This window comes from Talpa occidentalis, unplaced genomic scaffold, assembly GCF_014898055.3.
Source record: "Talpa occidentalis isolate TD23 unplaced genomic scaffold, MPIMG_talOcc4v2.1 talOcc4.2, whole genome shotgun sequence".
Classification (NCBI taxonomy): domain Eukaryota; kingdom Metazoa; phylum Chordata; class Mammalia; order Eulipotyphla; family Talpidae; genus Talpa; species Talpa occidentalis.
This window is the reverse complement of record NW_023602073.1, coordinates 44,204,774-44,274,570: the sequence shown is the minus strand read 5'-3', so window position 1 is coordinate 44,274,570 and position 69,797 is coordinate 44,204,774. Positions and strand designations below refer to the sequence as shown.

The window sequence follows — 69,797 nt, the reverse complement described above, 5'->3', positions numbered from 1 at the left end:
CTCACCCTGCTGCTCCACTTCAAGTCAGTTGTGGTTGTGGCTCCTCAGAACCCAGCAACCACCCCCTCATGGCAGTTGTGGCCATTGCTCCTCAGAGCCCAGCAACTGTGCTGTTACTACCTGGATCATGGCTGGACAATCAGGTCCGAGCTATGAGCTCATTGGTGCTATAGGATCCAATCAGCATGAGGACGGAAAAATGGTCCACCCAGACTTGTGGGTGTGGCACCCTGAAAGAGGACATAAACCAGCATCAGAGAACACTTTTGGACAGACTGTTTCAGCGTCCAAAGAAAGAAGGGCAAGACTCCATTCCTGGCCTCTGAAGAAAGAAGAAGGACCAGAAGCTGAAAGAGGAAAACAAGCATCCAGCAGCTGACCTCTGAGGGGGAAGAGAAGCCAAAGCCCTCTGTGAGAGACTGGGCCTGAGAGGAGCACTGAAGGCTTGGGGCCTGAGGTCACAAAGAGCTGTTAACACTTGGTGTTAACAAAATGTTCCCCTTGGGGGACAAGAAGTAGTGACCATCATTACTGGCCGGTGCTGTCGGCACTCCTGGTGACAGGTGGCTGGTACTCTGCTTGTTCTTCTGGTGGGCACTATCTGGGTGACAGTGTCAGTCACTTGTGGCTACAGTGAGCTCTTTGTTTGCCCTGCTCGTAAAATAAAGTCCATGGTTGTTGTCCCTGAGCCTGAGGTCTTTTGCAGTTATGTACTGGTGTGAGAACTCAGAGGTCTGTCCTTTTGTTGGACACTGTCCTTTGTTCGGCTATTGCCCATAGGCCCCTGTTGTGTGGGTGTTGTATTGCTACAGCCCATGGTTTTGGCTCTGGTCTCTTGGGGCTTTTTGGCAGCTCTCCTGTCTTGGAGCCCAGGCAGGTGGATAGCCATTCTGGCCTATCCTGGCATCCCATCATCCCCCTGCCCTTACTGCCCCTGTTTCAAAACCACAGCATTATTATTTTTCCCACAGGGATTGGACATTCCTAAGGGCTATTTTTAAAATAACATCATTGTTTTAAAATAGTTTGTAATTTATGGAATAGTTGAAAATCAGTACAGAGTTTCTATAATTCCCACATTCATGTCCCTTGTTGCTAACATGTTATGTCATGATTTTATTTGTGCAGCTAATGAAGCAATATTGACACCTGATTACTAGAATTCATGCTTTATTTGGCTCACAGATTTTTTTTTCTATCCCAGGCTCCTGTGCTGATACCGCATTTATATGCAATAAATAAATGTGGAATCTAACTCCAACCACCTTTTGTTCTCTCTTCCCCAGACGGGTCTCCTAAGGCTCCTCTGGCTAATCAGTCTCTTAGATTCTCCATGTGTTTGAGGGTTTTGACATTTTTGGGGGCACTACTCAGCTGTTTTGTGAATGAATTTGAGTTTGGTTGACTGGGGTAATGGGGTTGGGGAGAAAAAACAGAAACATGAAGGGCCCTTCTCAGCACAGCGCCCTGGAGAGTCACCTGCACCTGCTCCTCACTGATGATGTCACCTTCCCCCCCTGGTTGAGGCCATGTGATGTTCTTTTTTTCTGTTCTTTTCCACACTGTAGTCTGTGGAAAGAAGTGACAACATGCAGTCACACTTAAAGGTGTTTTTCTGTTAACATTTGTATGCAGGTTTGTGTAAACATAAGTTTTATAATGAATTGGGTAAATACCTAGGACAGTGATCAGGAGGTTTTAGGGTGAGTCTGTGTTTAGCTTTATAAGATGATGTCAAATATTTCTCATAGTGACTGTGCTACTTTCTATCCCTGCCAGCAGTGAGTGGGGGGCCCTGTTGCTCCACATCCTGGTCAGCTCTTAGGGCACAGTGTCCCCCTGGAGGTTTCACTGTCCAAGATTTCAGTTTTCCACAATCAGCTGGTGCCCAAAACTTTGGTAAGCTATTTAGAGAGACATCATATTCACACAACTTTTATTAAATATGTTGTTAAAATTGTCTGATTTTATTTTTAATTATTAGTATTAATCTCTTACTCTGCCTAATTCATAAGTTAAGCTTTATCATGTGTACATGAGGAAAGTCTCAGTATGTACAGGGGAGGTTCAGGTATCCATTGAGAGTCTTGGAATGTATCCCACATGGATAAAGGGGGGCTGCTGTACTGCTTTTAGAATTTAGACCATCTAACAGGTGTGTCATAGCATCTCCTTGTTGTTTTTATTCCCATTTCCCTAAAAACATGATGTCGATTATCTTTACATATATTTGCCATCACTAGACCTGTCTTGGTGTCTGTTTAGAGTTTTGCTCATTTTTAAAGCTTTTCTTCCTTACTGTTGAATTCTAAGGCTTCCATGCATTCTCTAAAACATGTCTTTTACCAGTTACGTAATTTTCAAATCTTTTCTCCCAGTCTGTGGCTTGAGCTCTTTTACAAACCAAACACTGACATCCAGGCATCAGCTGCAGTGGTTTCAGAGTGGAGAGGACTTGGGAGACTGGAGTAAGATGTGACTTATTATTTTTATGTATTCTTGAGTTGTTTTGAATTCCCTTGTGTGTACATGAATATTAATTATTATTAAAGTAATTATTACAAAAATAAATTACACGAGAATCCTTGACACTATGAAGCACTTTACAGATCCCCCTCAGTCATGTGTTCTCAGGCTCTGAACCTCTACTCTAGGACCCACCATCTTGTCACCGAATGATTTTGCCTTAGAATTTCCACCTGACAAAGGTGGGCTGGGTGGATGGACACACTTTCCCACTGAAAAGAGCTAAAATGTGAGATGCAACCCATCTTCTTAAAAGCATCAGAACTTACAATATAGTAATAAATGGCTATACTCAGACAAGAAGGGAGAGACCCTGCATGAGCCCCATAGAAAGCAGCGTCCTGAGGAGGGAGGAAGGGCTGTGAGGGCCCCGCCCAGAGCAGACACAGAGCCCAGCCCTCAGCTGGGCCTGTCCCTTTCAAAATTGAGGAAGAGATATTTTATTCTGATTAGATGTATATGTATAATATACAGTTTATATGCTAGAATGTATATTCATTGTAAAAACACATAAAATGTTACATATGGGAAAGTAAAAGTAACTGTAGTCCTCACACTTGAAGAGATTTTTTCATTCTTTCCCTGTCTGTTGTAGATCCTGCTGCTGCTGCTGCCTAAGTCACTCTCTCTCTCTCACTCTCTCTCTCAGTTTTTGGCTACAGAGCCCAGTGACTTCAGCCCTGCAATTTCCAGATGCCATTGCCCAGATAAGCTCACTGTCACCCTGAGAGGGCTCTTTCTCACTTCCTCCTCCCTACTTAGCCCCTCAGCCCTCTACACTCTTCACTCTTCGCTGATGAGTTGATTTCCTTTTTCTTCCATAAAAGATGAAGCACTCAGGTGAGAACTGCACCATCACCCTCACACTGCACTTGGATCCTCTGACTTCACCCCAGTGATGGTAGAAGGTCTCCTTCAGTACAAGGTCACCCGTCAGCTTGGGACAGGAACAAGCCCCTCTGTTCTCTGGGTTATCAATTTCCTACTCTCTTCTGGCTCATTCATCCCTCTACAAAAACATGCAGTAATATTTCCCATTCAAAAAAAAAAAAATCCTAAGTCAACCAAACAATCTCTTTACACAGTAATCTACAACTTGATCCCATGTCTTCTTTGAACAAACGTCCCTTTTTCTATGATACTCAGTGAACAATTCCTGAGAGTCTTTGCTCTCACCTGCTGGGTTGTCTTTTTATTTTTTCCAAATAAACACATATGTGAATATCTAAAACACACACACACATACACACACAGAGAGAGAGAGAGAGAGAGAGAGAGAGAGAGAGAGTTTACAGTCCCTACTTCTACAAGGCTTGTTATGAAGACACAGGTCCCTATTTTCCATGACCCACTTCCTGAATCTCAGAAAGTTTGGTTTCATTGAACAGATTCTGTTTTTGTTTCTTCAATGTCTCCAAACACCATGTAATAATATTTTCTTTGCTTTTGAGTTTTATGTCTCATCTTTAGTGAATCAACTTTTTTTTCACAGAATCATGTCCTCTGTAATATACTAATTTCCATCAATTCAATGGGTAGTGTTTGTAGTTTGTTTCAGAACATCTTATTATTTAATATCATTATTAAAAATTTCCCATCACTTAAACAAACTGAAAATTCCTCTCAGTGATGAGAAAATATATTATTGAGCAAATGAATATAATAAAGATCCAGAAGAACTTCCAGCCCAGGTGCAATGAACACTCCAAAGCAGGCATAATCAACAAGTTTGCTTACTTACAGCTCCTTCCCTTTCCATATTCATGGCCAGGGCCTCAGCACTCTTATTTGCAAGGTCGGGCAGGCAGGAGATTCCCCCCACCCCAATGCCTGCATCTTGCCCACCTTGCCTTGCCCCCCTTGTCTGGGGACTTTGCCACAAATGGTTGTGCCTGCTGAAAAAATGATGTTATCTGCTGCAGGGAGCCTTGATGCCCCAGCCAGATAAGACACTGGCAAGCAGCTAAGCTAAAGGGCCTCACACCGTGGGGCTGAAGATTTAACATCCCTTCGTTTTTTGTTCTTGGTCATAAAAAGAGAAAAATTTCTCAGAAAGTACACTAGGCAATAAATTATATGTATCACTATACTGCAAGCAAATGGCACGGAAAATTAGCTGTTTAGAAATTAGTTATTACACAATTTGGTCTACTTGACAATGGGAGACGATTTATTGTACATGCCTGACAAGCAATCCAGCACAATAATTATAATAAGTCCTTCTTTTGCTTTTTTAGAAGTTTCTTTTTTAGAAGTTTCTTAGGAAAGTTTTTAAATGAAGTTAGCTGTATTAAGAAGTTTCTAGATAGAGAACCCTGCTAGCTGATAACCAGAAAGCAGCTGGCCTCCTGCTGAAGGCCATATGAATAGAAGAGTCTTTGGATGCTTAGGCTTTTGCTGATCGGGGTGCACTGGCGGCTATCCACTGTCTTAGGTAATTGTCTAGCTGAAATAATGAGTTTTAGTGTAAGGTTTAGTTTTTTATCTATTAACCTTGAAGGCTACCGTCTAGCTGAGACCCATAGGAGCCAGTAGTCTATGGGAAAATAATACACTAATTGTTTCTGCTTTGTACATGATGATGCAATTTTTCTGCTTGCTAAAAATGAATAAAGACAGACTTGCTGGTCCCTCAGCAGAAGATACTTGTACCTCATCGAGTGTCAGTGTCTCCTCACTACCTCATTCCCTTCCCCTTAGCCCTTAAGTTTTCTCCGATGCCATCTCATCCTTTCAGGAACCCCTGACACGACATTTTGGAGGCTGGTCCCTGGCGGTTATCAATGTAACAGATATGGAGACAGTGGTGCACAAAAGGAACCCTTGGTCTTTAAACAGGTGCTCAGACCTTACAGGGCTACCCAGGTCTGGGACCTCATGCATGAGTCATAAAGCTTCTCCTGATCTCACTATTCCTAAAGCACTGCTTGTTCTTTCTCTGCCTGGGTAAAGGCCAGAATTTATTTCTACAACATTTTGGTGCATTGTCCAGGAAAGAAAAGTGCGTTAGCCCTTTGAACCAGGGACTTAGGAGGATGCAAGTGGGGGAGGGGAAGGAGAGCCAACAAAGGGGATGCATGCTCCTCTGAGGACTTCTAGGAGTCTCTGACTTGGCTGCTCTTGCCCAGCCCCCTTCCAAGCAGGACTTCCAAAGGGCTGAATGAGGCAGGACTTAGGGTCCATGTCGGATCAGGTAAGGTCCCAGGACCCTGGTTCCCATGTGGCCTGCCCAGAGTGGTAGAAGGAGAGGCTGATCACCTCTCAGGGAGAACTCGAGGATCTCATTTGGTTATGGTCGGGAACCTTGGAGCTCCAGAAAGGGAGGGATGGGATGGTTATAACCTCCAGTGTGTGTGTGTGTGTGTGTGTGTGTGTGTGAGAGAGAGAGAGAGAGAGAGAGAGAGAGAGAGAGAGATGTATGTGTGAAATGTCCACAACTGCAGCTGTGCAGATAGATTGGGCTTTATCTGTGGTTCTGTTGACAAGACATATGGCTGATCAGTGACTGGACTTGTTAAAATCTCCGAGAGGGGGATGGCCAGGAAAGCATCTGTGTGCTACCCCTTCCCTTGCTGCAACATTGAAAACAATAGGAGGGAATTGGAGCAAACAGGCAGTCCTCATGACCACGCTTTAAAAAAAAGGGGGGGTCCTCCCTTCTGGGCCAAGGGGTTAAGCACCGCACTATGAAGAAATCTGCAGCCTCTGCAGCACGAGTTCAATCCCCAGACCTCCAGGGAGCAACCCACATGGTGCAGCAGACATCTCCTGACTCACCCGCTGCTCCACTCAGCAGTGTACTTCGGTCAATCTGCCTGTTCTGTTCCCCACTCTGTCTCTAGTGAATCCTCTCCCTCCTGTGCCTCTGGCCTGTACCCCAGCTCTTGTATGCATAAACAATAAAACTTAAAAAAAAAAAAAAAAAGTTAAAGGGCGGAGCAACATGGCGGCGAGGAGACGCTGCGAGTAAGATCTCCCATTAAAAAAAGTTAATAGGGAGGAAAAGCGGCAGGTCCCAGTGAGAACTGGGACACGGAAGATAAACGGACGACTCCAGCAAACTGCCCGAAGAAGAAAGTTGCCATAAAAGAGGACGAGAAGGAAGGGAAGCGCAGAACCCTGCTCCCCTCCCCCGCCCACAAAGTCGGCACTCTCCGACCGGCAGAGAGGAGGGAAACAACAAACCAAAACGGCCAACAAGAAAAACGGACACAGCAAGCGGGACTGTGAGTGGAAAGGAACTATTGCAGCCACCACACCCCGTGAACGGGAGCTGAGGCGAACCCTGCAGGATCCGCCGCGGAGGTGAGCTCCAGGCGCCATTAAAGAGAGCCCCGCCCCCCAGGAGGAGACCAGCACCAGCACACAGCCCCGGCCACCCGGCTGCTTGAAACTGACAGATGACTCCTGGAAGAACCAGAGGGGAACAGAGAAGCCCACCCAAGATGCCGGCCAGTCCCAACAACACAGTGTCCCAACGCATACGGCAAATTAGAAAACAGACAGTAGGGAGGAGAAGAACCACACGCAACCTAGCAACTCTCCAGAGAAAAAGCACACCACAAAAAGAAAGCCAGCCCCCAGATTGCAAAGACAATAACTTGGAAGAATTTCTGAGCCTTCCAGAAAGAGAATTTAAAATTGCCGTGATTAAAAACTGACAGAAGTCATAAAGGAAAACAATGATAAGGGAAAAATAATCAACGATCAGAAGAATGCAATTGAGTCCCTAGAGAGGGAAAACAATGGTCAGAAGAAAGAAATTGAGTCCCTAAAGAGGGAAGTAAAAGAAATGCAGGAGATCAAAGAATTAATGGAAGAACTAAAGAATTCTGGGAAAAGCAATGAAAGCAGAATAGATGAAATGGAAGAACGAATAAGTAATCTTGAAGACACAGAAATAAAAAGAACCAAAACAGAAAAGGAAAGAGAAGTACGAAGGAAAAAGAACGAAGAAAGACTTCGGGAACTATCTGACTCCATGAGGAAAGGAAATATAAGAGTTATAGGAATACCAGAAGGAGAAGAGAGAGATGTAGGAACAGAGAAAATATTCAAAGAGATAATTGAAGAGAACTTCCCAAATGTGAAGAAGGAGCTGAAAATTGATATACAAGAAGCAAGAAGAACACCAAACTTCCACGACGAAAGGAAAAATACAGCAAGACACATAATAGTAAAGCTCCCAAGAATCCAGGACAAGGAAAAAATAATGAAGCTGGCAAGAGGGAAGAAACAGATAACATTCAAAGGAAAGCCAATCAGGCTGACATCAGACTTCTCCGAAGAAACACTACGGGCAAGGAGAGAGTGGAGGGACATAGTCAACAGACTCCAAGAAAACAGATGCCAACCAAGAATACTCTATCCCGCAAAGCTCTCCTTCCTCTTTGAAGAAAGAATATGGACCTTCCCAGACAAACAGAAACTCCGGAATTCATTGCAACTAAACCCCCACTCCAAAAAATACTACAAGGAGTCCTAAAGCCAGAACCTCAGAGGGACGAATAACAATGAAAGAAGGCCAAAAAAAAAAAAAAAGTTATTAAAAGAATAAATAAATAAAATCAAAGAAAGACAAACACAATGGCAAATACAGATGTTAACATATCAATATTAACTCTAAATGTAAATGGACTAAACTCTTCAATAAAAAGACACAGAGTGGCAGCCTGGATTAAGAAACAAAACCCAACCTTTTGCTGTCTCCAGGAAACACATTTAGCTACAAAAGATAAAATAGGCTTAAAGTTAAAGGATGGAAAACAACCCTACAAGCAAATGGACCAAAAAAGAAAGCAGGAACAGCTATACTTATATCAGATAAAACAGATTTCAAACTCAAAAAGATAAAAAGAGACCCCAATGGTCACTACATTATGATCAAGGGGACAATACTTCAAGAAGAAATAACACTCATTAACATATACTCACCAAATGAAGGAGCACCAAAATATATCAGACAACTGTTGTCCTCTCTGAAAACAGACATCAGAGAAAACACATACGTAGTGGGAGACTTCAACACACCACTATCAACAATGGATAGATCAACAAGACAAAAAATAAGTAAAGAACCAAAGCTCTAAATAAGGACCTAGAGCAATTAGGCTTAACAGACATCTATAGAACACTAAACCCCAAAAAAACGGAGTACACATTTTTCTCAAGCGCACACGGATCATTCTCCAGGATCGATCACATACTGGGGCACAAGACAAACATCAACAGATACACCAAGATTGAAATCATATCAACCATCTTTTCTGACCATGAAGGCATCAAACTAGAAATAAACCATAAAAAGAAGGCAAGGAACTTTCCTACCTCATGGAGATTAAAAACCACACTACTGGAAGACCATTGGACTAATGAGGAGATCAAAGAAGAAATTAAAAAGTTTTTTGAATTGAACGACAAGGAGGACACTAATATCCTAAATGTATGGGATGCAGCAAAAGCAGTAATAAGAGGAAAATATATAGCAATAGAAGCTCACATCAAGAAACAAGAAAGAACGCAAAGAAACAACCTCATCTCGAAGCTCAAAGATCTAGAAAAAGAACAACAAAAAACCCCAAAACCAGTAGAAGAAAAGAAATAATAAAAACCAAAGCAGAAATAAATGAAATTGAAACTAAAAAAACAATCCAAAAGATCAATGAAACCAAGAGCTGGTTTTTTGAAAAAATCAATAAAATAGACAAACCCCTAGCCAGGCTCACAAAGGAAAAAAGGGAGAAAGCACAAATAAACAGGATCATCAATGAAAGAGGAGAAATCACAACGGACACAGCAGAAATCAAAAGAATAATCAGTAACTACTATGAACAGTTATATGGAAACAAGTTCAACAATCTAGAGGAGATGGACAAATTCCTACAACTCTACAATCACCCAAAGCTAGATAAAGAAGAAATAGAACACCTAAACAGACCAATTACAATTAGCGAAATTGAAATGGTAATCAAAAACCTCCCCAAAAACAAAAGCCCAGGACCTGATGGATTTACAAATGAATTCTACCAAACATTCAGAGACGAATTAGTGCCTATCCTTCACAAACTCTTCCAAAAAATTGAGAAGGAAGGGACAATACCAAACACGTTTTATGAAGCCAACATTACACTAATACCAAAACCGAACAAGGACAACACAAAAAAGGAAAACTACAGGCCAATCTCCCTAATGAACACTGATGCAAAAATCCTCAATAAAATTTTAGCTATCAGAATCCAACAATGTATCCATAAGATAATTCACCACGACCAAGTTGGATTCATTCCAGGGGCACAAGGATGGTTTAACATCCGAAAATCAATCAACGTTATCCAACACATCAACAAAAAGAAATATAAAAACCATATGATAATATCAATAGATGCTGAGAAAGCTTTCGACAAAGTGCAACACCCATTCATGATAAAAGCCCTTGAAATTCTGGGGATACAAGGAACATACCTCAACATCATAAAGGCCATCTATGACAAGCCAACAGCCAGTATCATTCTCAATGGTGAAAAGCTGAAAGCAATTCCATTAAGATCTGGAATAAGACAAGGATGTCCACTCTCACCATTGCTTTTCAATATAATACTGGAAGTCCTAGCCAGGGCAATAAGACAAGAGAAAGACATCCAAGGAATCCAAATAGGAAAAGAAGAAGTCAAACTATCACTGTTTGCAGACGATATGATATTATACATAGAGAACCCCAAAAACTCCACAGAAAAGCTAATTCAACTCATCAATCAGTTCAGTAAAGTGGCAGGATACAAAATCAACACCCAAAAGTCAGTAGCCTTCCTATACACAAACAATAAATCTGAAGAAGAAGAATCAAAAAGACCATCCCTTTTGTTATTGAAACAAAAAAAATCAAATATTTGGGAATAAATCTAACCAAAGAGGTAAAGGACCTATACAAAGAAAACTATAAAACACTGTTAAAAGAAATAGAAGAAGACACAAAGAAATGGAAAGACATCCCCTGCTCATGGATTGGAAGAATAAACATTATTAAAATGGCCATCCTACCAAAAGCAATATACAGATTCAATGCTATTCCAATCAAAATTTCAATGTCATTCTTCAAAGAAATAGAACAATTATTGATGAAATTCATATGGAATCACCAAAAACCCCGAATAGCCAAAGCTCTCCTGAAAAAAAAAGAAGGGAATGGAGGCATCAGACTCCCAACTTCAAACTATACTACAAAGCCATAATCATCAAAACTGCATGGTATTGGAACAAGAACAGACATACAGACCAATGGAATCGAATAGAAAATCCAGAAATAAACCCACAGATTTATGGTCAACTAATCTTTGACAAAGGAGCAAAGAATATGCATTGGAGCAAAGAAAGTTTGTTCAATAAATGGTGCTGGGAAAACTGGGTCGCTACATGCAAAAGAATGAAGCTTGACCACCACCTCACACCATACACAAAAATCAACTCAAAATGGATTAAAGAACTAGACATAAGACCTGAAACCATAAAATATATAGAAGGAAATATAGGCGAAACACTACGTGATTTGCACATCAAAGACATCTTTACAGACACATCACCCAAAGCAGTGATAGTGAAGGCAAAGATAAACAGCTGGGACTACATCAAATTAAAGAGCTTTTGCACAGCAAAAGAGACAATAACAAAAACAAAGAGAAACCCCACCAACTGGGAGAACATTTTTGCACCCAACACTAATGATAAAGGACTGATCACAAAAATCTGCAAAGAGCTGATGAGACTCAACAACAAAGAAAATAATCCAGTCAAAAAATGGGCAGAAGAGCTTAAAAGAAACTTCTCTGAAGAGGAAATGCAAATGGCCAACAGGCATATGAAAAAATGTTCAACATCACTTGTCATCAGGGAAATGCAAATCAAAACTACCATGAGATACCATCTCACACCAGTGAGAATGGCACATATTAAAAAAACTAGCAACAACAAATGTTGGCGAGGGTGTGGAGAAAAGGAACTCTTCTGCACTGTTGGTGGGAGTGCAAACTGGTCCAACCACTGTGGAGAGCTGTATGGAGATTTCTGGACCTACTAAACATAGAGCTTCCATATGATCCAGCAATTCCACTCCTAGGTATTTACCCAAAGGACACAGAAACATCAATTCCAAAGAACACCTGTACCCCTATGTTTATAGCAGCACTGTTTACAATAGCTAAGCTTTGGAAACAACCCAAATGCCCAACAATAGATGACTGGATCAAGAAGATGTGGTACATATATACCATGGAATATTACTCAGCATTCAAAAAAGATAAACACATGCAATTTGCAGCAACATGGATGGCGCTGGAAGGGATCATGCTCAGCGAAATAAGCCAAAAGAAAAAGAAAAATACCGGATGGTCTCACTCATAGCAGGAATCTAGAAAACTTAAATAAGGGACCAGGAAAATGAATAACTATAAGAAAGTGAAAATCAAAATCAACAAAAAACTATGAACCAGAGACACTTTTAGGGGGGCGGGGGTGGGAGGGGAGGGATTGGGGTCAGAATGGGGGGGCTGCAATTGTATGGGGAATATAACAATAAAATTTATTAAAAAAAAAAATAAATGTATATATATTTAAAAAAAAAAAAAAAGGTAACTGATAGGGAATTTTTTTGTTTTAGAGGCATGTTATTTATTTATTTATTTATTTATTTATTTGTTTGTTTTTGTTTTGTTTATACATGCACTGGGTACAGTCAGAATCGCACCAGGGTGAGAGAATTCACCAGAGCCAGAGCGGGGAGCAGAGCAGGCAGAAGGACCGATGTACACTGCTGAGGGGAGCAGCGGGCGGCAGGAGAGGTCTGCGCACCACGTGGGACCCTCCTCCGGTGGCCGGGGAACAGCCGGGGATCGAACCGGCGCCGCAGAGGCCGCGGGCAGCTCCGCAACCCAGCGGTCAACCGCTGCACCACCGGGGAGGCCCTGATAGGGAATTTTTTGCCCTACTTTCTTTAGAACCTAAGGGGCATTTTACAAATATAATTTGAGAAATGTTTTCTTATCTGAAGGAATAAATTAAAAAGGAATATTTAAAATTAAATTAATAATTATTGTCAGCAATACCGGTAAAATAGCTATCTCTAAAAAATTAGTGCAAATGGCCAAAATTCTAAATGGAAGAGATCTCTGTGTTTGTGTCTTTGCCTTTGTGTCTCTTGTCTCTGGAGGGTTGCTGTGTTAAAATTACTACAAATGGCGTCTATGTAAATTCTAATAGAAAAGAACCCAAATTTTGAGATCACGATCTAAAATTTTTGGTAAACATAAATTATTTCAAAATGTAATGGTTTAATTAAAGCCTGCATGTCTTAAATTTATAATAGTGGGAGTTAATAGTTCTATTGTATGTTTAAGTGTGTTTTATTTGGGGAAAAAAAAAAAAAACACAAACTTGGAGTAGTCAAAAGAGTTATTGACCTGGTCTATGTTAACAGAGATAAATGTGGATAAATGTGGTTTTGTTTATACCTGGACTTCTTTTGATAAAATTCGTTTCTAAACAGAGTAACCCACTATTTCTTCCCTTAAAAGAAGTAAATTTTTTCCCCAGGTAAGCACCTTAATTGATTTTTCCTTCCCTTGTCTTAGCCAAAAAATTCTCTGGTATATGAAATTGCTTCATTCGTAACTCTGAATTTCCTATCCTAAGAAAAACTAAAGCTGCAGTTGGTATCTCTATCTTAAATCTGTTATTTTTCATCATTGTTTAAATGGTGGTATATTTCTCCTATAAAACTAAGGATCTACTAAGTTTAATAATGAAAATTTGTTGACTACTTAATGAGCTTTTGGTGTATTTTTGCTTCTTATTGTAGGAAAACTAAACTTTATTGTCATCTCACCTAAAAAAAAAAAAAAAAACGTGTTCATGTATGAGTTATCCAGTACAAAGGAATAATAGCATAACAGCTCTTACAATGTCTTGAAGTGAAAAATGTGAGGCTGACCTGTTAATTAGCTGAAGTTATGTTGGGACAAGGCCTCGGTGTGGACTAAAAGTTTCAAGTAGTCACCATTGGACTTTCTCTAGCCAGGCGCCTGACTTGTGCGCCACAGATGACCTGCTGCGAGTCTCCTGCTTCTATACTCCCTGCTTGCTTTACAGTGTGAATGTGCCCCTGCTGGGGCAATGGATGCTCTGTTGCCTAATTGCTTGGGGGTGCACAGACTTTGTAAAAAAGATCTCCTCTGGGATGAAAGATGAAACTCTGCCACAACAGTCTTACAATCTAAAAAAATTAAAAACTAGAATGTTGTAACTCTAAATGCAAATAAAGTGAGGAGTGTTAAAAAATGTATTTAAAACAGATATGTTAAAGGTCTTGGAAAATTTAGTGACAAAACAAAATGGCTATCTGAAAAAAAAAATGATGCAAATAGGAAGGAAAAAAGTGTTGAAGGTCTGAGAGAAGTATCTTAAGAAAATGCTATGTGCTAGAATGACTTGCTTTAAAACTAGTTAAGTTTGGGCCTCCCCGGTGGCGCAGCGGTTCAACCCTGGGTTGGGAAGCTGCCCTTGGCCACTGCAGTACTGGTTGGGCCATCGGGCAAGGGTCCCACATGGTGCACAGACTTCCCCTGCTGCCCGCTGCTCCCCTCAGCAGTGTACTTCGTCACTCTGCCTGTTCTGCTCCGTGCTCTGGCTTCGGTGAATTCCCTCACCCTCCCACGCCTCTGACTGTACCCGTGCTTGTATAAACAAATAAATTAAAAAAAAAAAAAACCTAGTTGAGTTTATTATCAGTAGTGTACTTAAGAAAAACCAAAGTTTAATTTCTTTTTCATGTGCAGTAAAGACTCAAGTATTCTTAAACTGCTTTTACTGGTTCTTGATGACAAATTAAAAACTGTTTAGCCTATCTAAAATCTTAGTTCTTTTTTTACCCTCAGACTTGGTTAACTGAAAAATATAGTCCTGTCAGCATTGTTGAGCACTGTAAAAATATATCTCCTTATTAAAAATCTCTAGTTATCACTCTGGGTAATTTATTATTGTTTTATAAAAATCTGTATACATTTATTAGCCTGTGAGAATATTTTTCTTTAAGTCAAATTTCAAAAATAGTAAAGTTTTTGATCAGTAAAATGATTTGATATGTCTTAGGACTCTTAATAAATTATTTTCCTTGTAGGAATATGCTAAAACATATTGGATCAATCTACAAATGTTACAACTTCATAGAGAAAACATTGTCATTGATTAAAGTATTCTAAAATACATGAGAATTTTAAAACCTAGTATGTTCTGGTACAATATTATTGAATGATTTTGATTATTCTGAAATATATGTGTGTGTGTCAAAAAATTAAGCAAACATCCTAGTCCTTTGCCTTAAACCATAATTTTAGGTACAGTCAATTTCAAGATTTTGTTATATCTGAAGGTTACTTGCTGAGCTTTGTCTTCTGAAAACTCACAAACAGACTGACAATATAGATATGTTTTGGAACTGAGAAGACCTACCAAGCCTATTAAAAAAATTGGATTTATAAAAATTACCAACAGAAGATCAAGACTTAATACATGGAAAAAGTACACTGAGGAGGATTTGTATAATATTTAATGACTTTTTAAATATATTGGTCTTTAATGTTTTGTTTTGTTTTTTTAATCTCTAAAAACTTGTCTTTAAACTGGGCTATGATCTTAGCAGTGGCAATTTGCTTCTTTTATGAGCAAACTGGAACATTTTCTTTGCTCTTTTCTCATCCCAAAAATGTGTAGGCAATATTTGAACTTCTCAGGACAATGTCTGTCTTTGATAATCTCAATAGGAAATTTTATTTATTTCTCCTTAAACTAGAAAATTAAAAACATGTTTTGTTACAGGCTTTGATTGAAATTCTTGTGGGAGTAAAATTGGGGTTGAGCTGAGAAGAGCGAGCCAAGAAGAGCCTGTCACCTTGCTTACCGGGTTCCACAGACCTCCAGGAAAGGTGAGGAAGCTGCCTCCATTGGCAGGACTGGAAAAACCCTGGAAAAGCCCTGGGAACCTTGAGAAGAGGAAATCTCAGGTGAAGTCTGGTAAGACTGTGACTGATGAAGCCTGCATGGACTGGGTGTTAAAAAGTTCACTCCAGGCTCGAGTTTTCAACAAAGCCAACAACATTCTGCTTGGTTATTCTGCCCTGTGAGTTTATGCAAATATAGGTAAAATATTTAAAATTAATTTGGTTTACTACTTTAAAGAATTGGAATGAGGGTAGAGAAAATTTATGTCTCAGTAACTATTTATATTAGTCTTGGTCCTCTTCAGTGAGGGCTGTATCCTCAATGTCATCATCTTGAGGAAGGGAAAAGCCATCCCTGTTACATTTAGGACTATGCTATGTTGTACACCTTATTGCTGCCACACCGCCACCCATGCCTTAATATCATGTCGGGAACTGTGGCACCTTCCATAGTAAACCCCCCACCACGACGACCCCATTCAGCAGGAAGCAGCCCGAAGATGCGACTCCCCTTTCTCCCATAGAAATGGAAGGTCATAACAGACAGGGGGGATTATGAGGGAGTTAACAATTTTGTCTTTCCTGTATCTCTTGCAATTCCCCCTTGTTTGATACAAGTGCTGCCCTGTGAGAAACCCACAAGGGTATCGAAGGGGGGAATGATGACCAAGGAGAAGGGAGGTAAACAGCAGAGCCAGCTGGCGCCCACCAGTCTCTGTGCCGACCCTTTCCCTCTCCCCTTTGCAGACCCTTGCCCATCAACCCCTCCTTTTTCCTTTGTAAAAGTCTCAAGTTCCACCCCCTTGGGTGCATCACTCCAAAGTGAAATGGGCCTACAAACCAGAAAAAGGACACTTCAGCCAGCGGATGGACAGCAGCCCCTGACCCAGAGAATCCCCTTTGCTTGAAGCTACAACAGGATCAACACACCAAGGAGGCCTTAGTCATCAAGCCCTGCTGGTTCCACACTGGGAAAGCTAGTCAGTTTACTCATGGCAGAAGCTTGAGGACCATCTGCATGTGTGACCTCTTGTTTGTTGTTTTTACTGTTCCTGTAGTGACTGTCTTTGCATTTGGCCTAGCCATGGTGGCTGGGCCCTGATTGCTGGGATTGGGAGGCACACCTTCTTGCCTTAGGCTACCTGATACTGTGTGTGGACATAATTGTTTTCAAATGTTTGCTAAAATGAGCCTGCTGGCCAGTATCCTCCTACACCTGCTCCTTACCCTCTCTTCTGTATTTGAGGTCTTATCTCCCAAACCCCGAGTAACTGCAATGAAGCCAGGGTTTGTACCCAGCCTGACAGAAGGGCCAGAAAGAACAAGGGAGGGCTCTGGTCTCCCTCCACCCTGGGCTGCTTCTGGTTGCTCCCCGCAGATGCCTGTGTCCCAGCTATGAGACATAATCAGTGTGCACACATGGCTCTCAACTGCTCTAACACGGCTCTTGCTTCAATTTGCAGGATTTGCATAAAACCAGGTCCTGTCCAGTATGAAGGAGTCATACTCGACCCAGGTTTGTTCCCTCCAAAGGTATCACCTAACTCCTCCTCAAATCTTGTCCTGGGTCCTGTGTCTCTGTGGGAAATGCTACAAACCCTTTGCTCCGTGCCACAGATGGCCCTTACCCGGCCTGTGCTCAGGGAGTGTAACGATGTGTTACTCCACACAAACAACTGTGCTTTGTTGTAAATTTGATGCCTAACTTGTCTCTTTTAACTAAAAGACATATACTCTCAATGTTAAAATCCCCTCACTGGATGAAGAGAGTCCTCCAGACCATCCACTAGTAGTGGGCCTGCTGACTACATCCGGAGCAGCTGAGGTAAGAGAGCCTGAAATCCAACATAAAGGGCCGGGTGGCCGACTTAAGTCAAATTTGAATGCTCTCATTAGATCACCCCTAGCCCTCCAGGCCAACTTGACTCCCTGGCAGTGGTAGTGTTCCAGGATGGGCATAGACTAGACCTGCTCACTGCTGCCCAGGGAGGTATCTTTCTGCATTTACACGCACAATGTTGCTTATATGCAAACAAGTTTGGGATAGTTCAGAAACACACACCCAGCTCCTAGACCAAATTGATGGCAGGGAAGAGGCCCTGCAGCAGCCCACCAAGTAAGATTCCTCCTCCCTGGGATTCCTGTGACTCTCAACTCATAACAGCCACTGGCTAATAATCAGGGTTTCCTTAACAAAGCTATATAGGTGATGCCCTGTGGGAAAAAAAAAGATAACTCACAAGGGCATCAAAGCGGGGAATGATTAGAAAGTATATTATAGAGCAAATGAATATAATAAAGATTCCAGCAGAACTCCCAGCCCAGGTGCAATGAACACTCCAACGCAGACGTAATCAACAGGTTTGCTTACTTACAGCTCTTTCCCTTTCAAGATTCATGACCAGGGCCTCAGCACTCTTATCCACAAAGTTGGGCAAGCAGCCAGCTTGTCTATCTCTCCAAGGCCATCCCCGAATGCCTGCATCTTTCCCCCCTTGCCTTGCCCCCTTTGTCTGGGGACTTTGCCGCACATGTTTGTGCCTGCTGAAAAAACGCTGTTATCCATGTAACAGATATGGACACAGTTGTGTATGAAAGGAACCCTTGGTCTTTAAACAGTGCTCAGAACTCACGGGGCCACCCAGGTCTGGGACCTCATGCATGAATCATAAAGCTTCTCCTGACCTCACCATTCCTGAAGTTCTGCATATTCTTCCCCTACCTGGGTAAAAGGCTAGAATTTATTTCTGTTAGGGGGAAAAGGCGGTCCCAAAGCAAATTCCATACAGGCTTTGTGGACTCCACCCCCACCCCAGGTCAAAGCCAAAGACACTGGGAACTCCAAATCCCATCACCACCAAAGGGAAGGTGGCTGGGACCTGAGGGTGGGGTTAAGCAGCCAGGTGGATACAAAAGGCAGACACGTGGGCTTTGGGGTCTCTCTCCATTTTTGGGCTCTTGGCCAGCAGCAGCGTCCGGTCAGCTCTGAGAGTGACTTTGGGGTTTCCAGGTCGTCGGATCGGGTAGGACGCATTAAAGACTTTATTTCCCTATTTTCTCCCTGAGTTGTACATTTTCCTTATTTCCTTTCCTCTTGTAAATAAACCTTTTATTAACCCTTTTGTGTGTGTCTGTAGTAGAGTATTCATAAGTCCCTTTAAAGCGCGCGGGTGAGGACCCACAGCCAGGAACCCATTTAATATCGGGGTTGCTCTATAACATTTCTACAACATCAAGAGCCAAAGAAGGAGGGAATTTTCAGACCAGGAGGGAGTAAAAAACATTATCATCTGTTGTTAACAATGAGAAACAGCAAAGTATTGACTGAAATGAGGCCTTGAGTTTGGTGATAATGGGTGATTGTCAACCTCCCACAGGCAGGGCCAGCACCTGAGCTCAGAGGAGAAGGGCTGCACAGGAGGGAGCAGGAGGGAGGAAGCAGGGATGTGGACAGAGACCACCCAGTCCAGTATGAAGAGCTGTGGGGTCCTGGCCAGGGAGGGTCAGGAATCAGGGAGCACCTCCTCAAGCCTGAGAGAAAGAAACTGGAGATAAAGTAAACCTGGTTTCTGTTCTGGAAGCTTCAGGGAGATCAAACCACAGACTTGGCTTCAGAGGAACAACGACTGTGAAACTGCCCGGCTTAGGGGTCACTGGGGGCCCAGGGTATTCACAGGGTATGTTATTTCCACTCAAGGCTTAAAGAGCTTGACACCCATTTACAACACATTCTCAGTGAGAATTTTAGTATTATCTTCTGCTTAGGCCCAAGGAGGCAAATAGTCCCCAAAAGGTGATAAAAATCGTAACACTTAGAGAGGGTCATTTCAAATGAAACCTGGGAAGCAGGAAGCTCACAGCTGACTGTTCCACCTCTTTACACACATATACATGTGGTTTAGGGCTGTTACTTGAAATGGTCTTTATTTTCATGTTCTCAAAAAACTAAGGAAAGTTGATGATCACTGTGAAAATTCAGGCTATAAGGTTTCTGATTTGTATGTTTTCTGTTAATAACTTTTGATGTAATGTTATAGTAATATTCATATACAGGAATTGATGTGCTCTGGATGACTTCATAAAGGTAAATTATAGAAAAATCATTGTTTCCTTGTCTTTCATTTTAACCCTGGAAGTTTGTTTTGCTAGACGAAATGATCATCTTCTGCTCTAATAAAATTATGCTTCAGAAATTGCCTGTACATATAAGATTTCTTTTTTAAAAAAGATTTATTTATTTATGCATACAAGAACTAGGGTACAGGCCTGAAGTGCAGTGGGGAGAGAGGATTCACCAGAGACAGAGTGGGGAGCAGAACAGGCAGATTGACTGAAATACACTGCAGAGGGGAGCAGCATCAAGATAGGAGAGGTCTGCTGAGCCATGTGGATATCTCCCTTGCAGGCTGGAGCTTGAACTCCTGCTGCAGAGGCTGCTGATAGCTTTATAGTGCTGTGCTTAACCACTTGTGCCACCAGGGAGGCCCGTGTACATATAAGATTTCTGTCTGGGGTGGAGAAGATTACTCTTGAGAACACCTGGTCCCCTTTTCACTTCCTGTCACAACCTGTGTTGTGTCCCCCAGCCTGGATATGAGTGACTCACCCCCAGTTCTCACTCCCCATTGCCTGGAGGGTTTCCAGAGCAGCCAATCAGCATCAGCACCTCTCACTACACAGCCTACAGGCAGATTCTCACTAGCAAAGTCGTGAAGCTTTGCAGGTCATGAAGCTTCCCACTCTTCTGCTGCTGCTCTTGGGGGCCCTGGCCCAGACCAAGACTTGGGCAGGTGAGTGAGGAGTCGGGAGGGAAACCCTCACTGCGGAAGGAGAAGAAGGGGACCCTGGACCAGCGCGATCCGCTGCAGTTGGCCCGATTGCCCTCCTTACGCCCCCTCCCTGTCCTGGCCCCTTTCTGCCCCTCCCAGCCTCCTGCCTGCTCTTGACTCCCAGAGTCTCAGCCCTTCCCGTCCCACTGCCCTTGACCTATCTCAAGACCCTCCTCGTCCTCCTCTCTTCCCGCCCCATCTCCCTGGGACCTGGGACCTGGGACCCGCGCAGGGAGGAGGGTCAGCCCGGGTCTCCCCTCCCCGCCCCAGGATCTCACTCCCTGAGAATTTTCGAAACCGCGATGTCCCGGCCGGGCTTCGGGGAGCCCCGATACATCTCCGTGGGCTACGTGGACGACACGCAGTTCGGGCGGTTCGACAGTGACTCTCCGCGTCGGAAGGCCGAGCCACGGGCGTCCTGGATGGAGCAGGTGGAGCAGGAGGCTCTGGACGAGGAGACGCTGAACCAGAGGCGCAGCATAGGCAAACACCGAGAGAACCTGCGCAACCTGCGCGGCTACTACAACCAGAGCGAGGACCGTGAGCGCCGCGGGCCCTCCAGGGTCGCCCCGAGTCATCATCGGGTCCCATCGACATCCCAAGGCTGTGGGGCCCCCCTGGACCCTCAACCCGCCAAGAGCCCGCGGGCCTTTCTTCCGCGCGGTTCCGTTTGTAGTTTAGGTTTATTCAGGGCGGGAGGTCGGGGCGACTGACGCGGGGCGGGGACAGGGTCTCACACTTTCCAGAGGATGTTTGGCTGCAAATTGGGGCCCGACGGGCGCCTCCTCCGCGGGTACAGTCAGTGGGCCTACGACGGTGAGGATTACATCGCCCTGAACGGGGACCTGCGCTCCTGGACCACGGTGGACACGGCAGCTCGGCTCACTCTGCGCAAGTGGGAGGCGGAACGCAAGGCCCAGCGCCTCAGGAACTTCGTGGAGGGCAAGTGCCAGAAGTGGCTCCGCAGGTTCCTGGAGCTAGGGAAGGAGGAGCTGCAGCGCACAGGTGAGCTACATGGAGGACGCCTGACCACCCTCTGACTGGCGCCCCACAGAGAAAATGGGACAGTGTCCACTTTCTGGCCTCAAGATGGGAGTCAGCCTGGATTGCCTGTCCTGTGCAGAGAGAGGTTGTCCCACAGGCCCCTTGGTTAACTGAAGGGCAGTTCAATCCAGTCTCTCCTGACATGGAGGGAGACCATCCCTGGTATGACCCTTCACGGGGTCCATTTGACTCAGCAGCCATCTTGGGAACCATCATTTTCTCTGTCAAGGTTTTGTTTTTGGTCTGACATCATTTTTGGACGTCTGATTCCTCGTTTACCAGATCAAGAGCAAGAGTCTGTGTTCTCCTCCTTAGAGACCAGCATCTTCCTACTCTATGCTTTCACCCTGATTCTAAAGAGTAGAAACCTCTACAAACTTTCTAAAGAGTAAAAAGTTATCCCATATTTCCCAGATCAGACTGGTTTTGGAGTTTTCTGTGTCCTCTTTCCAAGATTTTCTGTCCATTCTGAGGATGGTCACTGAGGCTACTTCAGTGTCTGTGGAAGAAACCCCAAGCCTATTTATCTGACCCTTCTCCTCAGATCCCCCAAAGACACACGTGACCCACCACCCCACCTCTGACCAGAAGGTCACCCTGAGGTGCTGGGCCCTGGGCTTCTACCCTGCGGACATCACTCTGACCTGGCAGCGAGGTGGGGAGGACCTGACCCAGGAGATGGAGCTGGTGGACACCAGGTCTGGGGGAAATGGAAACTTCCAGAAGTGGGCGGCTGTGGAGGTGCCTTCTGGAGAAGAGCAGAGATACACGTGCCACGTGCAGCATGAGGGGCTGCAGGAGCCCCACGTCGTGAGATGGGGTAAGGAGCACAGAGGCTCTACTCAGGGCCATCAGAGCCCTTCTGGAGACCTTCAGAGGGTCAGGATGGAGGCCTGAGGCTCAGGGTCTCACCTTTCCTTCCCTTCCAGTGCCCCCTCCTCAGTCCTCCATCCCCACTGCGGGCATCATCGCTGGCCTGGTTCTCCTTGGAGCGGTGCTCACTGGAGCTGCAGTGGCTGTAGCTGTGATGTGGAGGAAGAAGCGCTCAGGTAGGGAAGGGAGTGGGGGGACTTGTCCACTGGGGTTTTTCAGGCCGCAGGTAGAACTTGACCTGCCTGGTAATGGGAAGTACCACCCACACACTTGTGTCCCCCAAATTGGAGCTGATCTCTAACCTCTTTTGTAAAGCACTTACGAAAGTGAATCACAGATTGTTCACCTTGATAATTCTGGTGATGGGCCCTGACTCCCAGCAAATGGCAGAGGGGAAGGTCCCTGCTGAGGACAGACCCCAGGAAGCAGTTGGGGTCTGCTTCAGACCACCACCACCCATCTTCTTTTGTCATATTTCCTGGTCCTGCCATGGATTTTCAGTCACAGTTTTGAAAACTTCCCTGTGGTCCAGGATTAGGCGTTTCCTTTAGGAGTTCATGGCTCCACTCTTCCTGGTCTCACACGATGCTTCCTTCCACAAGAGGACAAGGAGGAAGCTACACTTAGGTTGCAGGTAAGTGTGGATCAGATGTTTGGTCCCTGAGCCCCTGGGGACAGTGTAGAAGGAGCCCATGGGGGAGTCATCCACATTAGTCCTTCCTGTGATCTCATTTGTCCTGCTTCTGACCAGGTTCTGTTTTGTTCTCCCCCAGGCAATTGCAGTACCCTGGACTCTGATGTGCCTCTCAGCCCCTCCCTAAAGGTGAGACCCTGGAGGCCTGCGGTGGGAGGGGCTGGGCAGAGAGGATCAACCAGGTTATAGGGAAGTTGTGAGGGGGACATTCTGACATTGCTGTGGACCATTGAGAATGTCCACACTTATGTAATTCCATGAGTTTGATCATGATATTTTCTTTCACAATGTGCTGGGGACTAAGGAATACTGATTTTTCTTATCCACACGTCATGACTTCAAGATCCCCTGAAAAGGGCATTGCATGTATCTGTGATCTCACTGGCATAACATGAGGAAGTGGGGAGACTGGCCCAGCCCTGCCCATCAGGCCCCTCCTCACACTGACCCTGCTGACTTTTCTGCTCCAGCAAAGGCGGGGCTGATTCCACCCCTGCCTGTACTTTGTGTTGTCCTGAAGAATAGTGTCTACTTCCCTGTTGAAAATAACAATGCAGATATGAAATTATTTTTCTAATCTTGTGAATTGGAGTTCATGGATTAATAAACTAGTGTCCTAAAATTTGAGAAAGGAACTAAATGGAAGACAAAGTACTTACTCAAGTCTATTTTTGGCTTCCTTTAGGGCTATTTCCTGGATTATTTTTTCCATGTTTTCAGTTATTTTTTTTTTTCTTTTAAAGCAAATCAAGTTCTGGTATTAGTAGAGAGAAGGATCACATAATTTCTCCTCTTAAATAAGTTCTTGTTGGATCTCTACTTTCCAAGCTGCCCCCAAACCGTGCCCTTAAGTGTAGTTATCCCAGACTGGCTCAGTTCCAAATTCATGGGTTTTTAAATAAGAGTCAAAGTGACACTTATGGTTGAAAAGTCAGACCCATACAGCTATGATTATCCCTTCTGAAGAATGATGCTTGTGGCCTGTGGTGGGTGTAGGAGGAAGCGGGGAGGAAGAGGGAAGAGCAGTGCTTGTGAGAGAAGCAGAGGCAGCATTAATGTCATTGAGTAGAGGTTGTGCTCAGCAAGTGAGGCCACATTACTGGGCCACATGCTAAAGATACTGTTTCTAGAATAAGGAAGTGCTCTACACTGATCGTTCATTCAACTAATAATTGTTGCACCAGATATGTGGCAGGCTGTTTTTCACCTAGGCAACCTTAATGCACTGAAAACATCCCCAGCTTGCTGGCCTGTGGATGTGTGACCTAGTGGGAAGGGGAGACAGGAGACTGTGTGATAGTAAATAAGGGACCTGCTTGGTTAGAAGTGGGTAAGGGTTGTGGGAAGGTGACCCAGAGTCAATGTATGGGGACAGGGAGGATGGCTGTCTTCCTAGTGTGGTCAGTGTGGGCCTCACTTAGGGGATTGTTGAGAAAAAAGTTGGAGGGACAGCTTGCCCACAAGGATGTCCAGGGAAGCAGTGTCCAGGCAGGACAACCTCCAGTGCAGATGCCTGAGGCAGGAATGTGTCTGAGTGACTGAGATGAGCAAGGAGGCCAGCTGGCTGGAGCAGAGGGTAATAGCAATGACACCAGCAGGCCTCAAGCATGTTCAAAGGGTTTTGACTTTTCTCTATGTAAGTTGTGGGGTTACACGACCTTTCTGGACAGATATTGACTTGTGAGAGTTCTCTTTAGAAGCCTCAGTCTGACCTTCATGAAGAAGCAAGAGCTGAAGAGTGAGAGGTGGGAAGAAAAGTGTAGGAAACCTGTGCAGATTCCAGGACAGAGACGTTGGTGGCCTTGTTGGGCTGTGAGCAGGAAAATAATATGAAGTGATTGGATGTGGATATATTTAGAGATGGATTTGACAGCATTTCCTAATGGAACATCTGGACTGTGAGAAAGAGGGTCAAGATTGGCACTCAGTATTCCAGACTATGAAGTGAGATATGGAGGGTCTGCAGTGACATGAGGAAGGTTCTAGAAGTAGTACCTTTGAGGAATGGCATCCTAGGCATTCAATTTAGGAGCATGGAAACTGAGATCTACCAGCACGTCAGAGATGGTGGCAGTTGGACAGACAAGCCTCTAGCACAGGTGGAATGTCTGAGCTGAGAATAGCTCTGGGAGATGGGATAGTATAAACGATACCTAAACTCTTGACCATGAATGAGGTCACCCAGGGAGCAATTCTTTCGATTTTCTTTCTTTGCAGGAGAGAAAGGAGCAGGATGGGACCTCAGAAAGCCCAGTGTTCAGCAGAGTAAATTGCACAGACAACACCACATGCAGAGGCACAGAGACCAGAGACCCCCACTTCAGCGAGCACAGGAGTCACTTGGACACTCATGAAGACTTAGCGGGTCTAGAGTAGATCCTGAGATTCTATTATGAGACCCCTCTCCTCATCTTTGGGGAGAATTTAGGGTTGATTCCTATCAGGGGGCACTTTATCCCTGGAAACAGAAGCGGAAGAAGTAACAGGGAACCTGGAGTCCCAAGCGGAGCTGTAGCTGTTCTCTGTGTGCTGTTGTCACCGCTGCTTGATAATGCAGATCTTTGTGAAGACCCTGATGGGCAAGACTGTCACCCTTGAGGTGGAGCTCAGAGACACCATTGAGAGTGTCAAGGCCAAGATCCAGGTAAGGATCTCGGAGGCCTGCCCCCTGACCAGTAGAGGCTGATCTGTGCTGGGAAGCAGCTGGAAGATGGGCGCACAGTGTCTGACTACAACATCCAGAAGGAGTCCACTCTTCATTTTGTCCTGCACTTGAAGGGAGCTTTCTTAAATATACCTCCCTTTTAAGCTTTCAAAGATTTCATTGCACCTCCTCCCACCTCCTCCTCTGGGGTGGGATGCAGACCTTGAAGACACTGATGGGTAAGACCATCACCCTTGAGGTGGAACCCAGTGACACGATCAAGAACATCAAGGCCAAGATTCAGGACAAGAAGGCGCTCTCTCTGAGCAGCAGGGATTGATCTTTTCTGGGACACAACTGAAGATTGGGTGCACCTCATCTTAGTACAATATCCAGGAGTCCACTCTTCATTTTGTCCTGCACTTGAAGGGAACTTTCTTAAATATACCTCCCTTTTAAGCTTTCAAAGATTTCATTGCACTTTTCTTTCAATAAAGTTGTTGCATCCAAAAAAAAAAAAAAAAAAAAGGACTCCAGAGACTGAGGGACCCTCTTTATTTGGGGTATCTGCACAGAATCTGCAAACCAGTTCTTTTTATTTCTTTATTTTTTTACATAATTTTCACTTTTGTACAATGTATGCATTTTCATCTCGGTTATAGTCCCTGCAAAATTCCCGTGAACTGTCACCATGGTCCCTTGTGCTCTTCCCACCCTTGTTTTGATCCTACTCCCTTCTCCCCCCCAGCAGAATGTCTCTGGTTTACAGTTGCTGTTGATTTTGAATTTTACTTTGTTATTTTTACTTTTTTTTTTTTCCCTGATCCCTAGTTTGGATCCTCTACATTCCGCCTATTAAGTACCAGTTGTTATGACTTGGAAACTAAGTTCTTTCCTGAGTCCATAGGACACCCTAGGGAGATAATTTGAGTATCTGTCACTTGTCACTAGACCTGGTGCCCCTATTCACAGATCCCTGTCCTGCTGTTGGGAGCCCCGGGGCCCTGGGGAGGGCCTGGCTGAGCAGGAGAAAGGGCAGCTCTGGTCGCCTGTGCTCAGCCCTGTGGCCACACGGGGGCGCTGCCGCGCTGCTCCGGATTCTGGTGGAGCCGCCAGGACGGGGCGGGGGCTGAGGTGGGCAGAGTTGGGGGGCCTGGAGGGCGGCGTCCACCTGGAGGGTGAGGTGCTCTGTGAGGAGTCGGAGAAGCAGGGCTCAGAGGAGAGGAGACTCCGGAGCCTGGGCTGTGTGTGAGGCTTCCAACTTTTCTCCCCAGTACTCCTCTCTCCAGTCTTTTATAGCAATACCTGGGAAAACTGGAAAGTAGACCTTTTTTCCCTTCTGCAATCTATTACTTTACTGAGAGTTATTTTTTGAAGTTACATTAAAAATACTATTTGCAGATAATTTGCAACGGTATTACAGCATTCCTTTACATCCCACACTGTTTTCCCACATAGTTAACATCTTACGTGGCTGCACTGCATCTGTGAAGCCAATGAAGCCATACTGACTCATGTTTACTAAACTCCATGCTTTATCTGGAGTTCATTACTGTTACTTTTTATTCCCAGGATCTCATCCAGGATCTCAGTAAGTTCCAGCCATGTCTCCTTTAGGCACCTCTGGGTCAGGCAGTTTCTTGGACTTTTAATTTTTTGGTAACTGACATTGGGGAGACCACTCAGGAATAATGTCACTGAATTTGAGTTTTTTCACTGGGGCTATGATTTTGAGAAAGAAGGCGACAGAGGTGAAGTACTCTTCTCCATTCAACATACCACATGCTATGCACTTTTTCTTCCATTTCTTTTTTTTTTTTTTTTTTCCATGTCTTTGGAAGGAAGTCACTATGGGCAGCTCACACATAATGGGTGTTCTGCTATAAACATTTAGATGCATGTATGGTTTTTGTGTAAATACAAGTTTTCAGATTAGTAGGGCAAATAGCTGGGGCAGTGCTTGAAAGGGAACTGCTAAGAAAAGGAAATCTTTCCCTGTTAAAGAGTCACAGACCTGGAAATGTAAAGAAAAGTAAGTTTGCTTCCATAATAAGCGTATCTAAACAAGGTCTGGCAGCCTGCTAGGCTGATTGATCTCCCAGGCCATCCTCCAAGATCTGTATCCTTCCCCTTTTCCTGTGTCAAGAATTTGTATGCTAACTAACCAACTTTATTAATGTAAAGTAGTTGTGTATAAAACATACTCTTTGTCTCTAGACCAGTGCTCAGGCCTTATGAGACTACCCAGGTCTGAGACCTCATGTATGAGTAATAAAGCTTTCCTGACCTCACCATTCCTAAAGTACTGCTTGTTCTTCCCCTGCCTGGGTAAAAGGCTAGAATTTATTTCTGCAACATGCTCACTGGACTGTCTGGTGGGTGTGCGTTTGGCTTTAAAAGAAGCTTTCAAACCTCTTCCCTAGTGACAGTGCCACTTTGAATCTTGCAGCAAGGAATGAGGGTTCCTGTAGCTCCTGGTCAAGACTTGTTTCTGTGAGGTTTTTTGATATTTGCCTTCTAATTAGTGTGTGATGACATATTGTTGTTTGTATTTGTCTTTCCTTAAACTCTTGACTCCTGTCACCTAGACGTGGGCTCCTCCTTGGGCCTGGAGATGTGAAGCCCAGTCCCTCCCTCACATTCCTTCACCCCTTGTACATCCCAGCACTCCCCCATCCAGGGAGTGAGTTGTTTGGGGTGCTGATCCTGTTATGGGGCAACCCCTATATAAAACGGGTTGCCTGGCTGTGGGTCCTCACCCACGCGCTTAAAAGGGACTTATTAATACTCCACTGCGGGCACACACAAAAGGTTAATAAAAGGTTTATTTACAAGAGAAAGGGAATTAAGGAAAATGTACAACTCAGGGCAAAAATAGGGAAATAGAGTCTTTAATGCGTCCTACCCGATCAGCCAACCTGGAAACCCAAAGGCACTCTCAGAGCTGGCCAAACAAACGCTGCGAGCTGGCGGAGAGCCAAAATGGGGGATCCCCTCCAAAGCCCACATGTCTGGCTTTATACCAACCTGGCTGCTTAACCCCACCCTCAGGTCCCAGCCACCTTCCCTTTGGTGGTGATGGGATTTGGAGTTCCCAGTGTCTTTGGCTTTGGCCTGGGGTGGGGGTGGAGTCCACAAAGCCTGTATGGAATTAGCTTTAGGACATCCTTTTCCCCTAATAACCCCAGTGACTCCCTTGAGAGCCTTCTGCAATAAACTCTTCTGTGCAAAGACATTACTCGTGGCTTAGAGTTGGGCTTTGTCCACTCCAGGGAAAGGCCTGGTTGTGTCCTTTACAACGTGGTGACTTTGCCCCAGATCCAGGGACTCTGGGATTTGCTGACCACGTCAGATCCCTGACCCCTCACACTGGGTGCAGGAGAGGGTGAGCAGAAGTATGGCTGGGGTGGACCCCTCAGGCCCCCTCCTCTCCCCACTCCCCCCCACTCCCTGTCCCTTCTGAAAGGTTCCCCGCAGTAAAGAAAAGGAGAGCCAGGCTAAATTTCTCAAAGGAAGGGAAAATTTATTGTGCCCCAGGCGGCCTCACGGACCCAACGTGGGGGTCAGTGAAGCCTTGCACATTGTCAGGGGGAGGCAGGCTTTTATAGGGTGAGGAGAGGTCAGGTGGGAACCTGGGTTTGTATGGCAGGAAAAAGTTTGTAGGGTGGGAAAAGATTTGTAGGGTGGTGGGGGGAAGTTTCTTTGAGAAAAGATTTGTAGGGCAGGAGGAGGTTCATTGTCTGAATTCTCCAGGCAGGCTTCCGCATTCCTATTCCCAGGTGGGCTGCCTGGTGGGTTTTTGCATTCTGGTCTCCTGCATGGACGTTTCACCTTCATCTCCCCCAGAGTCTGGATATCATGAAGTCCCAGCTCAACTGGGAGCAGGACAGGAGACTTACCCCTGATCCCACAGCTCCTCACCAGGAGATGCTTCCTGAAATCTGTCCCCCACCCCCATCTCCCCCTGCTGCAGCCTCGGGGCTTCTCCAGCAGAGCCAGGGATGTGCAAAGGGTTATTCTAGAACAGTCTTCCTCCCAGTGACACTGGACTCACTGCTGTAAATCCCAGCATTCCCCTCTCAGGTCTGAGCTCTAATGTCACCTACAGGAAAGTCTTCCCTGTAGATAGCATTTTATACCACACCTGGCTCCCTCATCTCCCCTACCTTGTTTGTTCTCTAAATAACTCTTTACTCTTTGACCCTGATCACTGCAGTTGCTTTGTTGTTTATTGTCAGGTGTTCAATCAGTATGTAAACTCTGGGAGGGGAGGGATTTTACTTCCTTTGTTGAAATATCCCAAATTGCCTAGACAGTGCCTGGCACACAGCAGGTGTGGAATAAGTATGCCAATGAGTGAGTGTCTGGAGCAGAACTCCTTAAAGCTGAGTCTGGCTGGGGCAGGAAGTGAGGCAGTTCTCTGGTAAGGGATGGGGCTGGGGGTACCTTGGCGCTTGGAGGGGAGGGAGCAACTCATTAGCTCACTCCAGATGAGGAGCCAAACAGAAAACCCCCAGCAGCCCCTCAGCAAGGGGCACGCAGCCAAAAGTGCTTGGGGTCAGAGCACCTGCTGCCTCTGCAGATCTGCACTGGAGGGCCCAGGCCAAGTGGTGGGATTGCAGGCACTGAAGTCCTTCTGGCTCCAGACTTATGTCCAGAATCCATTGATTCTGCCCAAGTAAAGGTATGACTCAGCCATAGTATATGGGTCCTGTGACCCTTGACCCCTATGGACAAGCTCCTGAGACTGTCCAGGAGGCTGAGAGCTGTGAGTTGAGATGGAGTCAGACCTGGCTGTGAGGTCCCAGCACAGGGAGGGGGCTCTGGAATCTGGGGTGAAGGCACAGGGCTGCCCCCTCCAGGTGGCACAGGACTTGTGCTCCCCCTCTCTGGGCAGTTTGACTCCCCCTCTCTGGGCAACTTGATTCAGCATTAGGGGGGCTTGCTCTGGAAGAGGGGAATTCCCTAAATTAACCCCTCTTTGCCCTTTTTTCCATGTGTATTTGAATTACACCACAGCTCTAAGTATGCAGAAACCCTTAAACCTAAGTATAGAGCTAAACCCTGTGCAATTGTCACTCAAGGTAAAGTAGAGGCTCTCCCAACCCCAGCCAGAAGCCCCTGGGCCTCTCCCCACACAGACCATCCCTCCCACCCAGGCGTCCACCTAGCTGACACTTCCCTGCCCCACCCCTCTGGTCCCTCCATTTTCACTTCTGTTGGCCTCTGTCCAGTACATCCCTACATCCTCCCTCTCCTCACTTCTCCAGAAGCCTCCCCTCTCCTTGCCCATGATCCTGGAGCAGGAGAAGATCCTGACCCTCTTCCCTCCAATCCTAGGGCTGGGAAGCCAAAGACTGTTACAGGTGGAGCCCCCTAGAAGGAGGTGCTGGTAAGGATGGATAGCCCCAGTATGGGTTGGGGTGGAGACTGATAAGAAATATAAGGAGTTGAGATGTATGTCTTATAGTGTTTTACCTATATTTTCTCCTATATATTTTATGGCTTCAAGTCTTATGTCCAGATCTTGTATCTGTTTTGAATTGATTTTTGTCACGGTGAGAGGTAGAAGTCTGGATTAATTCTCTTGCTTATGTTGGCCCAGTTTTCTAGCACCATTTATTGAGCAAACTGTCCTTGTTCCATTGCATAGTCTTTGCTCCTTTGTCAAAGATGAGTTGTCCATATATCTGTGGCTTTATTTCTGGAGACTCATCACCCAAAGCAAAGAAAGTGAAGGAAAAGATGAACACCTGGATTACATCAAACTGAGAAGCTTCTGCACAGCAAAAGAGACATTAACCAAAACAAAGAGACACCCCACTGATTGGGAAAATATCTTGGCACTCCATACAACTGATAAGGGACTGATCACAAAGATCTCCAAAGAACTCACACAACTTAACAAGAACAAAGTAAACAATCTAGTCAAAAAATGGGCAGAAGAACTTAAAAGACAGTTCTCCAAAAAGGAAATGCAAATGGCCAACAGGCATATGAAAAATTGTTCAACATCCCTTATCATCAGGGAAATGCAAATCAAAGCCACAATGAGATACCACCTTACACCATTGAGAATAGCACATATTAAAAGAAAAAACTAGCAACAGAAAATGTTGGTGAGGATGTTGTGAAAAAGGAACTCTCCTGCACTGCTGGTGGAAGTGCAAACTGGTCCAACTCCTGTGGAAAGCTGTCTGGAGGTTCCTCAGTCTACTAAAAATGGAGCTACCATACAACCCAGCAATTCCACTCCTAAGGATGTACCCAAAGGATGCAAAAACTTTCATTCAAAAGAACACCTGCGGAGGGGGCCGGGCGCCATTGCTGGCTGGCCGAGAGCGCGCCGTCCCGGGCGCCCCGCCGCTGCTCTCCGCCGGCGGGAGGGGCCGCCGCCTGCCCCGGCCGGGCTCCGTGAGTCGGTCTCTGGTCGCCTCGCCCGCCGCCGCCGCCGCCGGGCCGGGCCGCCCTGGCCGAGACCATGTTTGACAAGACGCGGCTGCCGTTCGTGGCCCTCGATATGCTCTGCGTGTTGCTGGATAATTATTGGAGAAACCTTGTCTGTTTACTTCAACCTCTTGCACTCGAATTCCTTTATCAGAAATAACTACATAGCCACTATTTACAAAGGCATTGGAACATTTTTATTTGGTGCAGCTGCTAGTCAGTCCCTGACTGACATTGCCAAGTATTCAATAGGCAGACTGCGGCCTCACTTCTTGGCTATTTGTGACCCAGATTGGTCAAAAATCAACTGCACTGCTGGTTACATTGAAAACTTCATTTGTCAAGGGAATGCACAAAAAGTTAAGGAGGCCAGATTGTCCTTTTACTCAGGCCACTCCTCGTTCTCCATGTACTGCATGCTGTTCGTGGCATTTTATCTCCAAGCCAGGATGAAGGCAGACTGGGCAAGACTCCTGCGCCCCACACTGCAATTTGGCCTTGTTGCTTCATCCATTTATGTGGGACTTTCTCGAGTTTCTGATTACAAACACCATTGGAGTGATGTGTTGACTGGGCTCATCCAAGGAGCTCTGGTTGCAGTATTAGTTGTTGTATATGTATCAGATTTCTTCAAGGACAGAAATTCTTTTAAAGAAAGGAAAGAGGAAGATTCTCATACAACTCTGCATGAAACACCCACAACAGGAAATCACTATGGAAACAGACACCAACCTTGAAGGTGGCAAGAGTGCCGAGATGAAGCTGGCTTGCTAAGAGAAAATGATTGCCACCAGAAGACAAGAAGGATGTGTTTTCTTCCCAGTGTACAAGCCTTAAGGAACTGCTGCTGCTATACCTCTTGGATGCCCACTTTACCTGTGTGTATATAGTTACATTTAACACAACAGTTATCTAATAGCTCTAACTTCATTTAAAGAAAATCAAGCCTTTCACAAAGTGTCCCACCTATACATTTTTTATTAAAAAATGTAATGCTCATGTAAAAAAAAAAAAAAAGAACACCTGCAACCCTAAGTTTATTGCACCACTTGTTACAACAGGTAAGCTATGGAAACAACCCAAATGCCCAAAAATAGATAACTGGCTCAAGAAGATGTGGTATATATACACAATGGAACACTATTCAGTAATCAAAAAAGATAAACTCATGCCATTTGAAAGAACATGGACGGAGCTAGAAGGAGTTATGCTCAGTGAAATAAGTCAGAAGGAAAAAGAAAAATATTGGATGGTTTTGCTTATAGGAGGAATATATGGGAGCCAAAAAAGACATGGCGGGGGAGAATAATAACAAAACAAAAAACGGACAATTATAAACAGACATCCAGTGTGGGTGGTGAGGGGTGGGGACAGGGATCAGAGGTGGGCAGGGAGAGGGATCAGAGAGAGGGAGGAAGGAGCACCACCAGGGACTGTGGTGATGGCAGGAGTGAATTGGTGGAGGAAATTCTATGGGGACTACACCTGAGGGAAACAAACAAACATTGTTTAAAAATGAACAATGAGGGCCTCCCCGGTGGCACAGAGGTTGAGCACCACGCTGAGAAGCTGTCCAGCAGCATCTGCAGTGACTGTTAGACTCCCTGCATGCCAGGGAGAAACCCACCTGGCTCAGCAGACCTCTCCTGACTCACCCACTGCTCCCCTCAGCAGTATCTTTGGGTCTGCCTGTTCTGTTCCCTGCTCTGTCTCTGGTGAATCCTCTCACCCTCCCGTGCGTCTGACCTGTACTCCAGTTCTTGCATGCATAAATAAGTAAATCTTTTAAAAAATTGAACAATGATGTAAAATATAAATTAATTAATTAAAAAAGATGTGAAAACTAGCAAGCTGACCATAGAAATGAGGCATTCAGCAAGGGAGGGGGGGTGAAGGGGAGGAATATGGTGATGGTTCATAGGTGAGACAGTGGTGGAGAACTATGAGGACTACAACAATGTAAGAAAAAATTAATAAAAAAGTAATTAATTAATTTAATTTAAAATGAAAGAAATATAAGGAACTGTAGAAGCAGACCTCAGGTTCAGAGTTTGGGATTTCAGCATTTTTGGATCTTCAGTGATTCCAGGGTCAGTGATTTCTGTGCCCACCACGCAGATCTTCCAGAAGGCTGTTGTGGGCCTCTGAAGGATGTGAAGAGACCTCCAGCAGCCAAGCTCAGAGAGGAAAACCTCAGAGGCTTTGTAAGTAATTGAGCTACTGAAACTGTTCCTGTTTTTGCTGCTCTTACAGCCTGGCAGGGAAGGTGAAGGCCCAGAGCTGGGCGCTTCACTGAACTGCGAGTGTGGCCATTTGTCTGGTCATTCGGCTGCTGCAACTGCTGCTTTGAGCGTTGCTTGTCTGGTGCTGCGCTGGAGCATCTCGGCAGCTCTGGGAGCATTTCCTGTTGTGTCTTCTGTTGTCCTTGTGAGTTGGATCCTGGCCTATAATATGGCTGCCATGTGCTCCAGGCCCTCAGTGGCAGAAGAGACCATCTTGGGAGCTTTCGTGTTTAGTATTTTAAAACACTGGACACGGTTCAGGTGAGGTAAACAGTCATTTTTGGCCACAGTAACTCTTGTTTTTCCCTGGTTTGTTACATAAATCCCATTATTGTTGTTCTCTTAACCTGAATAGTCTTGCAGTTGTGCCACTGGTGAAGAATTCAGGCAGTGACCTGTAAATTATTGGGGCAGTGTCCTTGGTCAGTTTTAGTGCCCCTTAATGCCCTGTATCATTCAGAGTTGATTCCCTGGAGGAGGAGCCTTCATCCCTGAAACCAGCAACAGGAACAAGTGACAGGGACTCCAGGGTCAAGATCTCATCCCAGAGACTGAGGGCACCTGCCTCCCTTATGGGGCTCACCCTGATCCTGGGAACAAGCTGTTATATCCTGGGATGTGCTCCTGCCTGAACCAAAGAGTATGGTAATTGATAGAGAGGAGCCATCTCTGTCTGTCTGTAATTTAGGAAACAACTTGGACATAGAACGTGAGACTGGATAAGGGATAGCCTTTATGCACAATTCATTCCTACCGGAACCCAGAGAGATCCTGTGAAGAACTAAAGGCTCTGGGCCGCGTCCTCACCCCAGGGCCACACGGGGGCGCTGCGGCACTTTCCTAGTCTGCCCAGCCTGGGGAGAGGATGGGTGTGAGAGGGTGAGCTGGGGCTAAGCATCATTGCAGGGGTGGGGTGACAATGCCCTGTGAGCAGCCTTGGCACCAGGCTGGGGTGGGGGGAGGGAGGAGAGGAGAGGAAGTTCTGGAGCTCCCCTGTGTCTGAGGCGCCATCTTCTCTCCCCACAGCCTCTCTCTGCAGCCCCTTGATGACAACACCCTGGAGACTGAAAAGCAGATGCTTTACCCTTCCACTCCCTGTGCCTTTCCTGAGGGCTATTTTTAATTTTTTTTTAATTGAAGCAACACTGATTTACAGTACTGTGTGTGATTTAGGGGAATAATTTCACATCTCTTTGGATCTATGTCACCACACCACCCCCTCCACCACAGCACCCAGAGTCCTTCACCGATCCATTGTGCCCCCCACACTCTGCTGTCCCCCGTCCTCCCTCTCTAGTAGCCTCATTTCTGCAGTCAAGTGTCAGGGGTTTGTTTTGGGTATTTTTTTATTATTATTATTATTTTTCACTTAGCCTAATCCCCTCCAGGTCTATCCATGGTGTTGCAAATGGAAAGGTTTTATTTCTTTTTATAGCTGAGTAATAGTCCACAGAGTATATACACCATATCTTCTTGCCTGGCTCCTCTGCTGTTGGGCACTTAGGTGGTTCCCATAACTCAGCCACTGTTCAGGGTGCTGCAGGATGCGTGCATCTTTTCAGGTTGGTGTTTTTGCATCTTTGGCTAGATAGCAAAGAGTGGAATTGCTGGATAATATGCTCTATCATTTTTAATGTTTTGAGAAACCTGAACATTATTTTCCACAGGAGTGGATCAGTCTACATTCCTGAGGGCAATTCTTCAAAATAAACATTGTTGTTTTAGGGTAATTTATAATGTACAGAAAATCTGTAAAATTAGCAGAGTCCCTGTAACTCCCACACTCATGTCCCCTGTTGTTAACAATTTATATCACTTTCATGATGAACAGGGCCTGGGGGCCTGGGGACTCCTGGGGGGTCTCTTAGTTCTTTTGTAGTTAAACAGGAAAGCAAGAAGTTTGCTGACAGATAAGAAGGACAGGAAAGCTCTCTAAGTAGAAAGGGGTCCCCAGGGGGCTACTTCTGAGGAGCCTAAAAGCAGGAGTTTATAAGGGTATAGTGGGCAAGGAATGCGGGTGTTTGGCCACTGGTTGTCTCCACATTGTGTGTCTTGCTGATTGGTTGGGGTCCGTGGGTCTCCTAGGTCCCTGAGGTCCACTGACTTGTCCACGTTCCCTGGCCTGTCTTTCCAGAACCAGCTTTGGTCTGTGGCCTCAGCGTCCTGTCATTGTCAGTGTCCTGCACATTCCATTGTTAACTGGGTTGGTGGCCCCTGATGCCCATCCACGGTTTCCCATTTAGTTTGATAAATGAGTCTGAGACATCTGGGCTTGGGGGACCCCCCCCGGGTTCCTACTGATTGTTCAGTTTGAGAAATGGGCTTGAGGCTTGGGGTCCCCTTCTTGTACCCATTTCCTAACTTCTTCCTTCAGTGTTTGCACAGCTAATGAGGTGATACGGATATGTTATTACTAAACCCCACACTTATTTGGATGTCATTAGTTTGTTGTTGGTTTTTTTTTTCCTTTTTCTTTTCCAAGCTCTCATCCTGATACCGCATTAAGCAAATCCCAGTCGTGTCTCCTGAGCTCCTCTGGCTGAGTCAGTCTCTCAGACTCTTCTTGGTTTGGATGGTCTTGGCATTTGGGGAGCGCTGCTCAGGGGTTGTGTTGCATGTACTGCTTGACGGGGTGATGGGCTGGAAGAGGAGACCACACACAGGAACTTTCATTTTTAACAACACAGTAAGGGGGAATAAAAAGCACTTGATCCTCACTGATGAGGTCACAGTCCCCTCTGGCTGAAGTCTCCCACTTCTTCCCTGGGAAGTTCTTTCTTCTCTATGTCCCTTTCCACACTGCAGTCTTTGGAAGGCGTCACTATGTGGAGCCCACACTTGAGGGGTGCTCTGCTATGAATGTTCATGTGCAGGTTTTGTGCAAACATAACTTTTCAGATGAGTTGGGTAAACACCTAGGAGGGTGATCAGCAGGTTCTAGAGTAAGTCTGTACTTCACTTTATAAGAAGCTGTCAGATAGCTTCCACAGAGACTGTGCTATTTGGTATTCCTGCCAGCAGTGAGGGGGGTCCCTGTTGCTCCACATCCTGGTCACCCGTATGCAGGTGGTGCAGTTTCACTTTCCAAGATGTCAGTTTCCCACAATCAACTGGGGTCAAAGCTTTTATGTATAATGAGATACTGAAAGGGAGATCACATTCCCAGAACTTCTATGCACTATGTTGTTATAATTGTCCTATTTTATTTTTTTAAATATATATGTATTTAATTTTATTTATTTTTTTAAAGATTTATTTATTTTTGTACAGGAGCTGGGGTACAGACCAGAGGCATGGGAGGGTGAGAGGATTCACCAGAGACAGGAAAGGGAGCAGAACAGGCAGACAACCTTAGGGGAGCAGCCCGGCATGTCAGGAGAGGTCTGCTACACCATGTGGGAAACTCCCTGTCCGGCTGGGAATCAAGCCTGAGCTGCATTCAACCTGCTGCCCCCCCACCCCCCCTGCGGAGGCCCCATACTTAATTTAAAAGTCCAATACTTGTATGGAGTTTTTTATGAAGCTAGATGTCCACATCTTCCATGTTCCCCATTTCGTGAATCTCAGCGACAACCTGTTTTAATTTCTTTTCTTGATTCTCTAATTGTTATTCTCTGCCTCCAAATACCATCCTGCCAGGACACTGTTGAGTTTTGTGTTTTTCATTTAGTGAATTGACTCCTTTTTCACACAACCTAATCCTCCCAATATAATACATTATAATTTTGATTAGATCAGGGCACGGTGTTTGCATTATATTTTTCAGAATATCATATGATTTAATTTCATTGAAAAAACTGGGATCCATCCAACTAAACTAATCCTAAATCTCAGGACCCAGAGAAGGAAAATATTTTCAGACTAGATCATTGTCAGCTGTTGTTAACAATGAGAAACAGCAAAGTGTTGACTGAAATGAGGCCTCAACTTTGGTGATGCGACATCATTGTCAACCTTCCACAGGCAGAGCCAGCACCTGAGCCCAGAGGAGAAGGGCTGCACTGGAAGGAGCAGGAGGGAGGGAGCAGAGAGACCACCCTGTCCAGTATGAAGAGCTGTCCGGCCCTGGACAGGGAGGCTCAGGAAAGCAGGGGGCATCTCCTCAAGCCTGAGAGAAAGAATCTGGACACAAAGTAAGCTCAGTACATACAAATCCCTTCTGCTACAGTCTAAAGTACCAGGTTCTAAGAAAAACAATTTGTATGAGGTTACATAGACTCATTTTTTAGGCAATACCATTCATTTGAAGGAATGAATGACAAAAGTATCATCATACAGATTTAGTTAACTTGTAGGCACTTTCTAGAAATTGAATGTGAGTTTGTCCCTTTAAGAAAAATCTGACAGTTAACAACTCATAGTAATTAATTTTTAAGAAGATAGATGTCCCCATCTTCCATGTTCCCCATTTCTTGAATCTCAGAGACATCCTGTTTTACTTCCTATACTTGATTTTCTAATTGTTATTCTCCAGGAGGAGTCCTGGAGTCTTGATAAAATGTAAACCCAGGTACTAGAAAACCAGGTATTAGAAAATTGTGTTCCATCCACTATAAGCTTGACAATTTTCTGTACCAAATGATTTTTCCTTTGGGATCTTTGGAATATAAAATATATATGATTTTTAAAAATTTGATTCTAGAATCTAATAAAAGTTGAGTCTAGAAACACAATGCTCATATAACCTAGTGAAACAATGCATTACCTATAAAAATCATATATTGGTTCAAGAGCCATTAATATGCAAGAGAGGACTATAGAATTAATGTAACAGAATAGAAAACATTAGTGATAGTGTATGAGGTGTCTCTTTGCAAATACAGTGAAAAACTACCACTCGTTTAAATTTACTATCAAAGTTGTAACAAAGTTGAATACTCAGAATTATCCTAAAAGATTATAAAATGCTACTCCTACATGTTTCTTTAAGGCCGTATATTTTTCCATTGACCAACCAAAACGAGACTAAATGCAAAAGAAAATATGAAAATTCAACATCTAATGAGACAGAGATGACATTTGCAAAAATATAAACTTTTCTCACTACTGTGATTATTTTCAGAAAGTTATTTTTCTTTAAAGCAATTAACATGGGGCCTCCCTGGTGGCACAAGGGGTTAAGACACAGCACTGTAAAGCTATCAGCAGCCACTGCAGCACAGGTTCAATCCCCAGCCAGGCCAGGTAGGTGACCCACATGGCACAGCACATGGCACAGCCTCCCCCGCTGTTCTCCTCAACAGTGTATTTCAGTAGATCCCCCTGTTCTGCTCCCCACTCTGTCTCTGGTGAATCCTCTCACCCATAGCATCTCTGGCCTGTACCCCAGCCTCTTGTATGCATGAATAAATTTTAAAAAAAAACAATTAACATGCAATGGATTATTCATAATATCCTAAATGAAATAAAAATATGTTTATTATAATTTTATTCATTGTATATTAAAGATTAATTGTTATACCCAAATAAAATTATACTTGGGGGTCTGTAGTGCCAGGAAGGCACAGAGCAGGCTCTCTGTTGATTTAGGCAGACAGGTAAAGGAGGAGTCCCAGAGCCCTCAGTGGCTTTTTCAGGCTTTGAATGATCTTTCTACACCCTTTGGAGAGAGGCGACCAGGTACAGGGCAGGCAGGGGGCTGGAGGCCAGGAAGCTGGTAGATCTCCCAGCCCCTAGAGAATCTTTACTCTTTCTGCACTCTCTTGTGGTCTCTTTGCTGGTTTCCACTGCCCTGGGCCACACAGTCCTCTGCCCTCTGCCGTATAGGCTCAGTCTGGGCTCAGGTGCTCCCACTCATGCAGGCCAGCATCATGCTCCAGGTGCAGCCATCAGGCACGGGGTAAGCCCACAGGCGTCCATCATGGATGCTAATGGCGGGAGGACAGGAAAACCTGATAACTTCCACTTAAACTTCAGGGTCTTTGGGAATTTGTAAGACTGCGTGCAGAGCTCCTGTAATGAAAATGTCTGAGAATCAGAGACCCAGACCCAGGGCCGGGACAAAGGTCTTGGTGCTATAAGGTAAATAGGTGTCAGGCTTTTCTGCCTTCCCACCATTAGGATTAATGATGGATCCCAGTGGTCCTGAATGCATGCCTGATGGCGGGCACCAGAGCAGGGTGTGGGCATGCGTAGGTGGGTACACCTGGGCTGATAAGGGTGGCATCATATGGATGCCAGAGGAACAGCAGAACCATGAGAGAGAGAACAAAGCCACAAAGCCACGCTGGGGAGCCCCGAAAGAGTAAAGACTTGCTGGGGGCTAGGAGGCCTGCCAGCTTCCTGGCCCCACAGCAACTCTGCCTGCCCTGTACTTGGTAAATCCCCTTAAAAGCCTGCAAAAGCCATGGAGGGCTCCAGGAATTCTCCTCACCAGTCTGCTCCAATCATAGAGATCCTGCTCTGTGCCCATTCTGCCCCTACAGTGCAGCAGAGGAGGAGGGGGCGAAGCAAGGTCCCAGGTCCCAGGTGAGGCTCTCTGGTCTTGGTCCTCAGGACATGTCTGGGGCTGCCAGAAGGTTACTGTTGGGGATACCCCACCTCCTCACAGTTTCCCTTCTCCCAACCTGTGTCAGGTCCTCCAGCCTGGATACTGGTGACTCCCCCAGTTCTCTCTCCCCATTGCCTGGGGGTCTCCAGAGCAGCCAACCAGCAGCCCCGCGGCTCCGGGTACACAGTCTGCACCCACCTGCTGGACTCCTGGCGTCTCTGGCCGAGTAGGCGAGGGCCATGGGGCCCCCACCCCTCCTGCTGCTGCTCTTGGGGGCCCTGGCCCTGACGGAGACTTGGGCAGGTGAGTGCGGGTCGGGAGGGAAACTGCCACTGAGGAGCGAGGGGCCCCGGGTGACCGCAGCGGCGCCGCTGGACCCGGTAGAGGCTCGTTTCCGCCATCAGGGCCCCTTGTTCGCCTCAACCCCGCCCTGGCCCCTTTCTGTCCCTCCAGCCCCCTCCTCCTCTTGCTCACTGATTCCCGGCCCTTCTCCTCCCGCCGCCCCTGAACTCTCTCAGGAGCCCCCTCGCCCCGCTCCCTTCTCCCCCCCACGTCTCCCCAGCCCGGGTCTCCCTCCCGCCCCCAGGCTCCCACTCCCTGAGGTATTTCTACACCACGATGTCCCGGCCCGGCCCCGGGGAGCCCCGCTTCATCGCCGTGGGCTCCGTGGACGACACGCTGTTCGTGCGGTTCGACGGCGACTCCCCGGGCCCGAGGGAGGAGCCGCGGGCGCCCTGGATGGAGCAGGAGGGGCCGGAGCACTGGGCGCGGGAGACCGGGACCTTCCAGACCGCGGCGCAGCAGGGCAGGGTGAACCTGCGCATCCTGCGCGGCTACTACAACCAGAGCGAGGAGGGTGAGCAGGACGGGCCGGGTCCTGACCGCATCCCCACAAATGGTGACCCTCCCCCCACCAACGCTGGACGTGGGAAGAGCCCGCGGGACTTTGTTCTCTGTGGTTTAAGTTTCACTTTCTTCTCGGTGGGGCGGGGACAGGCTCTCACACCCTCCAGGAGATGTCTGGCTGCGAAGTGGGGCCCGACGGGCGCCTCCTCCGTGGGTATGAGCAGTACGCCTACGACGGCGCCGATTACATCGCCCTGAGCGAGGATCTGCGCTCCTGGACGGCCTCGGACACAGCGGCTCGGCTCAGATCACCCGGAGCAAGTGGGAATCCCGCATAGATGCGAAGCTCCTTAGAAACTACCTGGAGGGCACTTGCTTGGAGTGGCTGCGCAGATACCTGGAGAAGGGGAAGGAGATGCTGCAGCGCTCAGGTAAGAGGGGCCGAGCATGGCCTGCAAGGCTTCAGCTCTCCCTCAGGCTGACACCCCAGGGGCAGTGGAGTACTGGTCAGAACACAGACCTCTTTCTGGTCAGAGAGGGAGGAGACCTCCTGGGTTTCCTGTTCTGTACTAGAGAGAGCAACTCACCCACAGGGCCCTACTTCTTCTGAAGGACAGTTAAGGAATCCAGTCTCTCCTGAGCTGCAGGGAAGGCCATCCCTGAAATCACCCTTCATTGGATCCTTTGGACCCTGCAGCCATCTTGGGAATCATCAGTTTGTTTTTGGTCTCATTAACATTTTCAGCTCCGACTCCTGTTTTTTCTGAGTCCTCAGTCCTATCCTGAGCTGTTACCCTGATTCTAGAACATTCTAAGAAACAGATTATCCCAGACTCCACAGGTCAGGGTGGTTCATAGGTTTTGTGCTTCCTCTTCCAAACCCATTTCCCTGTCCATTCTGAGGATGGTCACATGAGGCTGCTTCAGTCTCCATGAGGGTAAAAGCAAAAGTGTGACTATGTTGACCTTTCTCCTCAGATGCCCCAAAGACACAGATGACCCACCACGCCACCTCTGACCAGAAGGTCACCCTGAGGTGCTGGGCCCTGGGCTTCTACCCTGCGGACATCACCCTGACCTGGCAGCGAGATGGAGAGAACCTGGCCAAGGACATAGAGCTGGTGGACACCAGGCCTGGGGGGGATGGAACCTTCCAGAAGTGGGCAGCTGTGGTGGTGCCTTCTGGAGAGGAGCAGAGATACACGTGCCATGTGCAGCATGAGGGGCTACTGGAACCCCAAGTCCTGAGATGGGGTAAGGAGGGGAACATGGGCACAGTGACTCTGCTCGGGCATCAGGAGCCCTTCTGGAGACCTTTGGAGGGTCAAGATGAGGCCTGGGGCTCAGGGTCTCACCTTCCCTTCCCTTCCAGAGGCCCCTCCTCAGTCCTCCATCCTCACCATGGTGGTTATCATTACCTGTGTGGTTCTCCTTGGAGCTGTGGTGGCTGTAGCTGTGATGTGGAGGAAGAAGGTCAGGTAGGGAAGGGAGTGGGGGATCTTGTCCACTGGGGGCTTTCAAGTGCCAGGGACAACTTGCCCTGCTAGGTTAACGGGAAGTACCATCCACATGCTTGTGTCGCCCAAATTGGAGCTTATTGCTGACACTCTTTTGTAAAGCACTTATGAAAGTGAATCACAGATGGTTTAACTTGATAATTCTGGTGACGGGGCCCTGACTTCCAGCCAGTTGCAGAGGGGAAGGTCCCTGTTGAGGGCAGACTCCAGGAAACAAGTTTGTCCAGTCCCCCCTCATCTTCTTTCATCATATTTCCTGGTCCTGTTCTGGATTTTCAGTCGCAGATCTGGAAACTTCCCTGTGGTGAGGACTAGAAGATTCCTTTAGGACCTGACTCCTGCCTGGTTTCATGTAATATTTCTTTCCACAGGTGGACAAGGAAGAGGCTACTCTCAGGTTCCAAGTAAGTGTGGATCAGGGGTTTGTTCCCTGAGCCTCTGGGGACAGTGTAGATGGAGCCCATGGCGGAGTCATCCACATCATCCCTCCTGTGGTCTCCTCTCTCTTGCCTCTAACCAGGTTCTGTTTTGTCCTTCCCCAGGCAGCGACAGTGCCCAGGGCTCTGATGTGCCTCTCACAGCTACTAAAGGTGAGATCCTGGATGCCTGTGGTGGGAGGGGCTGGGGTGGAGAGGATAGGACCAGGTGATGGGGAAGCTGTGAGGGGGATATTCTGATGTTGCAGTGGACTATTAAGAATGTCCACACTTATGTAATTCCATGAGTTTGGTCATATTTTCTTTTACAATGTGCTGGGGACTATGGAATACTGATTCTTTCTTATCCACACGTCATGACTTCAAGATCCCTTGAAAAGGGCATTGCATGTATCTGTGATCTCACTGGCATAATGTGAGGAGGTGGGGAGACTGGCCCAGCCCTGCCCACCAGGCCTCTCCCCACACTGACCTGTGCCTCTTCCTGATGACTTTCCTGCTCCAGCAGAGGAGGGGCTGACTCTACCCCTGCCTGTACTTTGTGTTTTCCTGAAGAATAGTGTCTACTTCCCTGTTGAAAATAATAATGCAGATATGAAATTATTTTTCTAATTTTGTGAATTGGAGTTGATGGATTAATAGTTTCCTAAAATTTGAGAAAGGGACTAAATGGAAGGCAAAGTACTTACCAAACCTAGTTTGAGGACTATTTCCTGGATTATTTTTTTGATGTTTTCCCAGCCTTTTTTTTGAAACAAATCAAGTTCTGGTATTAGTACAGAGAAGGATCACATAATTTCTCCTCTTAAATAAGTTCCTGTTGGATCTCTGTTTTCTCAGCTGCCCTCCAACTGTGCCCTTAAGTGTAGTTATCCCAGACTGTCTTGGTTCCAAATTCCTGGGTTTTTAAATAAGAGTCAAAGTCGACATTCATGGTTGAAAAGTCAGACCCAGTACACCAGGGTTATCCTTTCTGAAGAAAGACACTTGTGGTCTGTGGTGTGTGTAGAAGGAAGGGCGTGGGATGGGAGAACAGTGCTTGTGAGAAAAGCAGAGGCAGCATTAATGTCCCTGTGAGTAGAGGTTGTGCTTCGCAAGTGGTCTGAGGCCACATTACTAAAGATATTGTTTCTAGAATAGGGAAGTGCTCTACACTGATGCTTCATTCCACTGATAATTGTTGCACCAGCTATGTGACAGGCTGTTTTTCATCTAGAAAACCTTAATGAATTAAAAACATCCCCAGCTTGCTGGCCTGTTGACATGTGTCCTAGTAGGAAGGAGAGACAGGAGACTCTGTTATAGTAAATAAGGGATGTGTCTGGTTAGAAGTGGGTAAGGGTTGTGGGAAATGACCTAGAGTCAGTGTGTGGGGACAGGGAGGATGGCTCTCTTCCTAGTGTGGTCAGTGTGGGCCTCACTTAGGGGACTGTTGAAAAAACACTTGAGAAAAAATTTTACATGACAGCATGTCTACAAGGATGTCCAGGGGAGCTATGTTCAGGCGGGACATCCTCCAGTGCCAATGCCTGAGGCAGGAATGTGTCTGTGTGACTGAGATGAGCAAGGAGGCCAGCTGGCTGGAGCAGAGGTAATAGCAATGACACCAGCAGGCCTCAAGCATGTTCAAAGGTTTTAACTTTTCTGTGTGTAAGATGTGAGGTTACATGACCTATCTGGACAGATATTGACTCGTGAGAGTTCTCTTTAGAAGCCTCAGTCTGACCTTCGTGAAGAATCAAGAGCTGAAGAGTGAGAGGTGAAGAAAAATGTAGGAAACCTGTGCAGATTCCAGGACAGAGAGGTTCATGGCCTTGTTGGACTGTGAGCAGGAAAATAATATGAAGTGATTGGATGTGGATATATTTAGAGATGGATTTGACAGCATTTCCTAATGGAACATCTGGACTGTGAGAAAGAGGGTCAAGACTGACACTCAGTATTCCAGACTGTGAAGTAGAGATGTGGAGGGCCTGCAGTGACATGAGGAAGGTTCTAGAAGTAATACATTTGAAGAATGGCATCCTAGGTATTCAATTTAGGAGCGTGGAAACTGAGATCTACCAGAAAGTCAGAGATGGTGGCAGTTGGACAGACAAGCCTGTAGCACAGGTGGAATGTCTGAGCTGAGAATAGATTTGGGAGATGGGATAGTGTAAACGATACCTAAACTCTTGACCATGAATGAGGTCACCCAGGGAGTAATCCTTTCCATTTTTTTTCCTTTGCAGAAGAGAAAGGAGCAGGACTGGACCCCAGAACTGCCGGTATTCAGCAGAGTAAACTGCACAGTCCAACACCACGTGCAGAAGGCACAGAGACCAGGGAACCCCCACTTCATTGAGCACAGGAGTCACCTGGACACTCATGAAGACTCAGAGGGTCTAGAGTAGATCCTGAGATTCTATTATGAGATCCCTCTCCTCGTCTTCAGGGAGAATTTAGGGTTGATTCCAAGCAGGGGGCACTTCATCCCTGGAAACAGAAGCAGGAAGAAGTAACACAGACCCTGGAGTCCCGAGCTGAGCTGTAGCTGTTCTCCATGTGCTGCTTTCACTGCCGCTTGACAATGCAGATCTTTGTGAAGACCTTGACAGGCAAGACCCTCACCCTTGATGTGGAACCCAGTGACACTATCGAGAATCTGAAGGCCAAGATCCAGGACAAGGAAGTCCTTGCCTCTGACCAGCAGAAGCTGATCTGTGCCTGGAAGCAGCTGGAATATGGGTGCACCCTGTCTGACTACAATATCCAGGGGTCCACTCTTCATTTTGTCCTGCACTTGAAGGGAGTTTACTTAAATGTACCTTCCATTTTAAGCTTTGAAAAGCTTTTTTAAGCTGTGGGGTCTCTGCACAGAATCTAGGAGCCAGTTGTTTTTATTTTCTTTACATCATTTTTCATTTTTGTACAATGTGTGCATTTTTATCTTGGTTATAGTCCCTGTGAAATTCCCCTGAACTATTGCCGTGGTTCTTTGTGCTCTTGTTTTGATCCTAATCCCTTCTCCCCACCCTGCAGATTGTCGCTGGCTCATATTTGCCTGTTGATTTTGAATTTTACTTTATTATTATTTTTTTCCCTTATTTGGAAGCTCTTCATTCCTCCTGTAAGTACCAGTTGTTGTGACTTGGAAACTAGGTTCTTTCCTGAGTACATAGGACACCCTAGGAAGGTAATTTGAGTACCTGTCACTTATCACTAGACCTCATGCCCCTATTCACAGATCCCTGTTCTGCCCCTGGGAGCCCAGGGAGCCCGGGGAGGGCCTGGCTGAGCAGGAGAAAGGGCAGCTCTGGTCTCCTGTGCTCAGCCCTGTGGCCACACGGGGGCGCTGCCGCGCTGCTCCGGATTCTGGTGGAGCTGCCAGGACCGGGCGGGGGCTGAGGTGGGCAGAGTTGGGGGTGCTGGAGGGCGGCGTCCTGGGGGTGACATGGTCTGTGAGGAGTCAGAGAAGCAGGGCTCAGAGGGGAGGAGACTCCGGAGTCTGCCCCGTGTGTTTCTCTCCAGTACCCGTTTCTCCAGTTTTTTATAGCAATACCTGGGAAAACTGAAAAGTAGACATTTTTTTCCTTCTACAACCTATTTATTGAAGCCTTTTTTTAAAGTTACATTAAAAATACTATTGCAGAGAATTTGCAAAGGTGTTGTAGCGTTCCTTTATATCCCACACTGTTTTCCCACATAGTTAACATCTACATGGCTACTGTGCATCTGTGCAGCCAATGAAGCAATACTGACTGGCGTTTACTGAACTCCATGCTCTCTTTGGAGTTCATTACTGTTACTTTTTTATGTCCCAGGATCTCAGTAAGTTCCAGCCATGTCTCCTTTAGGCGCCTCTAGCTCAGGCAGTTTCTCGGACTTTCCATTATTTTGGTAACTGACACTGGGGAGACCGCTCAGGAATAATGCCGCTGAATTTGAGTTTTTTCACTGGGGCTGTGATTTGGGGAAAGAAGGTGACAGAGGTGAAGTGCTCTTCTCCAGTCAGCATGTCACATGCTCTGCACTTCTTCCATTTCTTTTTTTTTTTTTTCCCATGTCTTTGGAAGGAAGTCACTGTGGGCAGCTCACACGCAATGGTTGTTCTGCTATAAACATTTAGATGCATGTATGGTTTTTGTGCAAATACATGTTTTCAGATGGGTAAATAGCTGGGGCAGTGCTCACTGGACTGTCTGGTGGGTGTGTGTTTGGCTTTAAAAGAAGCTTTCAAACCTCTTCCCTAGTGACAGTGCCACTTTGTGTCTTGCCGCAAGGAATGAGGGTTCCTGTTGCTCCTGGTCAGGACTTGTTTCTATGAGGTTTTTTGATATTTGCCTGCTAGTAAGTGTGTGATGACGTATCGTTGTTTGTATTTGTCTTTCCCTAAACTCTTGACTCCTGTCACCTAGACATGGGCTCCTCCTTGGGCCTGGAGATTTGAAGCCCTGCCCTTCCCTTACATTCCTTCACCCCTTTTACATCCCAGCAGTCCCCTATCCAAGGAATGAGTTGTTTGGGGTGCTGATCCCACTGACTCCGTTGAGAGCCTTCTCCAATAAACTCTTCTGTGCAAAGACATTTCTCGTGGCTTAGAGTTTGGCTTTGTCCACTCCAGGGAAAGGCCTGGTTGTGTCATTTACAATGTGGTCACTTTGCTCTACATCCAGAGACTCTGGGATTTGCTGACCATGTCAGATCTCTGATCCTCACACTGGGTGCAGGAGAGGCTGGGGTGGACCCCTCACTCTCTAGCCTCCTCTCCCCACTCCCCTCACCTCCCAGCCTTGTCATCTCCCCCAGTGTCTGAATTTCCTGATGTCTCAGTACAGTGGGGAGCAGGTCAGGAGACTTACCCCTGACCCCACAGCTCCTCAGCGGGACTTGCTTCCTAAAGTCTGTCCCTCCCCCCTCCCCCCACTTCCTGCAGCCTCTGGGCTTCTCCAGCAGAGCCAGAGCTGTGCAGAGAGTGATTCTAGAACACTTCCTCCCAGTGACACAGGACTCACTGCTGTAAATCCCAGCATTCCCCTCGTTCAGGTCTGAGTTCTAATTTCACGTACAGGAAAGTCTTCCCTGTAGATAGCATTTTATACCACACTTGGCTCCCTCATCTCCCCTGCCTTGTTGGTTCTCTAAATCACTCTTTTCTGTTTGACCCTGATCACTGACAGCTGCTTTCTTGTTTACTGTCAGGTGTTCAATCAGTATGTAAACTCTGAGAGGGGAGGGATTTTACTTCCTTTGTTGAAATGTCCCAAATTGCCTAGACAGTGCCTGGCACACAGCAGGTGTGGCATAAGTATGCTAATGAGTGAGTAAGTGTCTGGAGCAGAACCCCTTAATGCTGAGTGTGGCTGGGGCAGGAAGTGAGGCAGTTCTCTGGTATGGGATGGAGTTGGGGGTGACTTGGTGCTTAGCAGGGAGGGAGCAACCCACTAGCTCACTCCAGATGAGGAGCCAAGCAGAAAGCCCCCAGCAACCCCTCAGCATGGGGCACGCAGCCATACCTGCTTGGGGTCAGAGCACCTGCTGCCTCTGCATATCTGCACTGGAGGGTGCCCCAGCCAGGTGGTGGGATTGAAGGCACTGAAGTCCTGGTCCCAGACTTATGTCCAGAATCCACTGATGATGCCCAGCTAAAGGTATGACTCAGCTACAGTATATGGGGCCCTGGGCATCTTCTGTGCCCTTGAACCCTATGGTCAAGCTCCTGATACTGCCCAGGGCTGAGGTCTGTGAGCTGAGATGGACTCAGATAGGGCTGTGAGGTCCCAACACAGGGAGGGGCTCTGGCATCCTATGTCAGGGCTCAGGGCTGCCCCCTCCAGGCACACAGACCTTGTGCTCCCACTCTCTGGGCTCCTTGATTCTCCCTGTCACCCCAGCATAAGGGGAGCCAGCTTTCGAAGGGGGGAATCTACTAAATTACTTCTTTTCCCTTTGTTCCATGTGGTACAATTTGAAATATACCACAGCTCTAGGCATGGAGAATCTCTTAAGCATTATTTACCATCAATATAGAGCTAAACTCTTTGTAATTATCATTCAAATTATAGCAGAGACTCTCCCAGCCCCAGCCAGAACCCCTGGGCCCCTCCCCACACAAACCATCCTTCCTGGTTCCTCCCCTTCTACTTCTTTTGGCCTCCATCCCTTAAGGGTCCAATTTTCCACCCTCTCCTCACTCCTTCTGGAGCCTCCTTCTTCCAAGCCCATTCTAGGAGTGGAGAGTTAAGAGTTGATTTCCTGGAGGAGGAGCCTTCAACTCTGAAGTCAGCAGCTGGAACAAGTGACAGGGACTCTGAGTCAAGGTCTCATCCCAGGAGACTGAGGAGACCTGCTATTTTGTGGGGCCCACCCTGGTCCTGGGAACCAGCTGTTATGGCCTGGGGATCTTCTCCCTGAACCAGAGATGATTATTGATGGAGAGGGACCATCTGTTTCTGTGTATAATTTACAAAATAATTTGGACCTAGAACGTGAGCGGAATAGGGGATCCCCCTTATGCACACTTATTCCTGCTAAGAGCCCTGGGAGAAACTGAGGAAACCACAGGGTTCTGGCCCGTCTTCAGAGGGGGCGCAGCGGTGCGTTTCTAGTCTGCGCAGCCAGAGCACGCGCACGAGTGCGTGTGTGTGACTGACTCAGGCTGAGAGGGTGAGCTGGGTGACCATCACTAGGTAAAGTGGGTGAAGATGTCCTGTGAGCAGCCCTGGCACCAGGCTGGGGTGGGGGGAGTGGAGGAGAGGAGAGGAGGCTCTGGAGCTGCCTGTGTCTGAGGCGCCATCTTCTCTCCCCGCAGCCCCTTGATGACCACACTCTGGAGACTGCAAAACAAATTTTCTCTTCCACTCCCTGTTTTTTTTCCTGAAAGCTATGTTTTAATCTTTTTTTTTTACATTGAAGTAGCACTGATTTACAGTAACATTGATTTACAATTCATTTAAGGGAAATAGGTTCACATCTCTTCAGAGGTAGTGACCACACCACCCTCTCTACCACAGCACCCAGAGTCCTTCACCAGAGTCCATTGTGTCCCCTCCACACCAAAGAGTGGAATTGCTGAATTATATGCTCTATCATTTTTATGTTTTGAGAAACCTCAACATTATTTTCCTGGAACTGTATTTCTGAGGGCTATTTTTTTTTTTTTAATTATGTTAGAATAGTTTGTAATTTGTAGAAAACTTGTAAAAGTCATAGTTTCTGTCATTCCCATACTCATATCTCCTGTTGTTAACATGTTATCACTGTTTTATTGGTACAGCCAAGGAAAGCATATTGATGTTATTAATAAATTCCATGCTTTGTTTGGGTGTCATTAGTTTATTTTTCTGTTCCAGGCTCCCTCATGATACCACACTAAGTCCTAATCATGTCTCCTAAGGCTGCTCTGGCTGAGTCAGTCTTTCAGAAATTATTTGTTTTTGATGGTCTTCACATTTAGGGGAGTGCTGCTCAGGTGTATTGTAGAAGGGCCCTCAATTTGAGGTTGCTTGACTGGGCAATGGGTTTGGGGAGGAAGATCAGAGATGAAATGCCACTCTCAACAACACAGTAAGGGAGAATAAAACACATTTGTCCTTAACTGATGATGTTTAATCCCCCACCTGGCTAGGGTTGTGTCTCCCATTTTCTTCTTGTGATTATCATTCTTTCCTATCCCTTTCTGGTCTCTTTTTTAAAAAAGATTTATTTATGCATACAAGAACTGGGATACAGGCCAGAGGTGTGGGGGGTGAGAAGATTCGCCAGAGACAGAGTGGGGAACAGAACAGGCAGAAATACACTGAAATACACTGCTGAGGGGAGCAGCGGGTGAGGCAGGAGAGGTCTGCTGCGCCATGTGGGTAGCTCCCTGGCCAGGGATCAATCTCATGCTACAGTGGCTGTGGATAGCTTCATAGGCTGTGTCTTAACCCCTTGTGCGACCAGGGAGGCCCCCTTTCTGGTATTTAGAAGGAAGCCACTGTGTGCAGACCATAGTTAAGGATGTTGTACTATAAACATAATGTGCAGGTTTTGTGTAAACAAAAGTTTTCAAGTGAGTTGTGTAAATACCTAGGAGAAGGATCAGCAGGTTTTAGGGTGTGTGTTTTACTATATAGGAAACTGATACGAATGCTGGCCTCAGTTTCCCTCAGCCAATAAAAGGAAACAGTTTGAGGAGAGGGAAAGTAGTTTAATTTGTTGACAAGCTGAGGAGGGCAGCACACTCTCATCTGAAAGTCCAACATCTACTCTTTGGCAGAGGGTAGAGGTATTTATACAAAGGGGGACAAAAAAGGGGAGATAGGAAGGGTTACCATGTCCTTTTGATGCAGGCATCTAGAGATTTTGATTTCAGGTGGGCTCCAACTTGCTTTTTAACACCTGGTGTTTAACTTCCTTAGATGTTTAACCTCCTTATTATCCTATTAGGGGTGTCTTTCCTTTTCCTTAGAATGCAAGAAGACAAACTTGTTAAATGCAACAGATAGGAATGCTTATCTGGTGGGGCAGGAAGAGAGACCTGTCTTGTTTCATTGCATCAAAACTGACAAATACCTTCCAGTAGCTGTGCTATTTTGTATTCCTGCCAACCCCCTGACTGGGGTCTCTAGTGCAGTCATGCACAGGGCAGGTTCCCTATGGATTCAGGCAGACAGATAAACAGTACCCTAGCCCTCAGTGGATTTTACAAGCTTTAATGCTCTTCCAGGGAACCAAGTACACAGGCTCATCAGGAAGGCAAGATGGCATGCAAGGAAGCAGGCAAGGGCCTGGCCGTGGGGGGCTGCAAGGCAGACAGGCAACCAAGGCTCCCAGCTCCCTCAGGAATCCTTATACTCTTTCTCTGGCTTCCCTCTGGCATTCTCAATCTCTTGCAGTTTGTGGTCTTGCGTGTCCTGTAGTCACCTGGGTGCTCTTGCTGCTGAGTGGGCTTCCTCCTATTTACTTCTAGCCCAGCTTCTAGGCTCAGGTGTGCACATTTATTCATGCGCACAGCTATACTTTTGGGGCACAGGTGTCCACAATCAGGCATGAGTGCCCTTCACCCACATTCCCAAGCATCCCTTGCTTAGGCCATAGGTGGTAGCAACAGAGGTAGCATCATAAAAAAGCTTTATTAACTCATTTACCCTACAGGGTCTCTGTTGCTCCTCATCCTGGTCAGCACCTGGTACACAGTGTCCCCCCTTATCTGAGGTTTCACTTTCCAAGGTTTCAGTTTTCCACAATCGACCTGGATTGAAAACTTTTATGTATGATGAGATATTTAGAGAGAGAGAATACTCACATAACTTTTATATAATACATTACTATAATTGTCTTGTTTTTTAAAAAATAGATAAATGTACATAATATAAAAGTCCAATACTTGTATAAAGCTTGTTATGAAGACAGAGGTCCCCAATCTTCCATGTTCCCCATTTCTTAAATCTGAGATATAAGGTGTTTTACATCTCTTAGCTGATTCTCTAGTTGCTACTTTCTTGCTTCCAATACCATCCCACTAGGACTCTTCTTGTGTTTTATGTCTCATGTTTAGTAAAGACACAGGGCAGCAAGGGGCACTAAAACTGTCCAAGGACGTTGCCCAAATAGTTTACCAGTCACTCTCTAAAATTGCAAGACTACACAGGTTCAGAGTATCAATGTGTTTTATTTAAAACAAAGAGTTACTGAGGGAAAAAAAAAAGACCATCTACCTCACCTGGAGTATCCAGTGTTCTATTTTTTTTTATTAAATTTTTTTTATATAGGCATGTTTTTATTTATTTATTTATTTATTTATTTGTAGGAGAGGTCTGCGCGCCATGTGGGGCCCTCCTCTGGTGGCCGGGGAGCAGCCAGGGATCGGCCGGGGATCGAACCGGTGCCGCAGAGGCCGCGGGCAGCTTCGCAACCGAGCGCTCAACCGCTGCGCCACCAGGGAGGCCCCTTATCCAGTGTTTTAAAGTCCTAAACACAGATGTTCCCAAGATGGCATCTTGCTGTCACTGAGGGCCTGGAGCACATGGTAGCCAGACTATAGGCCGGGATCCAACTCACGAAGATAGCAGAAGATACAGCTGAATCCCGAACACTCAATCCTGGGGGCTGCTTCTGCTGTCAGTTATATTTCTTTATCAGACTCCATGCTTTGTTTGCGTTTTCCCTAGATGTATCCATCCTCATCAGCACCCCCCTCCCAGGGGTCACCACCTGTAAGTCTTTGGCTTCATCCCCCTGTTACAAACTGACTCCATTTCACACAACCTTGTTCTCCCAGCATAATAACATTATAATGTTGATTAGCTCAGTGCACAGTGTTTGCATTTTGGGGGAACATCTTATAATTTAATTTCTATGACAAAACTGTCCTATCATTTAAACAAAACTGATAATTCTCATGTGTGAGGAAGAAAGGGCAGTGTGGAGAAGCCAGGATCTCAGGAGTAACAGATTTCACCAGAGACAACATGGAAAGTAGAAAAGGTGGATTTATTGAATTACTGCAGGGAAACAGGGGCGGGGATGAGAAATTGTTCCTCAAGCCACTGAAAGAAAAATTTGGCTCTTGGATTGAAAGAATTAACATTATCAAAATGGCCATCCTACAGAAGCAATTAACAAATTAAATGCTATTCCAATGAGAATTTCAATGACATTCTTAAAAGAAATCAAACAAATATTAATGAAATTCATGTGGAATCACAAAAATCCTTGAATAGTCAAAGCTCTCCTGACCAAAAAGGAGAATGGAGATATTACACTCTCAGACTTCAAATTATACTACAAAACCATAATAATTAAAACTGTATGGTACTGGAACAAAAACAGACACACAGATCACTGGAATTGAATAGAAAACCCAGAAATAAACCCACATATTTATGGACAGCTAATCTTCGACAAAGGTACAAAGAATATGCAATGGAACAAGAACAGTTTGTTCAGCAAATGGTGCTGGGGAAACTGGACTGTTGCATGCAAAAAAAAAAAAAAATGAAGCTAGACTACTACCTCACAGCATGCACAAAAATCAACTCAAAGAGGATAAAAGACTTGGAGTAAGAGCTGAAACCATAAAATACATAGAAGAAAATATAGGCAAAACACTGAATAACTGCATCACAGTAACATCTTTAAAGACACACCCCCCCAAAGCAAAGAGAGTGAAGGAAAAGATGAACAGCTGGGAGTACCTCAAATTAAAAAGCTTCTGTACAACAAAAGAGACATAAACCAAACAAAGAGACACGCTACTGAATGGGAAAAAATTTTTGCACACAATACTACTGATAAAGGACTGATCACAAAGATCTACAAAGAACTCAAGACTCAACAAAAACAAAGGAATCAATCCAGTCAAAAAATGGGCAGAAGAGCTAAAGAGACATTTCTCCAAAGGTAAGCAAATGGCCAACAGGTGTGTGAAAAAAATCACTTGTAGGGAAATGCAAATCAAAAGCACAATGAGATACACCTCACACCAGCAAGAATGGCACATATTAAATAAACAGGAAACAACAAATTTTGGAAAGGATGTGGAAAAAAGGAACTTTCCAACACTGCTGGTGGGTATGCAAATTGGTCCAACCACTATGGAAAGCTATGTAGAGGTTCCTCAAATTACTAAAAATGGAGCTTCCATATACCGCACAATTCTACTCCCAAGAATCTACCCAAAAAGCACAAAAACATTAATTCAAAAGGGCACCTGCTCATCTATGTTTATTGCAGCACTATTTACAATTGGTAAGATATGGAAACAACTCTAACGCCCAAAAATAGATGACTGGATCAAGAATATGTGGTGTGGAATGGAATATTATTCAGCAATCAAAAAGATTTACTGATGCTGCTCCCAGCAACATGGATGGAGCTGGAAGGGATTATGCTCATTGACATAAGCCAGAAAGAAAAGGAATAATATTGGATGGTTTCACTTATAGGAGGAATGTAGGGGAACCGAATAAGGGATCAGGAAAAAAATAATTATAATAAATTAAAAAACAAAATTAACAGGCAACTATTAATCAGAGACACTGCAGGGGAGGGGAGAGAGAGGGATCAAAACAGGAGAGGCAAGAACACAAGGGACTATGGTGATGGTGCACTCGTGAACTGGTGGTGGGAATTTTATAGGGACTACACTGGAGAGGAGAAAGAATGCATTGTACCAAAAAAGAGAATGATTTAAAATATATATAATAATAATAGTAATACTGGTCAGAGAACGACATAGTAGAAAGTTTGGGAACCAACAATAACTCAGCAATTTCACTGCTTGGTAATTACCAAGGGGGGGGGGTGGAGAAATGGCATTCCTACATATTTCTGTAAGGGTATATATTTTTTCATTGACCAACCTAAAAAGCAGACTAAATGCCTAAAAAACAGACTAAATGCAGAAGGAACTATGACAATCCAACTTCTAAGGAGACAGAAGACAGTTGCAAAAATAGAAAACCTAAAAGATCTACTCTTCTCATTAACCTGATTATTTCCAGAAAGTTGTTTTTCTTTAAACACTGGGTTAATATGCAAATGATTATTAAAAATATACTAAATGAGGGCCTCCCCGGTGGCGCAGCGGTTGAGTGCTGGGTTGCTAAGCTGCCAGCAGCCTCTGCAGCGTCGGTTCGATCCCCGGCTGCCAGGGGAGGGTCCCACATGGCGCGCAGACCTCTCCTGCCGCCCGCTGCTCCCCTCAGCAGTGTACTTCGGTCCTTCTGCCTGTTCTGCTCCCTGCTCTGGCTCTGGTGAATTCTCTCACCCTCCAGCGCTTCTGACTGTACCCAGTGCTTGAATAAATAAACAAACAAACAAACAAATAAATAAATGAATAAATAAATCTAAGAAAAATCCTAAATGAAATCAAAACATCTTTAAAATGGTTTTATTCTTTGTGTGGTATAGATTGTAGGTATAACAGCAAAATATTATACTTGGGGGTCCTTGGTAATTTGTAAGTCTGAGCAGAGATGCTGAAAGGAAAATGTTTGCGCATCACTGACTCGGGCCCTGCGCCTGGACTCCAGGGACAAGGAGACAAAGTTCCAGCGGCTGAGAGGAGGGGTCGGAGCAAAGCCCCACGTCAGTGCTGAGGCGCTCAGGTCTCTGTCTGCGGGGAGCTGTCTGGGCCCAGAAAGTTACAGATCGGGATTTCCCTTCTCCCAAGTTTCGCTTCCCTTTCTCACAACCTGCGGCGAGTCCTCCCGCCTGGATACAAGTGACTCGCCCCGGTTCCCACTCCCTATTGCCCGGCGGGTTTGCAGAGCAGCCAATCAGCAGCCCCGCGGCTCCAGGCCGAAGCTGCCGGGAATCCGCCTCTCAGTTGGTGATGCGGTTCCCGAGCTTCTGGCTGCTGCTCTTCTGGGCCCCGACCTGGACGGAGACCTGGCGTGGTGAGTGCCGGCTTGGCGGGGAAAAGGCCTCTATGAGGCGGGAGGAGCTAGCGGAGCCCTGGCTGCAGCGCTAGACCAGGTAAAGGGGCCCTTCCCGTCACCCGCCCGGATGCGCCCCCACCCCCAACCTCGGCCTCTGCCTGTCCCGGCCCCTTTCTGCCCCCCCCCCAGCCCCCGCCTGCTCTGGCCCCCTGACTCCCGCCCTTCTCGTCCCGCCGCCCCTTAACCCTCTCGGGAGCCCCCTCGCCCCCCCCCTCCCGCCCCGTGTCCCCAGCCCGGGTCTCCCCTCCCGCCCCCAGGCTCCCACTCCCTGAGGTGTTTCTCCACCGCGATGTCCCGGCCCGGCCGCGGGGAGCCCCGCTTCATCTCGGTGGGGTACGTGGACGACACGCAGTTCGCGCGGTTCGACAGCGACTCCCCGGGCCGGAGGATGGAGCCGCGGGCGCCCTGGGCGGAGCGTGAGGGCCCGGAGTACTGGGCGCGGGAGACGGGGACCGCGAAGGACAAGGCGCAGACCTTCCGAGTGAACCTGAGTGTCCTGCGCGGCTGCTACAACCAGAGCGAGGCCGGTGAGCGGGGCGGGCCCCGGCGCGACCCCCATCCCCACGGAAGGGCGGGTAACCCCAGATTCCAGGTCCGAGTGACACCCCGAGGCTGGCGGGCCCGCCCCGCCCCTCCACCGGGAAGAGCCCGCGGGACTTTCACCCGCGAGGTTTCACCATTTTAGGGTTATTGGGGCTGGAAGTCTGGGTGCTGATGGGGTGACCGCGGGGCTGACTTGGGGCGGGGTTCAGGGTCTCACACCCTCCAGGAGATGTACGGCTGCGACGTGGGGCCCGACGGGCGCTTTCTCCGCGGGTACTGGCAGTTCGCCTACGACGGCACCGAGTACATCGCCCTGAGCAAGGACCTGCGCTCCTGGACCTTGGCCGACACTGCGGCTCATACAGATCTGTGCGAGTTGAAGGCACTGAGTCAGGTGGACCACTTCAGGCACTACCTGGAGGGGGAGTGCGTGGAGTCACTGAACAGATACCTGGAGAACGGGCATGAGAGGCTACAGCGCTCAGGTAAGAGGGGCCTCACAAGGCCTCAGTGGTCTTTGATTTCCCTCAGGCTTCACTCCCCGGGGAGGAAATGGAATGATGGTCAGAACACCGACTTCTCTCTTGTCTGAGAAGCTGAGTCCTCCTGGCTTTCCTGTTCTGTACCAGTGAGACTCACCCACAGGGCCCTACTTTTTCTGAAGGACATTAAGGAATCCAGCTCTCCTGAGATGCAAGGGATGGACCATTACTGAAATCACCCTTCACAGCACCTTGAACAGGCAGTGATCTTGGGAAGCATCCATTTGTCTCTTTATGTCTTGTTTTTGGTCTGACAATATTTTTAACTTCCAACTCTTCCTTTTCTGAGTCCCCAGGTCAGGAACCTACGTCTGTGTTCTCTTCCTTAGAGACCTGCATCTTCCTTACCCTATGCTCTCACCCATATTCTAGTACTTTCTAAGGAATAGGAGATGATCCCAGATTCCTCAGACCAGGCTGGCTTATTGGTTTTGGGCTTCATCTTCCAAACCCATTGCCATGCCCATTTTGAGGATGGTCAATGAGGCAGCTTCAGTGTCCTTGAAGGAAAACACAAAGTGAATTTTCTGACCCTTCTCAGATCCCCCAAAGACACATGTGACCCTCCACTCCACCTCTGAGCATGAGGTCACTCTGAAGAGCTGGGCCCTGGACTTCTACCCTGCAAACATCAACATGACCTGGCAGCGAGATGGGGAGGACCTGACGGACATAAAACTGGTGGAGACCAGGCCTGGGGGAGATGGAACCTTCCAGAAGTGGGCGGCTGTGAATGTTTCTTCTGGAGAGGAGCAGAGATACAAGTGCAATGTGCAGCATGAGGGGCTGCTGGAGCCCCGAGTCCTGAGATGGGGTAAGGAGGGGGACAGGGCCCAGAGGCTCTGCTCATGGGTACCAGGAGCTCTTTTGAGACCTTCAGAGGGTCAGACTGAATTCTGGGGCTCAGGGCCTCACCTACCCTTCCCTTCCAGTGCCCCCTCCTCAGTCCTCCATCCTCACCGCGGGCATCATTGCTGGTCGGGTTCTCCTTGGAGCTGTGCTCACTGGAGCTGTGGTGGCTGCAGCTGTGATCTGGAGGAAGAAGCGCTCAGGTAGGGCAGGGAGTGGGGGATCTTGTCCACTGGGGGCTTTCATGTCCCAGGGAGAACTTGCCTTAATGGGAAGTACCACACACACACTGTGTTGCCTAGTCTGGAGCTCATTGCTAACATTCACTCTTTTGTAAAGCATTTATGAAAAGGAATCGCCAGTCGTTCACCTTGATAAATCTGGTGATGAGCCCCTGATTCCCTGCTGAGGACAGACTCCAGGAAGCAGTTGATTCAGTTCCCCCTTTTTCTCCTTTCTTCATGTTTTTGCCCTGACTTTCAGTTCTAGAAACTTCCCTGTGGCCCAGATTAGCGGATTCCTTTAGGACTTCATAGGCTGACTCCTCCCTGGTTTCACATACTGTCTCTTCCCACAGGTGGAAAAGGAGAAAGCTACACTCAATCTGTGGATAAGTGTGGATCAGGGGTTGGATTCCTGAGGCCCTGGGAACAGTGTAGATGGAGCCCGTGGGGAAGTCACCCTCATCAGTTCCTCCTGTGGTCTCATCTCATGTGGCTCTGACCAGGTTCTGTTTTGTTCTCCCCCAGGCAGCAACAGTGCCCATGGCTCTGCGGTGTTTCTCATATCTCCTAAAGGTGAGACCCTTGAGGCCTGTGGTCGGAGGGGCTGGAACAGTTATGGGGATACTTTATGTAAAACATTTTGAGGATGCAGTGGACTATTGAGAGTGTTGACACTACATGATACCCGATTTCATTCCTGGTTATTTTCCTTTACAATATGAGACAGCTGCCTGAGTGATGCAGGATTTCTTCTCATCTTCACTTTGTGACTGCAAGATCCACTAGTTTGATCTTTTTGCAAACAGCATATGAATGATTTTTTGTTTTTATTAGGTAGTGGTGAGGAGTGTAGTCTTCCTCTGCACACCAGGCCCCTCCACACATTGACCTGTGTCTCTCCCTGATGACTTTCTTGCTCCAGCAGAGACGGGGCTGACCCATCCCTGCCTGTATTTTGTGTTTTCCTGAGGAATAATGTCTACTTCCTTCTTGAAAATGATAATCCAGATATGAAATTATTTTTCTTACCTTGTCATGTGGGATTGATGGGTAAATAAGAAAGATACCTAAAATTTGAGAATAAATAAAGAGGAGCCCTGAGAACCAGCCAGAACTGCAGGTTTACTGTGCTCAGTCCGTGCATATGGGGGCGGGAGAGGAGGAGGCTGTGAGGAGCCGAGCGGGACGGGGCCTGTGTCCAGTTGGTGCTCAGTGCATCGTGGTCACTCCTCACGGGTCATCTCTCTTTGTCCTTGTCCTTCAGTAGCACCTGTCCCAGCAGGACCTGAGATCACAGAGACTCAGACATCACCTGGACCTGTCTTGTCTCCAGGATGGGAGTGGAGGCTACAAGTGGCCGGGTCAGCCTAGGCTCAGGCCAGAGTTTGGTGCTCAGTCCTCATACTCTGTATGTTAATATTTTACATCTTTGGTTTTTATTGTTTTATTCCCATTCATTTTCATGTTTAGACACCAGGCCTCATGTCCTCTGGGTGTCCCTGTCTCTGACAGCAGCAGGAGGCACCTGTCATTGCCCCAGCAAGGCCCAGAGCAGTTGCTGCACACAGGACTCTGATGTTAGAGATTGATCCAGTTTTTGTCCTCATTTTAGGACTGTGTTCTGGATGATTATTTCCATCTTTTCCACATCTTTTTTAAATAACCAAATTGTGGTACTAGTAGAGAGGAGGATTAGATAATTTTTCATCTTAAATAACATCCTGTTGTATTTCTGTTTTCTCTACAGCTTCTTGCTGTTGCCTTACCCTTAAGTAACTCTACCCAGAGTGCGGACAGGGAGAACGGCTGCTTCCTAGTGTGGTCATCGTGGGCCTAACGTGACCTTTGAGAAAAAGTTTGATGACTTCATCCCACACATGGCTACTTAGAAGATGGTGACCCCTGTCTAACCACTCTCCTCTCTACCCTGAACTGGGGGGGAAGCCAGGAAGACAGAGGGAGGACCCAGCAGCCAGAGGTGAGCAGCAACCATTCCAGAGAGAGCCCTTTGGCCCGCACAGGCCTGCTAGAAACTGGCATCTCCCGCACACCCATGGATCTATGCCCACCCCATCCCAAACTGCAAGTGAAGCCAAGAAGGCAGAGGAAGGGCCCAGCAGCCAAAGATGAAGATGTACACACAGGGAAGAGACCAGCAGCCTACAAAGATGTGGTGACCTCCAAGGCCAGACCATCACAACAGCACATCCAGAGCATCACTGTCCTTGGGAGGCGTGGTGGGACAGCACCAGACCCAGCCCGACTACCAGACCTGGAGGAGGAGTACTATTCCATTTTGTGTGGGAGGGGGATGGGTGGGTGGGTGGGTGTGTATGTGTGTGAGATATGTAGAGAGATGTGGTATATACCACATTTAAAAAAAATATTTATTTATGCATGCAAGAACTAGGGTACAGGCCAGAGGTGTGGGGGGTGAGAGGATTCACCAGAGACAGAGCGGGGAACAGAACAGGCAAATTGACTGAAATACACTGCTGAGGAGAACAGCGGGTGAGTCAGGAGTGGTCTGCTGCGCCATATGGGTATCTCCCTGGCGAGGGATTGAACTCGTGCTACGAATAGCTTCATAGGTTGCATATTAATCCCTTGCGCCCCCAGGGACACCCTATGCCACATTTTGTTAATCCATTCATCTGTCCTCCACGACATGGGTTATTTCATACTTTGGCTGTTATAAATAGTACTGCAGTGAAAATAGAGGGCTATCTTGATTTGAGTAAGTGTATTCATATTCTTCAGGTAAATACCCAGGAGTGGAATTACTGGATCATACTGTAATTCTATTTTATTTTTTCAAGAACCCGCCATATTTTTTTCCAAAATGGCAGCACTAATTACATTCCAACCAATATTGCACAAGGGTTCTTTATCCCCTGATCCTCACAAAATTTATTTTTTGACTTTTGATCATAGCCATTCTTACTGGTATGAGCGGAAATCTAATTGATTTTTTTAAATGTTGAACCATCCTTGTGTTGCTGGGATCAATCCCGCTCAGTCATGAGGTGTGATCCTTTTAAATGTATATTTGAATTTAGTTTGCTAAGGTCTTATTGAGGATGTTTGTGTCTACATTCATCAGGGATATTGGTCTGTAGCTTTGTTTTTTTGTGATGTTCTCTGATTTTGGTATCGTGGAAATGTTGGCCTCATGAGATGTATTTGGCAGCATTCCCTCTTCCTCTATTTTTTTGAAGAGTTGAAAAGGACAGGTATTAATTAGTTCATCTTTGAAGATTTGGTAGAACTCACTAGTGAAAATGTCTGTCCTGGACTTTGTTTTTTGGGAAAATTTTGATTAGTTTTCTGTCACCTCATGGTAGGGGGCAGCATCATTGGGAGTGGTGTGGGACTGAGGAAAGACAACTCTCAAAGTCCATGTAGAAAGAGCAAGAGAGAAACCTAGAGGGGCTTGCACCTCTGGAGATGCAGCAGCAGATTTTCCAGGCCAGTCTCACATTTATTAGTTATCAGATTCAGGGAAGGAGGCAAGTACTTGGAGAAATATGTGTGGTCGGGATGTGTATTGGGGATGCATAATTGTCTGGCACAAGCTAGGGAGGAATGAACAGGGGCTATTGACTGGGGGGCTGCGTTGCTGCTGCTGATCAAAACATCCTAGCTCTAGTTCCTGTTTACATTTAACTTCTGTTAAAGTGGTCTAGCTGGTGATGCTAATCTGGCCATAATGTCTGCCTGTTGTTTTCAGCAGATATCCTCATACCTCACTTTTGTCAGGCCCCCCTGCCTGAATCTACATTTTAGCTTGACCAGCAGAAACTCTGGGTGCCAAGACTACATTCTGAGAACAAGGTGGGCTGGGAAATCCACTTCTCCCCCTTTTGGTTATTCAAGCTCAAGCTCTGGGTAGGAATCTGGTGGAGACAGATAATGGCTGATATTGGGAGAGTTGCAGGAAGGTCAGCATAAAGAGTTCTCTGAAACAGGTACAGAGCTTTTACAACTTACGTCCTTTGGAGTTTATGGTGACATGGGACAGCATTGTTAAAAAAAGATTTGCTGGGGTTTCAGGTGATGCCATCATTTTTACGGTAATCTTAGCCATGTTTGATAGTCTTTTTAATTTGCTCCAGGTTGGTCTGGAGGACTCCATAGTCGGTGGTAAGGGATCTTCTTTTGACTCATCTCATGTTGGGTACCTGGAGCTCGTAGCTAGAGCTCTGGAATAGGATTGGTCCTCTTTTGATGTCAGCTCATGATAGGAGCATACTTTTGGTGGTACCCAAAGAGGACCTGTAGGTGATAAAACAGAAACATACCCTCTCCCCCATGTTAAAAGTTTACAGCTCCCAGCCAAGTTGGTCCTTGCAATGGGTGGCAATACAAAACCAAGGGCCTAGGGCCTGATTCTGCTGGGATAAAATGTCATTCGTTCTACTGCAGTGAGATAAGAATTACAATTTAAAGATTTAAGGTAAATAATGCTTTGTATATTTGTTCCTGAGGGGGCAAGTTACTCTCCAGATTCCCCCTTTTGTGTTTCAAAAGTTTGTGTTTTAAGGATTTTTGTTTGTTTGTTTTTGAGTAACTGTCCTCAGCTTTTTATAATTGACTGGCTTAACAATTGTCTTCTATACTTTCTGCAGAAGGCAGGTGATCATATATTTCCTGCTTCTATGACCAGAGTCTTGTAGTTGTGAACTCTATGGGGGTCAGTGTTAGGGTCCTACCAGAACATATGACGGTTTAAAAAGTCCTAGGTATTTTTAGAACACTCTTTATTAGTTTATACTGATGTTGAAAAGCTGTAACAATTTATATGACAGTATTTTCTGTGAGATATCAGTACACCCAGATTGACCAAATTTGTTTTCCACAAGGGAAATACTTTTATTGGCTGTCTTAGAAGTCCTTTTAAGACAAAGACTGTAATATTTTAGAATTTTTGATAATCATAGGATTAATAAACTTACAGATGTTTATAAGATAGTTATTTAGATGACAAGGATTTTTAGGAATAGATTTATTTTTATGACACGTCTCAGCAGTACTGCTAGGATAAGAATTTTCTCAGGTGACCCTGTAACAGGGTGGTCCCCAGGAAAGGGGGAGGTTCCCTGCCCCACCCAAGGGAGGGTGGAGCTGAGCAGGAAGAGAAGAGGAAGCTGCAGAAGAGACTGAGGAAGGAAGGAGCAGGATGGAGCCGGGAGACCTGGAGGAGGCGCAGGGAGCCTAGAGACATTTGAAGAAACTGCGCTTGTCTTTTGGTCGTGGACTGGGGTGAGACCCATGGGGAGGTGACAATGGAAGCTTTTATCTGGATGTTGATTTTGCTCTTTTTCTTTCGGGCTTGTCTGGTTGTTTCTGACCCTTTTCTGTGGGTCCCCACTGGAAGATACTTTAGACTTATGGCAGGCTTTGGGGCCTTACTCTGGGCCGATCCCATATGGATGGACTTTTACCCACGAGGGGACCGGTAACTTTGGGTGCTTCATTTAAAAACTAGACTCTTTGCCTTACCTGTACTGTTTCCTAGTTTTGTTAAAGTTCCTTCCCATTAAAGTCTCCTATGTTTTGTGTTGATGCGGCTAATGGCAAAACCCATTTAAAATAGGCAGGTTTGCGGGGTTTGGGCTGCCCCTCTCCCTGTCCTATAACAACCCAAGGGTGAAAGAGCACCTAAACAGTCTTTCATTTGTTACAGGAAGCTAGTGAAAGTGGTTTTAGAATACCTTAATTTAAAAAAAAATTTTTTTTGCAAAAAGGACTGAAGTTTGGTGTTATATAGATAGCAAAAAGGTAAACCTAAATATTTAGTAATTTTTCATTTAAATGATTTTAGATATTTAACAAAATTTTATTTTTAAACTTAGCAAAACTTTAGTTTTAAAAGAGATTTTGGTCACCATGTAAATAATGATAAAAGGTGTTAGGAAAGGGAGGAGGCCAAGAGTATCAGAATGAAGTGGGCTTTATTGAAAGTCCCTGAGGGACGACTCCCTGCAGGCTCAGAGTGCCCCTGGAAATGCGGAGAGTGGGGCTTTATAGGGTTAGGCAATTCCTGGAATTTTTGGTGTATGTGAGGGGTCTCTTCTGCCGGGGGCGGTCTGCTGGGGTTGTTGATGCCAGGGCAGTTCTGCTGGAATTGTTTACTGTTGTTAGCTTGATCTCAGATTCTGTTTATCTCCAGTTCCCTGGTGCAAGGTTGTACGAGTTTTAGGGTTTTACTTGGGCCGGTGTGTGTTCTCTTCATTCCAGACTGTGAAAGGGGGTAAGAAAAAAAAGGTGGGGAACGATGTTATCATATCTAGCTACTTCCTGCTGAGAAGGGGTGGAGTCAGGACCCCAGAGTCCAGGATGGAACACTGTTGTGGCTGGGGGATCAGTTGGTGATGGAGGAGGAGGAGGGCCTTATCGAAGAAGCAGATTTCTAGGAAAGGATTGCAAGGAGAACAGCTAAAGGCCCCAGGAGGATGGAAAATCAGGGTGTTTGAGGAGGCTTACTAGACCCCATCAGGAAGATCCTGGTTGCCGGAGTTTTGCGAAAATGGGAAGTTTTCTAACACTCCGGAGGCTACTGAAATTTAAAGCAGAGATACTTGTGGTCTGTGGTGTAGGTCTGTTCCCAGGATGGGTTGCCCCCTGTTGGGCCCAGAGGGAGGATGGGCTGGACTGGATGGTGGTGCCAGCATCAAAAGTGAGGACAACTGTAGGGAGTGAGTCATCCACTGAGTTTGGTTGAGGAGGTGTCTCCTGCCTCCTTGTGCTGTCACCTGGAATTCACACCCTGGGGAGTGGGAGGGTTCACAAGAAAAGTAAAAGGCAAAGGAGTAGAATTGGATCTGGGTGGGGTTGAAATTGCAGAAGGTTCCTTGGAGCCAGAGGTCTCTGAGCCGTTGCAGGGTTTGGGAGGGATCCAAGAGCAGGGGCAAGGAGGGCGGAAACTATGAGCAAGTAAACAAGAGTAAAATTTACCAGTGAGGGAGGCCATGGGCCAAAAGAATTGGAGCAAGGCAGAGTAAGTGGCCCTTTACCAAGAAGGTGATCTTTTTGTCTGTTCCTTTTAGGGTCACCCGAGTCTTGTCTATAGAGATAGTAAATGGGGGAGCCTGTGTCACCTCTGGGCTTCTTCCTAGGAGGTCTTCATAGGTCCTGTGGATTGGGCTAGCCCCTCCTCTCTGGAGGGTGGAACAGTCTGTAAGTGGGCCAGGTTTGGGTGGAGAGCCGAATAGGCCATCTGGACCTTAAACTGGTTTAATCCCAGTTTTGAGAGGTTGTGGAGGAGGCATCCCAGAGGGCAGCCAGTGGGGGACGGATATGGTGGTGGATGAGGTGTTGCCCATATGGGGGGTGAAACAGAGATGGAAGGGGAGACTGCAGGGGCCTTCCAGGCTGGAAGGGAGAAGGGACAGGAGGGGACAAAGGAAGAAGAGGAGGAGGAGCGGGGATAGTGCCTCGGAGTCAGCAGTCTGGTTGTGGTCAGGGCATGGGGATTTTACCTTAAATGCTGGCTTGTGGTAGATGTGGTCGAGATGGTGGGATATTGTTTTCCGTCTGATGGCTGGAAAGGACAGATCTAGAAAAGGAAGATTGAGGAGTAGTAGATTCGAGGCTTGTCAGGAGGTCCAATATAGGACTAGGACAAGTCCTTTCTCCGCTCACGTGGCATTGAGGTCCATACTCCCTGTTGGGAGGAGGTCTTGGGGTCACTTATCTGCTGCTGTTAGGACTTCGTGAGTTCCGAGGTTTCCTGGAGCCTCCCAGATGAAAGGAGGGAAATGGAGCCAGGGAAGAAGGAGAAAGGAAAGAGCAGAGGCCTGGAGGACCAGGCTAGTGTACAGGCCGGGGCCTAACTCTGAGCCCTCATCCCAGGTTTCATCACCAGAGTGTTAGAAAAGGGAGGAGCCAAGAGTATGAGACTGAAGCAGGCTTCACTGAAAGTCCCTGAGGGACGACTCCCTGCAGGCTAAGAGTTGCCCCCGGAAATGTGGAGAGTGGGGTTTTATAGGGTTCGGCACTGTTGAAATGTTTTATTTTTTAAGATTTATTTATTTATGCATACGAGAACTGAGATACAGGCCAGAGTAGTGGTGGGGCATGAGAAGATTCCCCAGAAACAGAGCCGGGAACAGAACAGGCAGACTGACTGAAACACACTGCTGAGGGGAGCAGCGGGCAAGTCAGGATAGGTCTGCTGAGCCATGTAGGTAGCTCCCTGGCCAGGGATCAAACTCATGCTGCAGAGGCTGTGGATAGCTTCACAGTTCTGAGACTTAACCCCTTGCACCACCAGGGAGGCCCCAACTGCCAGAATTTTTGGTGTATGTGAGGGGGTCTCTTCTGCCAAGGGGGTCTGCTGGAGTTGTTGATGCCAGGGCAAGTCTGCTGGAATTGTTTACTGTTGTGAGCTTTATCTCAGATTCCGCTTATCTCAGGTTGCCTGGTACCTGGTTGTGCCCTTTTATAAGGGGCCTGTTTGTGTTCTCTTCAAATGAACAAATTTAAGGTGGAGACACAAGCTATAGCTTCAGTTCTTTTCTTAGGACTGAAATTTTAAACTAATCGCAGAGTTGCAGAGTTGTAAACGTAATAATCACATACACCAGTTGTGTGTGTATGTGTGTTTTTTTTAGGGAAACACTGGATAGATTTGATAAAAGCAAGAAAAACCAGAAAGACTTAATATCATATACTTGCGAGAGACTAGTATGGCCGAGCAGCTCATCCTTGTGGCTTTGAGTTTTTTGGTTAGGACAAGGGAGGAGGAAAGAAGTTAATTAGGGCATTTACCTGGGCAACAAGAATATTTATTTTTATTTCCAAAGGGAAAAAACAAGTGAATTAGTCTTCCTGGAAAGGAATAAGTTTCTTTTTAGCTCTTCTGACCATTTTTTTGCCTGGTTATTTACTTTGTTTTTGTTGTGTCTCACCAGCTCTTTGTAGATTCTTGTGATCAGTCCCTTATCATTTCCCTTATCCTTAGTATTGTGTGCAAAAGTTTTCTCCCAGTGGGCAATGTTTATTGCAGCACTATTTACAATAGGTAAGCTATGGAAACAACCCAAATGCCCAAAAATAGATGACTGGATCAAGAAGATGTGGTATATATATATATACACACAGTGAAATATTACTCAGCAATCAAAAGAAGATAAGCTCATGCAATTTGCAGCAACATGGTTGGAGCTGAAGGGATCATGCTCAGTGAAATAAGCCAGAAAGAAAAAGAAAAATACCGGATGGTCTCACTTAGCAGGAATGTAGAGGATCCAAATAATTGATCTTGGAGAAAAAACTAATTATAATAAAGTAAAACTTGAAATCAGCAGTGTACTTAGTCTGCTTGTTCTGTTCCCTGCTCTGTCTCTGGTGAATCCTCTCACCCTCCCGCACATCTGGCCTGAACCCTGGTTCTTGTATAAATACATAAAATCAAAAAATAGAAAAGCAAGGGTGGGAAGAGCACAAGGGACCATGGTGATAGTTCAGGGGTGAATGGGTGGTGGGAATTTTACGGGGAGTATACCCAAGATGAAATGCATACATTGTACAAAAATGAAAAATGATGTAAAAATATATAAAATAATTTTTTTAAAAGTCTGGGGAATATAACCAAAATGAAAATGCATACATTATGCAAAAATGAAAAATGATGTAAGAATTATATAAAATAATTTATATAAAAAGAAAGAAAACAGTGGCAAAAAAATTTATGAAAAAATGAGAACATTTTTAAATACTATTTTGTGATATTTTAAAGTATTGTTAAATGCTAATATGTGACAATAGCATTGTGTTCATATACTTTAATGTGTTCTTACAAATAAATACTGAATAATTGTGTATTAAAAAAAAAGTCAGTCTGCCTGTTCTGTTCTCTGCTCTGTCTCTAGTGAATCCTCTCACCCTCCCATGCATCTGGCTTGTACCCCAGTTCTTGTATAAATAAATAAAATCTTAAAAAAAAAAAAAAAAGCAAGGGTGGGAGAACACAAGGGACCATGGTGATAGTTCAGGGGTGAATGGGTGGTGGGAATTTTATGGGGACTATACCCAACATGAAAATGTATAACATGTACAAAAATGAAAAATGATGTAAAAAAATATAAAATAATTTTATAAAAAGGCTTTCCCTTAGGACAGCCCAGGACGTTTTGAGACTTCAAGAAAAGGAAACATGCCCAAGGCTCAGGGCATTTCCAGGCAACGTCTACCAGGACTGTGACAGGTCCTCTGCTCGGAGAAGGGACCATCAGTCAAGAGGTCTAGTCTCAGATTCCTTGTGGAGTTTCCACTAAAGCTGATCTTAAAAACATAGCTATAGGGCCTCCCCTGGTGGCCCAGGCAGTTGAGCGCCAAGCTGTGAAGCTGTTGGCAGCCTCTGCAGCGCTGGTTCAATCCCAGCCAGCCGGGTCCCACATGGCGCAGCAGAGCTCTCCTGTCGTGCCTGCTGCTCCCCTTAGCAGTGTATTTCATCAGTCTGCCTGTTCTGTTCCCTGCTCTGTCTCTGGTGAATCTTCTCATCCTCCTGAGCATCTGGCCTGTACCTGGGTTCTTGTATAAATGAATAAATAAATCTTTAAAAAAAATTCATAGCTATAATTTTGCTCATGTTGTGTTTATGCAAAACAACTAGCCA

At 46.1% G+C, this 69,797-nt stretch overlaps 4 protein-coding genes and 1 pseudogene across 7 annotated transcripts; all 5 read left to right on the top strand.

Annotated features, from left to right (window-relative positions):
* The first annotated feature begins 19,776 nt into the window (after positions 1 to 19,776).
* On the top strand, positions 19,777 to 21,091 carry LOC119252154 (class I histocompatibility antigen, Gogo-C*0202 alpha chain-like). The gene is made up of 2 exons (XM_054698588.1): positions 19,777 to 20,299; positions 20,609 to 21,091. Exons 1-2 carry the CDS (start codon positions 20,236 to 20,238, stop codon positions 21,049 to 21,051), a joined length of 507 nt encoding a protein of 168 aa, XP_054554563.1. The 5' UTR covers positions 19,777 to 20,235; the 3' UTR covers positions 21,052 to 21,091.
* Positions 21,055 to 26,115, top strand: LOC129144627 (class I histocompatibility antigen, Gogo-OKO alpha chain-like). 4 transcript variants are annotated; one of them, XM_054698585.1, is made up of 6 exons: positions 21,055 to 21,343; positions 21,927 to 22,202; positions 22,312 to 22,431; positions 22,858 to 22,889; positions 23,029 to 23,078; positions 25,167 to 25,203. In XM_054698585.1, exons 1-5 carry the CDS (start codon positions 21,088 to 21,090, stop codon positions 23,074 to 23,076), a joined length of 732 nt encoding a protein of 243 aa, XP_054554560.1. In that variant the 5' UTR covers positions 21,055 to 21,087; the 3' UTR covers positions 23,077 to 23,078; positions 25,167 to 25,203. The 4 variants fall into 4 exon arrangements, with proteins under 4 accessions (XP_054554560.1, XP_037375267.2, XP_054554559.1 ...); XM_037519370.2 differs by lacking the exon at positions 22,858 to 22,889 and having other exon boundaries at positions 25,167 to 26,115; XM_054698584.1 differs by lacking the exon at positions 25,167 to 25,203 and having other exon boundaries at positions 22,788 to 22,889; positions 23,029 to 23,065.
* A 5,943-nt stretch (positions 26,116 to 32,058) lies between these two features.
* On the top strand, positions 32,059 to 32,831 carry LOC119253210 (phospholipid phosphatase 1-like). The gene is given in 2 exon segments (XM_037520817.2): positions 32,059 to 32,130; positions 32,132 to 32,831. Coding segments are annotated over 2 exon segments (702 nt in total). The 5' UTR covers positions 32,059 to 32,074; the 3' UTR covers positions 32,778 to 32,831.
* An 8,220-nt stretch (positions 32,832 to 41,051) lies between these two features.
* LOC119252153 (class I histocompatibility antigen, Gogo-OKO alpha chain-like) lies at positions 41,052 to 46,003 on the top strand (annotated as a pseudogene).
* A 178-nt stretch (positions 46,004 to 46,181) lies between these two features.
* On the top strand, positions 46,182 to 61,479 carry LOC119251297 (HLA class I histocompatibility antigen, alpha chain G-like). Its single transcript, XM_037518651.1, has 9 exons — positions 46,182 to 46,415; positions 57,028 to 57,055; positions 57,276 to 57,545; positions 57,771 to 58,046; positions 58,645 to 58,917; positions 59,036 to 59,155; positions 59,702 to 59,749; positions 60,441 to 60,584; positions 60,924 to 61,479. Exons 1-8 carry the CDS (start codon positions 46,182 to 46,184, stop codon positions 60,545 to 60,547), a joined length of 1,356 nt encoding a protein of 451 aa, XP_037374548.1. The 3' UTR covers positions 60,548 to 60,584; positions 60,924 to 61,479.
* The last annotated feature ends 8,318 nt before the right edge of the window (positions 61,480 to 69,797 follow it).

Excerpts from the sequence above, each read along its gene's own strand:
- LOC129144627 (XM_037519370.2), top strand. The coding sequence starts at position 21,088 with ATGTTTGGCTGCAAATTGGGGCCCGACGGGCGCCTCCTCCGCGGGTAC. Across the intron at positions 22,432-23,028 it reads GTGGAGGAAGAAGCGCTCAG|GCAATTGCAGTACCCTGGAC; the intron begins GTAGGGAAGGGA and ends GTTCTCCCCCAG. Across the intron at positions 23,079-25,166 it reads CTCTCAGCCCCTCCCTAAAG|GAGAGAAAGGAGCAGGATGG; the intron begins GTGAGACCCTGG and ends CTTTCTTTGCAG.
- LOC119252154 (XM_054698588.1), top strand. The coding sequence starts at position 20,236 with ATGAAGCTTCCCACTCTTCTGCTGCTGCTCTTGGGGGCCCTGGCCCAG. Across the intron at positions 20,300-20,608 it reads CCAGACCAAGACTTGGGCAG|GATCTCACTCCCTGAGAATT; the intron begins GTGAGTGAGGAG and ends TCCCCGCCCCAG.
- LOC119251297 (XM_037518651.1), top strand. The coding sequence starts at position 46,182 with ATGCAGATCTTTGTGAAGACCTTGACAGGCAAGACCCTCACCCTTGAT. Across the intron at positions 58,047-58,644 it reads TGAGAGGCTACAGCGCTCAG|ATCCCCCAAAGACACATGTG; the intron begins GTAAGAGGGGCC and ends GACCCTTCTCAG. Across the intron at positions 58,918-59,035 it reads GCCCCGAGTCCTGAGATGGG|TGCCCCCTCCTCAGTCCTCC; the intron begins GTAAGGAGGGGG and ends CTTCCCTTCCAG.